This window comes from Peromyscus californicus, unplaced genomic scaffold (genome assembly GCF_007827085.1).
Source record: "Peromyscus californicus insignis strain IS unplaced genomic scaffold, ASM782708v3 Scaffold_11__1_contigs__length_118956290, whole genome shotgun sequence".
Lineage (NCBI taxonomy): Eukaryota > Metazoa > Chordata > Mammalia > Rodentia > Cricetidae > Peromyscus > Peromyscus californicus.
This window is the reverse complement of record NW_026294402.1, coordinates 33248250-33312052: the sequence shown is the minus strand read 5'-3', so window position 1 is coordinate 33312052 and position 63803 is coordinate 33248250. Positions and strand designations below refer to the sequence as shown.

General features: G+C 35.6%; 5 protein-coding genes across 6 annotated transcripts; all 5 read right to left on the bottom strand.

Annotated features, from left to right (window-relative positions):
- Window positions 1–5023: 5023 nt before the first annotated feature.
- LOC128103591 (olfactory receptor 145-like) lies at window positions 5024–12565 on the bottom strand. Of its 2 annotated transcripts, XM_052728111.1 has the most exons (2): window positions 12552–12565; window positions 5024–5960 (listed from the first exon to the last, which is right to left on the bottom strand). In XM_052728111.1, exons 1-2 carry the CDS (start codon window positions 12563–12565, stop codon window positions 5024–5026), a joined length of 951 nt encoding a protein of 316 aa, XP_052584071.1. The 2 variants fall into 2 exon arrangements, with proteins under 2 accessions (XP_052584071.1, XP_052584075.1); XM_052728115.1 differs by lacking the exon at window positions 12552–12565 and having other exon boundaries at window positions 5024–5965.
- A 6645-nt stretch (window positions 12566–19210) lies between these two features.
- LOC128103583 (olfactory receptor 8B3-like) lies at window positions 19211–20143 on the bottom strand. Its single transcript, XM_052728103.1, has one exon. The coding sequence runs from the start codon at window positions 20141–20143 to the stop codon at window positions 19211–19213; it is 933 nt and encodes a 310-aa protein (XP_052584063.1).
- Window positions 20144–30212: 10069 nt separating this feature from the next.
- On the bottom strand, window positions 30213–36234 carry LOC128103579 (olfactory receptor 145-like). Its single transcript, XM_052728091.1, has 2 exons — window positions 36221–36234; window positions 30213–31146 (listed from the first exon to the last, which is right to left on the bottom strand). The coding sequence occupies exons 1-2, from the start codon at window positions 36232–36234 to the stop codon at window positions 30213–30215; spliced, it is 948 nt and encodes a 315-aa protein (XP_052584051.1).
- A 9338-nt stretch (window positions 36235–45572) lies between these two features.
- On the bottom strand, window positions 45573–48871 carry LOC128103572 (olfactory receptor 145-like). Its single transcript, XM_052728078.1, has 2 exons — window positions 48858–48871; window positions 45573–46509 (listed from the first exon to the last, which is right to left on the bottom strand). The coding sequence occupies exons 1-2, from the start codon at window positions 48869–48871 to the stop codon at window positions 45573–45575; spliced, it is 951 nt and encodes a 316-aa protein (XP_052584038.1).
- Window positions 48872–54921: 6050 nt separating this feature from the next.
- LOC128103562 (olfactory receptor 8B3-like) lies at window positions 54922–55857 on the bottom strand. The gene has a single exon (XM_052728069.1). It carries the CDS (start codon window positions 55855–55857, stop codon window positions 54922–54924), a length of 936 nt encoding a protein of 311 aa, XP_052584029.1.
- Between the last annotated feature and the right edge of the window lie 7946 nt (window positions 55858–63803).

Sequence of the window (63803 nt, the reverse complement as noted above, 5' to 3'; positions counted from 1 at the left end):
TCGGAACCAGTGTATTATCAAGGAGGAAATCATTTTCTCTTTGAGTTTCCAATTGTTTCTTGAGGAGCAAAGAGACCAATACATAAAATACTATGAAGAAAACTACATACTCACTCCCTTGTCAGCTATTGTACCATTAGCATGTATCTCCACATAGATCTTTGACAGCAGTGACTCCACTTGAGAAAGATGTTTGTCATACTGATGATTCACATTCTTCAACATACTTGGAGAGATGAAGGCTCAGCTCTCTATGTTTACTGTGATTTCAGTGTTCAGACATGCATATTTTCTACAAAAGGCATAATAAACAAATCTCTTCCCTTATCAAGGGCTCCTGTAAATTAATGGTGAACCACCCACTGACAGTGACAGAAAAAGCAAATCTGTGGACTGATGGAAAATTTCCATGTTGATCTCAATAATAGACTTGTCTACATATTCCTTTTGGGCATGATTTTTTAACTATATATCCTTGAAAGTTATATGATGTGGAATGCAAGTATGCTACATGCCAAAGCTCAAACTTTCATATTGTTACATATTGTACATATTTTTTGTTGTGTATACATAGCGTATTGGTAGAATCTCATAGTCTTTTATGTCCTCCAAATGTTGAAATGGTATACAAATGTGTCTTTCTTGGATATAAATGTCTGATCAAATGTTTATGCAGAAACAGTGAGTAATTGAGTCAATATGTATTTATTCTTGCAATGAGCATGTAGTTTCTATGGAATCCAAAGCTAAAAATGACAATTATCTTCACCTTAATGTGCAGAGACAGAGGAAAAATGGGTCCCTATGACATATAGTTAAAGTTTCACATCCATTTTATAAAAACATGGTTTTTAAATGTGTCTGTGCATATGTGTTTATATGTCTATATATATTTGCACAGACATGAAAATATATGCACATATATATGTATATATATATATATATATATGATTGTAAAGTTCAATATAAATAGTAGAATGTTCTTAACAAATACTAGAGGAAGAAGAAATAAAAAAGCAGATATAAATCATTTCATGTTCTATTTTTAATAATTTTTTGAGATTATAATATAGTTAGATTATTTCTATGTAAAACAAATTGCTAAAAGGTCTTACTAATAAAAATCCCAGAGCCAAATATTGTGGTGAAAACTGAGAGATCAGAGAACTAGAACAAGCCACATCCAACTTCACCTCACCAACTCCTCATCTGATCCTGTTTCTAAGAATCCTCAGACTGAAAGTCTTTTGAGTCCTCACCCCTGAGGATCTCAGTTGAACTACTTAAGATTCTCTAGTTCCTGGTCCTCATGCCTTATATTCCTTTCTGATTCCTGCCATCACTTTCTGGGATTAAAGGCATGTGTGCTTCCCAAGCAAAGGCATAAGATCTCAAGTGCTGGGATTAAAGGCATGTGCTACTTCACCTGGCTCTGTTCCTAGTGTGGCCTTGAACTCACAGAGATCCAGAGGGATCTCTGCCTCCCAAGTGCTAGAATTAAAGGTGTGTGCCATCACTACCTGGCCTCTATGTTTAATCTAGCGACTGGCTCAGCCCTCTGATCTTCTGATAAGGTTTATATGGGTGCACAAATAAAATATCACCACATTTCTTCCTTTTCTTTCCTCTCTCCAAATCCTCCCATATACCCCCACCTTTTGCTTTCTTTAAAATTCAAGTATTCTTTTTCTTTAATTGTTGTTTCTTTGTCAGGAGTAGTCTTAATATACAAATGTGAAATGATATTTTTATTAAGGCTGTCATACACACACGTTATATATACATGTATGTATACATGTATTAAGTAGTTCTTCTCTCGGCCGGGCGGTGGTGGCGCACGCCTTTAATCCCAGCACTTGGGAGGCAGAGGCAGGTGGATCTCTGTGAGTTCAAGGCCAGCCTGGGCTACCAAGTGAGTTCCAGGAAAGGTGCAAAGCTACACAGAGAAACCCTGTCTCGAAAAACCAAAAAAAAAAAAAAAAAAAAAGTAGTTCTTCTCTTTTGTTGTTTGTTATTATAGACATTATCACTAGAGATATTGAACAGTTTTCCCATATTGATTAAAATAATACTAAGTTGTCTGCATGCCTATGTGGAGAACTGGCCGTATTTGCTATTTGAAATCAAATATAAAATCCTCTTTGTGTCTCATGTATATATAATATGTGTATTTATGCATACATAAATTAAGTGACAAATATATATGCCTGTCAAATAATTATTTCCTTTTCATGGTGGGGACTACAAGAGACACAATGGCAAAGAACAGAATCATTCAAAATCCAGGTAAGCTTACCAAGTATGTAATACAAGGATGATATTTAAGTCAAAGACTCCTAGCAGTAGTGGAGAGGGTGCCTGAATCAATTAGTGACTACCCTAATTATCATCATAGAGCCTACATGCAATAATTGATGGAAGCAGATGTAGTGATCCACAGCCAAGCACTGGGCTGAGCTCCTGGAGATCAGTAGAAGAGAGAAAGAGGAGGGGTCATATGAGCAAGGAAGGATCAAGATCATGACGGGGAAAACCACAGAGACAGCTGGCCTGAGTTAGTGGGAGATCAAGGACTCTGGACTGACAGCTGGGGAACTTTCATGGGACTGAATTAGGCCCTCTGAATGTGGGTGACAGTTGTGTGGCTTGATCTGTTTGTGGGGCCACTGGCAGTGGGACCAGGACTTATCCTGGGTTCATGAACTAGCTTTTTAGAGTCCATTCCCTGTGGTGGGATACCTTGCTCAGCCTTGATTCAGGCAGGATGGGCTTTGTCCTGCCCCAACTTGGTATGCTAGCCTGTGTTGACTCCCCAAGGGAGGTCTTACCCTCTATGAGAAGTGGATGGGAGTGGGGTGGAGATTTGGGTGGGGACAGGAGAATGGGAGGGAAAGGGAACTGTGGTTGGTATATAAAATGAAAACAATATTTAAATAAAAAATACCATAAAAAGTAATATGGGAATAGGAAGAAGCAGAGTGCTAGGGAGGTCCCCAGGAATCCACAATGAGGACTCCATCATAGACTACTGGCAATGGTGGAGAGGGTGCCTGAGCTGACCTACTCTGGCTGAACACCCTAACTGTTATCATAGAACCCTCATCCAGTGACTGATGGAACCAGATGCAGAGATCCATGACTGGGTCCCAAGCAGAGCTCCAGGTGTTCAATCGACTAGAGAGGAGGGATTCTATGAGCAAGAGATGTCTTGACCATGATTGGAAAAAGTACAGAGACAGCCTGTCAAACTAGTGGAAACACATGAACTGTGGACCAATAGCTGAGGAGCCCCCATTGGTACTGGACTAGGCCCTCTGGATAAGTGAGACAGTTATTTAGCTTGAACTGTTTGGAGGGCCCGGCTTTTTGGAACCTAGTGCCTATGGTGAGACACTTTGCACAGCCTTGGTGCAGGGAGGAGGGTCTTAGATCTGCCTCAACTGAGTGTACCAAGTTCTGCTGACTCCCCATGGGAGACCTTGCCTTAGAGGAGGTGGGAATGGAGGTTGGGTTGGGGGGTGCTGGGGGGTAGGAGGAGGGAGGACAGGGGAATCTGTGACTGATATGTAGGATGAATGGAAAATTTCTTAATTAAAATAATGAAAAATTAGCTGGGTGGTGGCGGGGGGGGCGGCGGCGGCGGCGGCGGCGGCGGCGGCGGCCGCATGCCTTTAATCCCAGCACTCGGGAGGCAGAGCCAGGCAGATCTCTGGAGTTTGAGGCCAGCCTGGTCTATCAAGCGAGTTCCAGGAAAGGTGCAAAGCTACACAGAGAAACCCTGTCTCGAAAAACAAACAAACAAACAAAACAAAAAAAAAAAAGAAAAGAAAAGAAAGAAAGAAAAATAAAAAAATAAAAAATTAAATCTACTATTAAAAAAAGTAATAAAGTTTTAAAATAATCAGATATAAAATTCAATCTAAAAATCCACACAAAATCTGATCAACTTGCTATTTAATTATTTTTTTAAACATTTTGCACACAGAGATTTCAATTTCTTGAATCTTTGACCTGTTACCTTTAACTTCTATTCCTTCCCAGGACCTTATCTAAATGCCTCTTAAAATATTTTGAGCCATTTCCCCAAAGAAGTCAGACCCCAGCTTGAATCAAGAATCTTTAACTTTACCAACAAAACATGCTTCATACATTTTTAAAAAAGAAAGAGACAGCAAACAGTTTTACTGAATAAATATGGCTGCCACCAAATAATTACTAAGGTGAATCTATAGATCATCATAAAAAATAAGAATATACCATAAATAAGTCATCATATTTCATTTTAAGTGGAACGTATATTAAACAGGGTGGTAGGTTTGAAATCAAGAGTTCGAATGTTCATGCACATTAAGAATCCTATGTCATTATGTAAACTATTAGTCTCACGAGCTTCAATATTATATATTTGTAATAGTGTATTTTAGCAACAAAATGTGCTTGTTTATATTTAAAAGGTAAACATCAAACCTGTAGTAAAACAATGTTCTATGCACCATAAGTACACCTGCAATGTACCCACATTAGACAATGGTCAATACAGAAATATCTATACCTATTAAATACTGGCATTAGAGAGTAATTCATTCTTGTCCAGTAGAGTATTGAAAGACACAAACACAGAGACACAAAGAGGATTTCATATTTCATTTCAAATGGCAAATATGGCCAGTTCTCCACATAGGCATGCAGACAACATATTCTAATCAATATGGGAAAAATGTTCAATAACAGTCTATAATAAAAACAAAAGAGAAGAACTACTTAATGCTATTTTAAAAGAGGTACGAAAGCATCAATTCTACACACATTGAAAAACCAAAACTTATATAAAAGAAAATCATGAGGATAACTTCCAATTTCAATGACTATGAAAAGAAACAAAACTGATGTTAAAATATTTTAAACAAAACATATTAAATATAATATATTATGATAAACTACATTAAATTCAAAAATATCATATCAAAAATAGCAAACAGATACTCTCCCCATGGTTTAACTACAGGCTCAGAGAAATTCAGTGTCAATATATTCTCCTGCTCAAGGTTTTTCTCAGAGCCACTTTAACATCTTTGTTCCTCAAGCTGTAGATTAAAGGGTTCATCATGGGAACCACAATGGTATAAAAAATAGAAGAGAATTTTCCCTCATCCATAGATACAGCTGAGGTAGGTTTGAGATACATGAATGCACCTGATCCAAAGAACAGACAAACAGCAAGCATATGGGAACTGCAGGTGCTGAAGGCTTTGGACCTGCTTTCAGTAGATCTTATTTTGAGGATGTTGGAGAGGATGAAGCCATAAGATGTAAAGATGATGACTGTGGGCACAACGATGTCTTTTCCTGTTACAATGAACAGCTCCATCTCATTGACATAGGTGCTGGTGCAGGAGAGCTGCAGCAAAGGGAGGACATCGCAGAAGTAGTGGTTGATGGTGTTCCCATCACAGAAGGTCAGTCTCAGGATGAATCCAGTGTGGATCATGGCACCAGAAAACCCCATCAAATACGAACCAAGCATTAGATAGAAACATACCTTAGGAGACAAGGCAACGTTATACAAGAGTGGATTGCAGATGGCTACATAGCGATCATAGGCCATTGAAGTCAGCACGTAACATTCAGAGATGACAAAAAAACAAAAGAAGTAGAGCTGGGTCATACATCCCGTGTAAGAGATAACATTCTTTTTTTGTATAAAGTTCATCAGCATTTTGGGTGTAATCACAGAAGAATAACAGAGATCAATGCAAGACAAGTTAAACAGGAAAAAGTACATAGGTGTGTGGAGGTGAGAATTTAGCACAATCAAAATGATCAAGGTCATATTTCCCAATGCAGTGATCATGTATATTACCAGAAAAAGGAGGAACAATGGTATTTTGAGGTCAGGTTGGTCTGTTATCCCCAAGAGTATGAATTCAGTTACCAAAGAATCATTTTCAAAAGCCATTCTTCTCTCAGAGAGTCTGTGGAAACAGAAAAATAAGTGAAATTTCAGGGGAAAAGGGAATTTAAAAACACATCTTCCCCTTCAAATATCAGTTTTTCTGTTTGAATGTCAAAAAACAAATAGCTTCAGTCTTGAGCCCACCTTTCAAGCTACCAGTATAAGTAACAGCATTGTCTTCCTCAATTAGCATCTCAGAGGTTAAATACATTAAATAGTCTGACTAGTATGCCTCAGAGCTTAGCCCAGTGACCTAATATGCTAATTTGACAACTTGAAAATTCAAAGACAAAAGATAAATTCGGTGCACAAGGACACAATTATCCTTTTTTCTAATCATTTCTTTATTGCTTCTGTCTGTTCTTGATACGGGGAAAAGTTTTAGCAGTCTGGTGGTAATCCATATCCAGACTGGATTACAGTATACTTAGAATCGTAAGTGGTATTTCCAATATCAAGCAGAAGAAATTGAGTCTGTGACTGGTTATGATACAGCCAGTGTCACAAAAATTCATAAATCTAGAGAAATTGCCATGTGTAATGGAAATGAAGCACATTGAATAAGAATATTGCAATTTGCATGTCTACGGACTCTGACCATTCTCTGTATATCTAAGACATTTTCCTCTCAATTTCTCTTGAGCCTTAAAATTGCTTTTCATAGTCAGAAAAGTACATATTATTAATTGTTGGACTCATTTTGATACAATGCCACTATGAAAACATAAAAAAAAATAATAGCAACAGGAAAACCTCACTTTAGAAGAAATACTGCATCATCTCTATTAACATTATATTCTCATAAACAGACAAAGCATGTTGGTTGCCGGAGCTAGGGGGAAAGAAAAAGACCCCAGGGAAGAAAGTTCAATTTTGCAAAATAAAAAGTGTTTAGAAATCTAATGTTCAACATATTAACATCAGTTAATGGTGATTTGGTAAGAAAATTTACTGTATCTTCTCATTATAAGTATAATTACATAACACACGAATGTGTATCAATATATAGGAGAGGCATAAGTAAATGAGCCTCAATGACGCATATTTTCATCTAGGATATGTGGTCAAAATGAGTATTATACATCATAAACCCTTTCACATAGTATTTATTTCTCAGTAAATGTGTTCAATAAATTTTTTTAGTATGAATAGACTTTAAAACTTACCCTATTTTAGAGAGAAATTTTATGGACCCCTTTCACTGGTAAATGTCCCTATTATTCAAGTAAGACTGTATCAGGCTCCAAAGTACTCAGTTTTTTATTAAAAAATAATGCTTCATAAAATTAATTTCTGATGTGCTCTGAACACATTTTGAATCACTGTTTATGTTTAATAAGTGTAGTCATGATCCACTAAAGGGAAAGAAGAAAAATTAAAATTAAACCACATTCATTTTTATCATCCTCAACACTTAAGGAAACACCACACATTTCATATATGATTAATTGCATAAAGAAATTAGTTATAAGCAAGATAGAGTCTTTCTTAGCTTCTTCCCAGGAAACATATTACAGATATAAAAAGGAGATGAGGTGATGGCATTTAGATACTTAGCCATGATGGGCCTTTACTTCCCTGGGGACTCAATACATCATTCAGGTGTGCCCTTCTCTTTGGGGATTATACATCCTCCATACTTGAGCCAATATTGAACTCCCATCTTCCAGCTACCTTCTCTTCAGGGAAAACTGTTGTTTTGGTTATTTCTCAGTTTTTCACCATGTCTTTAATGTTAATATTTCATAGAGTCTATTCCCAGAGTTTCTTTTTTTATTTATAATGTCTCATTTAATCATAAAACTATAAACTTTCACAAGAACAAATAGATATATTCAATTTATGTATTTTCCCAGAGATGTAATCTGATTTGTCCTACCTAATTAGCAATTATTCCATTTTTTCACTGTTTTTTTATTTTATAATTTAATTTAATTTTACATATCAGCCACGGATTCTCCTGACCTCCCTCCTCCCGCCCCCCTAACCCTCCCCCCAACCCAACCCCCATTCCCATCTCCTCCAGGCCTAGATGAAATTATTTCCATAGTATGTCATTATACGCTTCAGGTATTCTTACAAGAATTTCTTGCTAATATATTTTTAAATATCTTTCTGCTTGTTTTATTTTTGTTTTTGTTTGTTGGCTATAGCTCTGTGGATGTATGAATGTAGGTTAGACTAGTTCTGAACCATTGAGCTACTTTCTTTAGACCTCTAATACTATCAGCTTTCAAGTGGGACAGATTAAGACACATGCTTAGCATCTGGGGTGCATAGGAAACACACCTAGGACACTGTCACTGAAGGGTTAATGACTAAAATCCTCAGGTGGCCAGAGAATTTCTGGACAGGAAAGTTGACTTCATTAATGACACCTGTGGGCTAGTAGGATCCAGGGAGCTTCTCTCCACGGGTATCTATCACTTTGACACTGCTGGGGAACTGGCCTACAGACGGAATCTCCCATCACAACCCTTTTCCATTGCACAAAGCCCTCAATGCCCATGTGCCATGTGCCAGCAGTCACTACTCCCACAGAAAGACTATGGCCCCTAGGTTTTTCTGATTTAAGGAAAAATTCTGTATATGTTTGTCTGTTTCTTTTATTTCTAAAGGGCTTCCAGGGATGCTGATCTAACAATCACTGGAGATTTTCATTTTGATACTTTTGTTCTCAGTGCCTGTGTGCTTGGATACTTGACCCGACATCGTTTGAATATTTTTTAGGAGTTGTATATGGTCACCCAGGTCCTCTGAACATTTCAGTGTGTTGGGTAAAATATATTAAAATTCCATCAAATGACACAATGTTGTAATGATAATCTTCAAGAAGTTAGGACAAGAAGATTGTAAGTTTCAGGCCAGCATGGCCAGTCCTGTCACTCCCAGGATAGCCTGGACTATATAATGAGACCATAATATAGGAACATCAAAACATTATTTAAAAAGTAAAATAAATTACAAATTGAGTCAAATGATACTCAACATACCAAATTAAAATTTGTCAAAGTTCTTTTTCTTTTTCTTTTTCTTTTTCTTTTTTTTTTTTTTTGGCAAAGAATCCAGTTAGTAAATATTTCATACTTTGTGGACCATAGGATACTGTTCCTGTCTTGTGAAGTGTGTGTGTGTGTGTTTAGGAAATAAGAGATAATTTATTCTGGAGCCAAGTGTGAGTGATCAGAGCCTGGAATCAAAGATTTGGGTCTCAGCAGATACAATTATAATGTGGAAGCAGATTCATAGAGTATTTATGGTAACAGAACAAGTTATCACTCAAGGCATTTAAAAATGCATTGATAGAAACATTAAATAGATTAAAAAGCAGGCAGAAGAATCTACACTTAAATTTCACATGTTAACTGCTGTCATTTTTGGCCCTTGCATTGGTGGAGAGTAGAGTTTTGTTAAGTTAATACATTCCAGGGGTTTTTAAGTTTATCAAGGTATTGGATGTGTCAAGTGATGGCTCTTTGGGGCTGTGAAGATAACCCCAAAGATATTGTAATTAGGCTGTCAGATCAGCAACATTCCAAATTTTCCAGAGTCATAGAAGCTTTTATTAGTTGACCAGCTATGCAGGCAGCTTCTTTGTGGGAGTTCTCCTTTAAGGAATGGCCCATCACTGGTGGCCTTGAAGCTGCTCATGCCTGTCTGGCTACCTTAAATTCTCAAAAGCTAGCTTACACTCTCAAAATCAGCTCTGTTGTGGGATATTTAACTATGTAAACGTGTGTTACTATTGTTTATGTCTCAGAATATTACTTTAACTGTGTAAAAATGTGTTAACATATTCTTCTGCTGCCTTTAAGGATGTAAAGATGCATTCCCTTTGTTTATGCTGCATTTGTTTATGTAATGTAATGATGTGTTGCATTTGTTTCACCTTGTCTGCCTAAGGCTCCTGATTGTTCTGATAAAAAGCTGAATGGTCAATAGCTACACAGGAGAGGGATAGGAGGGGCTAGAAGGCAGAGAGGATTAATAGAAGAGAGAAGGAGGAGACAATGAGGGAGAAAGAGAGGGAGGTGCTCCAGGGCCGGCCAGCCAGCAGACACAGTATGACATATCCAAAGAAAAGAAAAATCCCCAAGGCAAAACATAAGAGAAACAGATTACAATAAGAGCTAAGAAAAGGCCAAGCGTTCATCACTAATAAGTCTCCATGTCTTGATTTGGGAACTGGCTAGTAATACAAAAGAAAAAGCCTGGTACACAGGTACATAGCTAACTCATGAGTCCATAGCTTAACTAACTAGAAAAATTAAGTATTTGTGTATTCTGTACAATTCCTAACATGAGAGAGGGAGAAAGATTACTATACAGAATATGAATGAAAAATCAGGAATGCAGAAGAGACTGAAGTATGTTTTTATCAATAAGTGATGTAGATAAATTCTCATTAAAGTTTATTTGTAGAGGGATGAGGGTATATATCAGTGGTTTCATGTATTAGCACACAAGAGGTCCTGACAAGAAGGTCCAGAAGAAAGTGAGAAGGCAGAGAGAGGGGGAGAAAGGGAGGAAGAAAGGAGAGAGAGAGACAGAGATAAGTGACTCAGACTCAGACACTGTGGCTTCCAGGTATTTATGTAATAATTCTTATACAAACACCAAGGTTCAATGACTGCAATATTCTTTTTATACATATGTCATTGTGAAACATTTTCCTGGAAGAAAACTATGTTTTCAAAGCCTTACTGATTAAAGCTGCAATGATTGGTCAGGTTGAAATTTGTTAAGCCCAGATGTTAATTACCTTATCTTGGGCTAGCATTAGTCTCACTTTCCAAATGACATTCCTTGCCTGGCTCTGTGTGAAAATAACATCATGTGATTAATAGATAAAAACTATGGAATTGATTAACTAGGCAGCCCACAAATTTCCACCACCCTAAAAGCTAAGAATGTCATCAGAGAGCTTCTTGGGCCTATAGTTCCCCCATCTTGCTGTAACTGCCTTTCTGATGTATCTACCAACCTTTTCTAAACTCACCTTGATGTATGACTTCCTTGGTTCTGTAAACTATAAAACTTCATGAAACTACTCCCACACTGAAAAATGGAATTTGAGATAACTTAAATCTGTTTTCCCAGACCATGGTCACTCAAAATGGCTCAAGAATGAAGTCTTTTATCCCGTTAAGGTAAGAGCTGTGTTTTTTGCATCAACATTGTCATTATCACATATTACTTTGAATTCCTATTATTTCATTAGGTACCATATCATACACATCCACAGTGATCTCAATGCAATTTGGAAAAGTTCAACTTATAAAATGAAATCATTTTACTATCTAAGCATCTTTATCTTTTACCTAACAGTTGAATATCACAAGGATAAGACAGCTGTAAGAAATTAAACACCTGGGAGGCAGAGCCAGGAGGATTTCTGTTAGTTCCAGGCCAGCCTGGTCTACAGAGCAAGATCCAGGACAGGCATTAAAACTACACCAAGAAACCCTGTCTCAAAAAACCAAAAAAAATGAAAGAAAAAAAGAAAGGGAGAAAGAAAGAAAGAAAGAAAGAAAAAGAAAGAAAGGAAGAAAGAAAGAAAGAAAGAAAGAAAGAAAGAAAGAAAGAAAGAAAGAAAGAAAGAAAGAAAGAAAGAAGGAAGAAAGAAAGAAAGAAAGAGAAAAGAAGAAAAAAGAGGGAAAGAAAGTGTGGTCTTTTTAAGATATACTTGGAAAGATATTTTATTTGAGTATTATAGTAATCATAAAAGGGAAATATATTGCAACTGTCAAAACAAAAATGGAAAAGATTCAAATGGAATCATCCCTGAAAACTAAAACATTGCCAGAACATATCAATCCTCAAAAGAATATAGCAAGTTGAGAAAAAACTGTCACAAAACTACAAAATAAAGAAGTAAAACAGCATTAATAGATCCTCAACTATCAATGATCACATAGGAAAAAAGTCAACTAATCCTTTTATAAAAGACAGGGTGACTCAATGAAGCAAAATAAGAAGCATACATATTCTGTCTACATGAGACTCACTTTAATTTTAAGGAAACAGAATGAGAGTGAGGAGATGGAAAAAGAAACCCTGTGTAAACCTAATATGATGAGAGTATGAGTAAGAAGAATGATATCTGTCAAAATGGATGTTAGGTCAGCAGATGTGAGTTGAAACAAAGAAGACATTATATAGTGAAAATCTGGCAATTCATTAGGTTTTTACATTTAAAAAAAGAAGCTATTTTGAAAGGAAAATGGTGGTTTGGGTGGCATTTGTTCAGTGGCAGCTGTGGCAAAGAATGGGAATGTATATTACCAATATGCATTCTATACATGTATAGGTATTTCAAAACATTTTATTTTAATGTTTAGAATTTCATACATGAATATTTTAATTAAATTATTTCCACCCATCTCCTTTCCTTTTTTCTATCTCTCAAGTTCATGACCTTTTATTATTAATTATTACATATATACACAGGCATATACATACACACACAACTTAATGAATTCATTTATGGTGCTCTTATGTTAATGTATTTGTGGAAGAACACTTAGGATAGACTATCAATTGCAATCTCTTTATCTCTCTATGTCTCCCTCTGTGTCTCCCTCTCTTGCTCTTTCACTTGCTCACTCTCATTTACCTCATGTAAGGTTATTTAAATTTTGCTTTATATATTTAAGTCCTGTAAGTAGTGTTTTCATCAAGAAAATAAGTATCAAATGGTAGGGAGAATGCCTGTCCACCATCTGTGTAATAGAAAAGTCGTCTGAAATTTCCTTCCAAATATAACTACCTCATGATCCCCAATACCACACTATCACTGGCTTCTCCTTTAGGACTCCTCTTCTACCCAGTCTTTGGGACCTCCATCAAAATAATCAATATTGGTTGCACAGAGCTTATCATAGAGAGCTTCAAGCATAAACAAGAAATTCATTGAAGGAGAATGCATAGAACAGAACATTTTTGGGTTAATAAAATAAGCCAGACTCAGAAAAATAAACACAGGTTTTCTTTTCTGTAGGACCTGAAAACACAAGAGGAAGAGGTCTAGTGTGACCTAGAAGATGGGAGAAGAAAATGCAATAGGGATGAATGTTAGGAAATTACAATGATGTCCATGTATGGAAATGACAAACATTATTTTGTAGGATAAATAAAAATAACAAAATGAAATATGAATAAGTTATAACTATGTAATGTGAAAACCTTTGAAACAGATACATCTTCACTAGGAACTATTTATAAAAAGACATTTATAAATAGTTCATGTTAATGCTTCCAATTAATGTTGCTTATGTTCACATATTTGGAGATGACCACTTAGGATGGACTATGACTTGCAATGTCTCTATATTATATTGTGTATGTATGAATGTTCAAAAAATAGGTAATTTAAGTTGACTTATGTGCAAGAAATTCAATTTTTAGTTAAATATCTAATATTAAAATAAATTCCAGACATGTAAAATCTAATTGTAAATTTTACCAAATGTTTTCAGTTTTCAAATTGTCATCTAAAAATAAATATCAACAAAACATTATAATTGTTGTTATAGAGAAGGATTGCTTTAATTCTAAAACCCTACAGAGTAATGTTAAGAAGAAATTGCAGATCAACACACTTTATAAATGTAGATTTTTTTTCTTGAAATTTTAGCAATTTCAGAAATCTAAAAATCAAATCAAGAATATTACTTAAAATTTAAAGGAATGGCATCAGGATTAGTGTTCTGTGAAAATCCTAGAGGATAGCTAAGTGATTAAATTAAATGAATAAAAAAATTCAGATTAATCATACTATGATTGTGACAAAGGTACAAACCCTTCAGACATCAGATTAATGTCTCATTATTTTTACATTCTAGCCATGTGGGCTAATATCTATATCCAGGTACACATTTGAATATGCTTTAGATCTGCTCACAAATCTTCACAACCTGTATAGAAGTTACAAATCAATGGGGATTAAATATGGTTTCAGTGTTCTGATTGATCCTTCTTTGACAATTTCATGTATTTATAAAATATTCTTGTGATTTTCACCCTCACCACCCACTCTTATTCCACTTCCAGTTCCCCTGAAACCTTGTTCCCATAAGTCCCTGTCCTGTTTTCATGTATTTCCCCCCTAGATTAAAATTGTTTGGGACTCACTAAGTAAGCTTACTACGGTTGTTCCTATGAGCATGGGAAGGGGTTGTTTACTAGAACATGGTAAACTTACCAGTGGCTACACCACTGGAAGAAATGACTCCTCTAGCAGCCAATAACTGCCTGTTGCTAGAGTTTTCCTGCCTGGCCCACAGTCAGGACAAATCTCTCTCACCCGCCAGTCCCAAGCCGCTCAAACCTGATCAAGTAAATACAGAGACTTATATTGGTTACAAACTGTATGGCCGTGGCAGGCTTCTTGCTAACTGTTCTTACAGCTTAAATTAATCCATTTCTATTAATCTATACCTTGCCACATGGCTCGTGGCTTACCGGCATCTTCCCATGCTGTTTCTCATCGTGGCGGCTGGCAGTGTCTCTCTCACTCAGCCTTTCACTTCCCAGCTCTATTCTCCTCCTTGTCCCGCCTATACTTCCTGCCTGGCCACGGGCCAATCAGTGATTTATTTATTGACCAATCAGCAACACATTTGACATACAGACCATCCCACAGCAACTGCCAATAATTCTTCAGGAAGTGGTGGGTTCTCACATTGTCCTTCATCATCATGACAAAATGATGATGGGCCAGTTTTGTGCAGATCATGTGGGGGTCACCATAGTTACTGTAAGTTCATGAATGTAATGGTTATGACATATCCTGATGACAACACTTCACATCACACCTCTCATCACACGTTTTTCCTGACTCTCTTGCATGATACTTTCTGAGACACAGGAGTAACACAGCTATCTCATTCAGAGATGAGCACTCAACTCTCACCTGTTTGGTCCAATTTTATGTGTCTCTACATTAACTCTGCTACTCACTACTAAGAAAAACTTCTCTGTAGGGCTAAGAGAACCTAGTTTACTGATAGAAGCATGCATTTAAAACTGCAATTTAACATCATGTTCATTAGCAAAACACAATTATTTGTTAGGTTCCCTGCTAGGGTTTATGGCCACACTTTCCATGGGCCTCTGTGATGTAAACATCAAATATACAGTGGTTGGGTACTCCTAGAATAGTCATTCTACTATCGGGCTGATGAATACATTGTCCCTGGCAGAAAGATAATACAGCTTATAGGGTTCACATTTGGGTGAGAATGTTGATAACATTTTCAGCCAGCATCCAGCATGACATATTCTGCTATCAGAAAAGCTGGTCAAAAGGGTAGAAGCTTCTAACTCAGTTCTAGCCTGATTTATCTGTGTCTTATCCTTAAAGTGCATGGTGCCTTCAGCAATAGGATCTAGCCTTCGTTGACTAGCAAGACCAACTACAATGTCCTTTATTTTATATCTAACCACAAGTCATAAAGAGGTATGACAACAATATGTAATTTTTTTTCTGGAAGTTGTGTTGTCTACTCCTGAATGGTGTCTTACCTCAGTGTCTGTTGGTGTAGTAGAATATCATGATTAAGGCCACTTGAGAAGAAGAGGGTTATTTCAGTTTGCATCTCTACAACACAGTCCATCATTAAAGGGATTCAGAGCAGCATAATAAGGAAGAAACCTGGTGGCAGGAACTGAAGCAGAGGCCATGGAGGAACACTGGCTTGCTGACCCTATTTCGTTATAGAACTCAGGACAGCCTGCCCATGAGTGGCATCACCCCCTACTGGGCTAGGCCATGTTACAATAATCATCAATCACATAAATGCCCCACAAAACAATCTTATGGATGCATTTTCTCAACTAAGGTTTCCTTTTCCCAGATAACCGTAGCCTAGGTCAATGTTACATAAAAACTAGCCAGCAAAAAGATTGTCTCCATTGAAATATTCTTTGAATTACATTTTTAACATATCTTCCTGTTTAGCATACAAAAAAAAACCAGGGAAACTGTCGATATTTGAGAGGAGTAGCAATACCGTAGCCATTAATGTACCTTCAGCTACATTATCTTATCTTTATTAGTTATCAGGAAATGTATAGATTCTCTTAATGGCAAATATTAGTCCACACACTAATCAGAGTTATGATATATTAATTCATGTACACTGCAAGCAAGCCCTGAAAAAATCTAATAACAAGCTATTCATTTGCTCCCATGCATCCCATGGGAAATGAGTTGGTGAAACCATGATGAACAGCGAATTGGAGGTTCTTCCAAAACTAAAAGTATGTCTACCAAGTGATCTAGCTGTCTCAATAATAAGCACACAGCCAAAGGACAGATGATTTTGAAATTGTGGTATGTAAAAGAAATTCAGTTTGTCTTCAAGAACATATTGTTTTACCAAAACAAAATGATTTCCCCCAATTTTTAAAAATGCCATTGAACATATATCAGAGATGCAGACATGAGTCCATGACGTCATCTTTATTATTGAAAACAACTAATCTGCAGGAGTCCTGAGATTTCTCTTTTCTATTATCTAAAAAAAAAAGAATAACTTTTTGAAAATTTCCTTAAGCAAAACAGACCAGAAAGTGTAAGTAAAATACATTAAAACCTTAGTGAGTTCATGACCAGCCAGAACTACATGGTAAGTTTAAAACAAAGAAGAAAGGAAAGAAGAAAGAAAGAAAGATAGATAGAAAGAAAGAGAGAAAGAAAGAACGAATGAACAAAAGAAGCCTCAGATTGCTTTAAGAATCTTCACAACTATATGTGTATTTATTTATTTATTTGTTTGTTTATTTATTTACTTATTTACTTACTTTTTATTTATTTATTTATTTATTTATTTATTTATTTATTTATTTTACATCCCAGCCAAAGCTTCCCTCCCTCCTCTCCTCCCAGTCCTTTCCCATACCCTTCCTCTGTTCCAACCCCAACTGCACTCCTCCTCTGTTTCTGTTTAGGAAAGTACAGGTCTTCCAAGGATATGAGAGGATCAGTTCAACTTATTCTTCACTACCTAGTTTGTGACAATCTGGGATATGTACGAACTTGTCTCCACATTTAGAAAAGATAAACACACAACAGTAACACAAAAGACAAATTGAGGCTGGCAAAACTGGATATCCACATACAAAGAAACAGAAGTATATCATCTCATCCTGTATAAAAATTAACATGAAATTCATGAACAAGTTTTAATGAAACACTTTAAAGTTTGAAGATAATGTGAAAATATGAGGTGAGATACTCCAAGACAGACACAGAGTCAATGAATTTCTGAATCAGTAATTTTGCAATCATTTCTCTCTCTCTCTCTCTCTCTCTCTCTCTCTCTCTCTCTCTCTCTCTCTCTCACCATATATATGCATATTTATATATATCTGTGTGTACACATATATACACATATATGTGTGTGTATGAGTATATGTGTCTGTGTGTATATATCTGCCTACAATTTTTCTAGCCATGCTATTTTCATTGTAGTTATCTTCTGTTTACTGTCATGAATTTATTCCAAGGTATCTACATTTTTGAGATTATAATAGAATTACATCATTGCCCCCATCCCTTGCCTCTCTCTCTAAACACTTCCAAATATTGCTCCTTGCTTCCTTTCCAATTTATGGAGCTCTTTCTTCATTAATAGATATTTAATGATTAGATTATTGGGAAATTAACTGTCTTTAGTCCGTTGTCATCATGGCTTAAGGCAGGAAGTGTGGCAGCATGCATCAGACATGGTAATGGAGAAGAAGCTAGAATTCTACAGACTAATTGGCAGGCAGCAGGAAAATACTGTGAGCCACAAGGCAGACTTGAGCTTCTGAGACATCAAAGTGAGGCACTTCCTCCAACAAAGCCACACCTACTCCAGTTAGTTCATACCTCCTAATGTCACTTCCTGTGAGCCTATGGGGCCATTTTTTTTCAAACCACCACAACATCAAAACAAAAAAATAATAATGAATAGGATTGCATTAAAAAAAAAAAGTGTTTCCCCACAGCAAAAGAAACATGAATAATAAATAGAGCAATGTGTTTACCGCTCTTCCTTCAACAAGAACTCACTAACTGGAGTATATTAAAGAACTCAAACATGTTAATCACCCAAAGATCCAATATAGTCATTAAATGTGCAAAATAAGTTAATACTTATCACAATAATACATATAAGAGGCACACGCACACAATTCAACACCTGTAGCTATCAGAATAGAAAGCAAAACTACATTGATCTACCATCACAATCTAACAATGGGTATAATCAAGAAAAATAAATAATAAACAATAGCAAAGCTGTGGTAAAAATAACCCACCTGCCCTGCAGCAGAAAATGTAACTATGGAAATAATGAGAGATTACTCAAAAAATAAAAATGCACTACCACATAAATGGGTGTTAGATGTTTGAGGAATCAAGTTTAGTACACAATATAGTTAGAGATAGACTCATGATTATTATAGCACTATTCACAATAACACATTTTGGAACTGGCATAGGAATCTGTCAGTTGAGTTTCAACTACAACTCATTACATTAGCTCGTGGAGTTGTCCTCACACTCCTCCCAAAATAAAAATAGGTCCACATTTTCAATCATTCTCCAATCTGATGTTACATGACATTATTTAAGGATAAAAAAATTCTATCAAAGCTTTATAAAGAGTGGAGAGGAATTATAATCCTTAAAGCTCTATAATGCACATATATAAAAGACATACCTCATAAAATAGCTGGTTAATATTTATAAAATAAATATAACAGAAATTATTGACATAAAAACGTCAAGTGCATATCATTTACAGTTGCAATGTAGGGTGTATTTAATAGCCAGTTAATAAAAACATCTGGATCATGAATCATTTGCCTTTCAAAGGGACACTGTGATGTCCAAGAAAGGAAAAAAATAATCAAATTCACACTTCATTACATTGGCAAATGAGAGCCATCTTGCCACAGGATACATGGACAATGCAGAATTACTTTGTGTAACCATAGACAGATCTTTTCTTTTTTTTATACATCCCATAAAAAGAATGATAAAATGGGTTTAACTAATTACTGCTATTCTTATTTAAAATGGTGAGAGATTTTTCCCAATAATAAAAAATAAAATGAAATTTATAATGAAATCATCTGAGGGAACAAAAATATTCTAATATTCTACAAATGATCAGATTTAAAAAAATAGATAAAAAGGTGGCTTTGATTAAAGCCATAGAAATACTCATTGACAAAACTATACTGATAAACATTTTAATTTGGTCAAAGCCTCCTCCTGCTAAAGGTTTTTCTCAGGGCGACTTTAACATCCTTGTTTCTCAAGCTATAAATTAAGGGGTTCATCATGGGAACCACAATGGTATAAAAGACAGAAGATATTTTTCCCTGATCCATAGATCCAGGTGAGGAGGGTTGAAGATACATAAATGCACATGATCCAAAGAATAGAGAAACAGCAAGAATGTGGGAGCTGCATGTACTAAAGGCTTTGGCTATGCCTGCAGTGGATCTCATTTGAAGGATGTTAGAGAGGATGAAGCCATAAGAGGTAAAGATAATGACACTGGGCACAATGATATCTTTCCCACCTACAATAAGAATCTCTATTTCATTGATATAAGTGCTGGTGCAGGAGAGCTGCAGCAAAGGGAAAAGGTCACAGAAATAGTGGTTGATGGTGTTTCTGTCACAGAAAGTCAGTCTTAGGATGCATCCAGTGTGGATCATGGCACCAGAAAATCCCATTATGTATGAACCAAGCATAAGATAGGAACATACCTTGGGGGACATAGTAACATTGTACAAGAGTGGATTACAGATAGCCACATAACGATCATAGGCCATTGACGTCAGAACACAACATTCACAAATGGCAAAAAAACAGAAGAAATACAGCTGGGTCATGCATCCCATGTAGGAGATAACATTCTTCCTTACTAAGAAGTTCATTAGCATTTTGGGTGTAATCACAGAGGAATAGCAGAGGTCAATGCAGGACAAGTTTAAAAGGAAAAAGTACATGGGGGTATGAAGGTGAGAATTAAGCATAATTAAAATGATCAAAGCTGCATTCCCCAGTGCTGTGGTTGTATATATTAGCAGAAAGAGTAAGAATAGGGGCAACTGGAGATCAGGGTCATTTGTTAATCCCTGTAGAATGAATTCAGTCACCAAAGAACCATTTTCCAAACCCATTCTTCTTTAAGATAATCTGTAAACACAAAAGTATATAGTAACATTATAAGACCACAAAAAATTACTGCCGTAGCTTCTATTACATTTGTGAAGTACATGATGGGAATGCCTATATATCTGAGTTCACAGAAATTACTGTTCATGCTATCAGGATGTAGAATGGTATTTCCCCAATTAGAATATTAAAAGCTAAATAGAGTAGATTAATCACTAGAAATCTAAAAATCTGTGATCATTGCTGTCACTTGCTATCATGACTACTCATATATCCAAGTAAGAGGAGGCAGAACAAGTAGAGAATTCCAATTCCTCATCTCATCATGTTATCATTGCTTCAGCCCTAGGTGGATACATGGAGAACCTGTTGCAACCTAGAGCTAACCTCAACCAGATACAACTGTGGTGTCATCAGGACTACCAAGATTTTTTCAAAAACGAACTTATTTTAGATTTAGTCAGAGTCTAGGAATTATTATATTTTCATGCTTGCTACCAGAAAAAAATATTAATCTAAAAAGATTTGAGATGGTCCTCAAGATGAAACTTACTGATTGTGACATTGTAATACTTGTTTGTGTCCCCTGAAACTTTCAACATTTTGTACTGTCTTTTCAAGGACTCTCTTTTGGGAATTTCATTGAGTCTTAGAATTGCATAATATGAAATGAAAAGGCACTCATGAGATCCTTGGAATTCATTGTCAAGCTACTTCACAAGACTAAAGACAAAGACACTAAATGGAAATGCTGTCTTCTCTCCAGTTACATTCATGAAAAGAGATTATTCATGGCTGAGTCCATAGGATTAGAAATCAAGCAGTGCATGATAAATTGCAACATAATTCAAATGAGGAAAATAGTTAAGTCTATAGATACAATTTTCAGCAAGTTAAAATAATTAAGAATGGGTGTATGCTTAAATTTTCTACAAATAAAAGAACATTTTAGATTATAATTACCACTATCTCTATATACATTCAAAACTCAAACAGCAAGCCTATATAGGAAAAATACATGTTGAATAATCTCCATTTAAGAGAATTTTACAATTAATAAATGTTTCAAAGCAATTGTAAAATGTACCTTTATTGAGGAGGATCTTAAAAGTGTCATTGCAGGCAGTTATCTGCAGAGTTGAGAATGAAAACTCAGTTCAGATTGACTTTGTCAACCTGGATCACACTCAGGAAGTTCATTGTCAACATATTTAAAACATGGTAAAATTTGGGAAGAAGTTTCCAGCCACAAACATTCCAATTCCAGGTGCACAATAAAGCTTAAAGTGTGATTACTTAGAAATTTCTTTACAAAGTACCCGTGACCATGAGGGTGGGTTCTATAACTAAAGGGCATAGAATCTAGTGTGGCCTTTGGCCAAGATATAATATATGTATAACATCCTCCCTAACAATAGGTTCTATTAACTGAAAGAGAGAGAAGTCTGGGATAAACATTCTAGGGTATTGTGTGTGGTCTGCCTCTATAGCAAAAGGTAGATGAGTTCTGCCTCCACAAATAGCCAAAGGTCACCAAGTCATTGACAATATCCAACGACAGCCTATCAAAAAGAATACAACTATTTTATCTCCTCTACCGTGGAGAGGCTCCTGCATGTTTAACATTTCTATTTTTCCTAGTAATTTGTGATGCAAGAACCATCACACAATTTATCATTTATAGATGCTGGAGATATATCAATAAAGATGTTAAGGAAAAATGAGGATACCAGCATAAAGAAATTTCAACTTACCTCATCATGTAAGAAATGGTTTTATTTCATTCCTTTACGCTTGTTGTTTTATAGGGATGTGTCAATCTCTGGGGGTTTCAAAACTTCAATTCTAAAAGGACACAACACAAAATTAATTTTCATATACCCTGAAATCACCATTAATCTGTTATAATTTATCAAGTACCCCTTAATCATTTGAGGTGCTATCCTTTTATCACATCTACCACCAGATAAGACATCAGAAATTTTGCATACTTCACTAGCATGATATACTTGGCTATGACAAGGCAAAGGCTTTCTCAGTCTCTTCTCATAGGCACAGACACAGATATAAAAAGACATGAGGTGATGGTGTTTACATGCTAGACCAGGATGTGTCTTTTGTTCCTTAGAGACTTGGCATTTAAGAAATGCATGCACTTCTCTGTAGGGACTGTACTTCTGTGCTTGAGCCAACATTGAACCCCACCTCCCAATAACCTTAATATCTTAAGGGAAATCTATTGTGCAGCTTCCTTTTCTCATTGGTCCTTCATCCTTAATGGTGGCTTCCACAGATCCTATTCCCAATATTCCTTATTAATTAATCAATTTTTTTTTTACCATGGAATGCACCAAAGTATCTAAGGTACTATTATCTATCCTGAGAGTTCCCCAAATCACTTTACAAAAATAATTTATTATTGTTGTGTTTTGTCTTCAGTGCTCAAGATCAGAAAATCATTGATGCCAAGTGTGAGCTCTTCCATTGAGAAAAATCCATAGACACCCAACTCATGTTTAAAATTTTCCATCATCACCAGGTCATTTCAATACTTACTGAGAATATGTGCTTGAGTTTCCAGTTTAGTTCTTACATGTAGCACTTTATTGATGAGTTCAACAACATCTATACATACTTTACAAAAAGTATGGAACCAAGCTATTTAACTAATTTATGCATTTTCACATAACAGGCATTATAAAAAGATCACATCTTCAGTTGTGTTGTTGTGGTAATAAAAGAAAAAATCATGAAACTAGTTACAATAAATCCCTGCATAATGGAAAACAGTGAAATGTCAGCTATGAATATAAATTCTATTGGCTTTATGAAGGAGTCATTTCTTGATTTATTTATCATTCTTTTAAAATATCCTACGTCAAATCTAATTTTTCAACTCAAAGCAAAGATTAGCTTATTCCTTTTTCAGAGATTATTAGACATAGGAGGGTATCTTTGGAATGAGGTAGATTACAGATATTTATTGGAATATGCATGGATGCCTATTGGTGAATGAATAAATGAGTTGAAGTGGTATTTATGAACACATTGAGCTTATTAAACTTCAATAATAAAGAACACTGTGTAATTAATATATGTCACAGCAAAGACAAAGTCTGAATTGTTGCTGGAGTTAGGCATGGTGGTGTATGCCTATAACATCCTCACTTGGGAGGCTGAGATGAGAGGATGAGGAGTTCAAATTGTTTTTGGCTACCTAGCTTGAGGCCAATATAAGCTACATAATATCTTTTCTCAAAAAATTTTAAAAGATAAAAAAGACAACAATAAGAACAAGAGACATACTGATGCCACCAAAACTAGTTATCCACAAGTAAATACAGGGAATTATATCCTTACTTCCCATCCTGTATTTTAAAAAAACCAAGATGAATTGTATCAAAGATCTAAATTAAACACTTGAAAGCTTGAAGGTAATAGACAAACATGAGGGGGAAACTCCAAGACAGACAGATTCTAACAGGTATTTTTATTGTTTTGAAATCATAATTACATTGTAAACCTCTTTCCTTTCCTCTTTCTGAACCCATTCATAAACTTATCCATGTTTTCTTTCAAATTCAAGTTCTCCCTTTATATATAGGTCTTTAATTACATAGACAATGAAAATAAAAACTGACCAATAAGTTTGAATCAAATAAATGCTTCTCTATAGCAAGAGAAATACTTATAAAAAATAGGGGAGGTATGTTTGACAGCTTTCCTTCAACAGGAGATGAGTATTTGGAGTATATATGTCTTATATGTCAAATATGTCTTAGCCATTCTGACAGATGTACAGCCACTTTGGAAATCAGTATGGCCACTTCACAGATAATTGGGAATTAATTGACCTCAAGACCCAATGATACTACTCTTCAGCATATACCCAAGGGATGTTCAATCAAACCACAGAACACTTATCAACTATGTTCATATCAGCATTATTCATAATATCCAGAACCTGGAAACAACCTAGATGCCCCTCAACTGAAGAATGGATAAAGAAAATGTGATATATATATATATATATATATATATATATATATATATATATATAATGTAGTATTACTCAGGTGTAAAAAAACAATGACATCAAGAAATATGTAGGCAAGTGGATGGAACTAGAAAATATTATCCTTAATGAGGTAACCCAGACTCAGAAAGACAAACGTGAATACTCACTCATAAATGGATACTAGATGTAGAGCGAAGATTACAACCCACAGCTCCAGAGAAGATAGGAAACAAGGAGGACCCTAAGAGGAGTGCATGGATTGCCCTGGGGAGGAGAAATAGATGAGATCTCCATGAGTAAACTAGAGATGAGGGGAGGGCAATAGAAAGGAGGGGATGGGGTATGAGAACATAGGGGAACAGGATGGTGGAGCTGGGGGAGGAAAGGACTGGGAGAGCAATGAAAGAGATAACTGGATAGATGGAGACATTATGGGTTAAGGGAGAAACCTGGTGCTAGGAAAATTCCCAGGATTCCACAAGAATGACCCCAGATTAAACTACTAGCAATAGTGGAGAGGGTACTTAACTGGCCTATCCCAGTAATCAGATTGGTGAATAACTGTCATCATAGAGCCTTCATCCAGTAAATGATGGAAGCAGACGCAGAGATCCATAACCAAGCACCAGGCCGAGTTCCAGGAATCCAGTCAAAGATAGGGAAGAGGGGTTATATGAGCAATGGGGGTCAAGATCATGATGGGGAAATCTACAGAGACAACTGAACCAAGCTCATAAGAACTCACGGAATTTTTAAACTGACAACTGTGGAACCTACATGGGACCAGACTAAGCCCTCTGCATACGGGAGACAGTTGTGTAGCTTGATCTGTTTGAGGGACCCTGGCAGTGGGATCAGGATCTATCCATGGTGGATGAGTTGGCTTTTGGAACCCACTATCTATGGTGGGACACTTTGCTCAGCCTTGATGCAGAGGGGGGGAGGAACTTGATCCTTCCTCAATTGAATGTACCAGGCTTACCCTTTTGGAGGAGGGCATGGAGCATCGATGGGTGTGGAGAGGGAGGAGAGAGGAAGGAAGGATGAGAGGGGGATGGTTCATATGTAAAATGAATTAAAATTTTTTTAAATAAAAAAAGAAATCAACTATGTTAATCACCAAAAGAAGTGAAAATGGCTAACATAAACACACACACACACACACACACACACACACACACACACACACACACACACACACTTCAACACCTGTTTTCTTGAAATCCAAATCCAATCTACATGATCTTCCAATTCATCTAACTCCCAATAGATATCATCAAGAAAAATAAATAACAAACAACAGCAAGATTGTTATCAAACTAAAACATCTAAACTGCTGCAGGAAAGGTAACTATGGAAATTAGAACAGTGAACACTGAAAAAAAAATTTTTTAAAGTGTTACCACATTACTGGCTATTAAATAACTAAGGAAATCAGCCCTACCATATAACATTTATAGAGACACACCCATGATTGTTACAGCACTATTCACAATAATAAATTCTGGAATTAGCATAGGATTTCATCAATGGGTAAAATGCAAAATGCTAAAATGCAATATATATGAATGATGGAGGATTATTTAGCTAAAAGAATAAAGACATCATCTCTTTACAGGAAAATGCATGGTAGCAGATATAAGCAAGAAACAGAAGAAAAGATACTGAATGTTTTGTATCATATGTGGGATAAAAAGATACCAAGGGGCCAGGGATGTACTGAAAACAATGAGGAGGAAGCTATGAGGATATTTAAAGGAGGTACTGTTAACAAACTGCTAAACATGAGTTCATTCAGCTGTTACAATGAAACATTTTCCTGTATAATTAGCTTACATTAATGTTAAGATTTAAAGATTACAAGTTCACTTAAACATCTAAAATAAAAGGTTTAAGATAGCAAAGTAGATTTTCAAAGAAGATGACTATTTTTGGAAAGTACCTGCAGGGTGTGTGTGTGTGTATACGCTTATGTTGCCTTTTGTGCTTCTTCAAAAAAAATAATTCTTCCTATTCTCATGTGGTCTTCATTTACCATGGTCTCCTATTCCTTGTTCTCCCAATCTGTTGTTGATCCAGCTGGGATCTCCCGCTCCCCCAAGCTCTCTTTCCCTCGACCCTCGCCCTTCATTACCCCCACTCATGTCCAGGCTGTTCATGTAGATCTCATTCCATTTCTCCGTCATTGGGTAATCCCCGTGTCTTTCTTGGGGTCCTGTTTTCCAGGTAGCCTCCCTGGTGAGGTGAGTAGCAGTCCAGTCATCCTTGTTCCACATCTAGTATCCTTCTATGAGTGAGTACATACCATGTTTGTCTTTCTGAGTCTGGGTTACCTCACTCAGGATGATTTTTTCTCGATCCATCCATTTGTCTGCAAACATCATGATGTCATTGTTTTTCTCTGCTGAGTAGTATTCCATTGTGTATATGTGCCACATTTTGTTTATCCATTCTTCAGTTGAGAGGCCCACGGAAATCCACAAAGATACCCCCACAACAGACGGCTGGCAATAATCGAGATACAGCCCGAACTGACCTACTCTGGTGATGGGGTGGCCAAACACCCTAATTGTCGTGCTAGAAACCCCATCCAACTACTGAGGGATCTGGATGCAGAGATCCATGGCTAGGCCCGGGGGATCTCTGGGAGTCCAATTAACGAGAATGAGGCGGGTTTATATGAGCGAGAATTGTTGAGACCAAGGTTGGATAAAGCACAGGGACAAATAGTCAAACGAATGGAAACACATGAACTATGAACCAATGGCTGAGGAGCCCCCAACTGGATCAGGCCCTCTGAATGGGTGAGACAGTTGATTGGCTTGATCTGTTTGGGAGGCATCCAGGCAGTGGGACCGGGTCCTGTGCTCATTGCATGAGTTGGCTGTTTGAAACCTGGGGCTTATACAGGGTCGCTTGGCTTGGCCTGGGAGGAGGGGACTGGACCTACCTGGACTGAGTCTACCAGGTTGATCTCAGTCCTCGGGGGAGGCTTTGCCCTGGAGGACTTGGGACTGGGGGGTGGCCTGGGGGAAAGGTGAGGGGGGCGGGAGGGGGAAAAACAAGGGAATCCGTGGCTAATATGTAGAACTGAATTGTATTGCAAAATAAAAATAAAAAAAATATTTTAAGCTAAGAACAAATTTTTCAAGCTTGTATAATAAAACTCAACGTATAGAAATAAAATATATTTGAAGCATAAAAAATAATTCTATCTTATCTAATTCACTGATAGTAACTAAAAGAATAATGAAATTTACATGGAATAGCAATACCCTAAAAAGTTTACCAGCAACACTCTGCAGTGCTTAGAACATGTCGCATATAAACTTGCTGTGTTCTCAGGGAAGCAGTACCTTAGTCAATTCAGGAAACCATGTTAGCCAAAGAAACCATATGTACAGGAAAATCCAAAGACTTTCCCAAGCACACTGAGCTCTTCTATGAGAAGAAAACATTTTGAATAAAATCACAAGAATCTGTGCCCAGAAGAAATGCCTCAGTGGTTAAGAGCTCTTGATGCTCCCACAGAGAATTAGGGTTCCATTCCTAGTACCCACATCATGATTCACCACTATCTGTAACTCCAGTTTCAGGGCATCTGACATCCTCTCTGACCTCTGAAGACAATTCATGAAAGTGACACACATGCCTACATGTAAATAAAACTCTCATACACATGAAAAAAATGAATAAGTCTTTTTTAAAATTTTATGTAAGAGATTTTCTAGTTGTTTTAAAGTGCAAAAATTTGATATATTGAGTCATCAGAAGGTCAAATGGTCACTTCAAAGTATGAGGAAATTCAAAACATCTAAAATCAAACAACCAAGCAAAAAATTTACTTTGAACAAACATCCAAACACTTAAAATTGATTGAGCTGTAGACAAAAAAACTAAAATAAAAGTTGTTTATATCATTAAAGTTATCATATAACATAAGCAAATTGTCACTTGATATCAGATTATGAATTTTCTGGTAAAATATTTGGCCATTTCTCTCAGATGAAAATATTATTGTTGCATTGCTAGGGGAAGTATTTTGTCATAGTTTATTTTGTATTAAACAGTACTTTCAGATTATTCTTGTCTCTCATCTTAGTCAGGAGTTTCCAATTTCTTAAATTCCACATACTGTTATGCCCAGATCATGACCTCAAAAAGACCATTGAAGGCCGTGGATGTCCAGATTGCAACAACAAGGTTTATTCTATAGATAAAAGTCTAGACAGGGAATTCGTTCCTACACCCAATACAGTGAGGCAGGGAGGAGTTACTCTTTCTTTGTGAGACTAGCTATTTAAAGGCAAAAACCACAAGTCCTTCAGGGAGGTTGGGGGGAGGGGGAAGGATTTTGCACGGGTGCAACTCGGATTGGTTTATTTTTATTTTTGAAGATCTCTGTTCTCTTTCAATTGGGTGAGGGTATGTAACCTTTGAATTTACTGATTGGGGTTTACAATTATCATTTTGGGGGCAGTCCAGGACAAGTCCCAGGCTTTGTCCTTGAGCTGCCATGGGGGCTGGCTGGCCTAGCATGTACTGACTGTGGGAGATGGCTCAGTGGTCTAGGCTCTGTCCTTGACTCATGCACATAACTCTAAGTTGGTGAGGGGTGTCAGACAGTAAACATCTGGCTGAACAGTCAGAGTACGTGCAGAAAGGGAGCTATTGCAAGGACTATGTCTTTTGTTCATGGCCCTTCCAGAAACTGCTTGCTCAAGTCTCAGGAAACTGAAATTGAGGCTTGATCTCTGAGAGAAGACTGAGCAGCCTGTTATGGCATCTGCTTGGTCCTTTCAATACCACTAATACATAAGACCCATCAAAGACAAGGGTGATTTAGATGTATATAAGCAGTATTGATCTGTATGTTTTTTCTTTATAATTTCATTTATTTGTGAACATTATTTGCATTTCATTTAGGTCTGGTAAAATTTTATTGAGCTTCTTTTATTTGAAATTACCTTTTATCTCCATTCTTGAAGACTATTTTGCTAGATTTACATTTAGGAGAGAGCAGGTTGAGGGAAGATTAGGGAGAAGGAGGAGGAGGGAAGAGAGGAGAACCTGTGGTTGGTATGTAAAAATGAATAAAAAAATTCTTAAAAGAAAATATTAAAACTAGAAGATGATGGACTACCATTAAAGCAGTCATTATACTTTTCCTCCTTTTTTGTAACTTTCTTCATATTAAATAGTATTAGTCAGTATGGCAATCATAAAATTTCCATATTCCTAAATATTTCTAGGACCTTCTATAAAAGAGAAGAGAGAAGAAGATGACATGCCATTCGCCCATGCTTTTACTTTGCAAATTTCTTCCTTCCTTGAGTTTCAACTATGAATCATTGTTCTAACTCCTGAGGTTGCACTAGCTCTATTCCCAAAATAAAAATGAGTCCACATTTTCACTCATTCTCCATGTGCTGGGAGACTATATTCATCAGGGATTAGAAGTTCTGCCAAAGCTTTATGAAGAGTGGAGGGAAAGTGCACTCACTAAGGCTCTGTGCTGTATGTACATAATTCTTAGATTCCTCATAAATTCTTCAGTTTTATCTTCAAAAAGTAAATATAACACACCTAACACAAGGAAGTCAAATTCATATTACTTGCAGCTACAATGTATGTTGTATTGAATAGCCAGTTGATTAAAACACGTGGATCATGAAGCACTGAGATTTCCAAGGGACACAGTGATGCCAAAAAAAAAAGGGTAAAACACAATCTGATTCACATTTTATTACATAGACAAAGGAGAGCCATCTTGCCAGAGAATACATGGACAATGCGATATTACTTCATATGACCACTGACAGATCATTTGTTATTTTTAAGATACGTTCCATAATGATAAATGGATTTAATTACTTACTACTACCTTAGCTAAAATGCTGAAAGAAGAGTTTTCTAATTATATAAAAATCAAAGGAAATTTATATTAAACAAAATATTCCAATATCCTACCAATGATCAGATTAAAAATGTGTTTTGGTTAATGACACAGAAATTCTTAATAACATAGGTACAGGGATGAACATATTAATTTTTGATCAAAACAACCTCCTGATAAAGGTTTTTCTCAGGGCAACTTTAACATCTTTGTTCCTCAAGCTATAGATTAAGGGGTTCATCATAGGAACCAATATGGTATAAAAAATGGAAGACCTTTTTCCCTGATCCATAGACCCAACTGAGGAGGGTTGAAGATACATAAATGCACCCGAACCAAAGAACAGAGAAACAGCAATTATGTGGGAGCTGCAGGTGCTAAAGGCTTTAGATCTGCCCTCAGTGGATCTCATTTGAAAAATGATAGAGAGGATGAATCCATAAGAGGTAAAGATAATAACACTGGGCACAATGATATCTATCCCACCTACAATAATAATCTCTATCTCATTGGCAAAAGTGTTGGTGCAAGAGAGCTGCAACAAAGGAAGCAGATCACAGAAATAGTGGTTGATGGTGTTTCTGTCACAAAAGGTCAATCTAAGCATCCATCCAGTGTGGATCATGGCACCAGAAAATCCCATTATGTATGAACCAAGCATAAGATAGGAACACATCTTGGGAGACATAGCAGTGTTATACAAGAGTGGGTTACAGATAGCCACATAACGGTCATAGGCCATTGAAGTCAGAACACAGCATTCACTAACAGCAAAAAAACAGAAGAAATATAACTGGATCATACATCCCACGTAGGAGATAACATTCTTCCTTACTAAGAAGTTCATCAGCATTTTGGGTGTAATAACAGAGGAATAACAGAGATCAATGAAGGACAAGTTTAAAAGGAAAAAGTACATGGGGGTATGAAGGTGAGAATTCAGCACAATTAAAGTTATCAAAGCTGCATTCCCCAGTGCTGTGGTTGTATATATTAGCAGAAAGAGTAAGAACAGGGGTAACTGGAGATCAGGGTCATTTGTCAATCCCTGTAGAATAAATTCAGTCACCAAAGAACCATTTTCCAGACCCATTCTTCTTTAAGATAATCTGTAAACACATAAAAAACATTGTGACGTTATAGACCACAAAAAAATTACTGCCACAGCTTCTATCACACTTGTGAAGTATCTGGTGGAAATGCCTTATGTCTACCTATTTAAGTTCATGGAATTTTCTATCAACATGTAGAGTGATATTTTCCTAGGTTCGTTCGTAAAGCTAAATGGAATAAAGTCAATGACCCACAGTCTAAAATGCCATGACCACTGCTGTCATTTGAAAGCAGGACTGCTTAGATGTCCAAATAAGAGGTGGAAGGACAAGTAGGGGTTCCTAATCCCTCATATTCATCTTGCCATTGTTTCAGCCCTGGGCAGATACATGGAAAACCTGTGACAATCTGGAGTTACCCCATCCAAATACAACTGTGGTGGCATCAGGACCACCTACATTGTTTCAAATATAAACTTTAGATTTTCCAGAGTTTAGGATAGTTAGACCTGTGCTTGCTATGGGAAAGCATTAATCTAGAAGGATTTGAGAGATGTCCTTCAATAAATATGTAACTTACTGAATGTAACACTGTATCCCTTTTCTCTACTGAACCTCTCAACACTCCATGCTGCCCTTTCCAGAATATTCTCCTAGGAATTTCATTTTATTCTTAGAATTACATAATATAATATGAAAGGAATCTCATGAGGTTCTTGTACTTTGATGTGAAGCTACTTCACAAGGCAAATGCCCAAGACACTGAAGGGAAACAGTGCATTACCTTTTGTATGTGTGCAATATAAAACAGTTACATTTATCAACAGAGGGTAGAGGATTCAGGGCTGGGGCCCATAGGATTAGAAATCAAGTTCCGCTGGCTAAATCACAAAATGATTCAAATGAGAATCATAGTTAAGTCTGGATAGCTAATTTCAACAAATTATCAAAGTTAAAAATGATGTGTGCTTTGATTTTCTAACAAAAAATTTAAATAATCACTACCTGTGCACACATTCCTATGTAGGACGAAGACATGAGTTAACTCCATTTTGGAGAACTTTACAACTAAAAAATGGGTCAAAATAGTTAATCATCTTTGTCATTTTAGATATTGTATCTAAACATGTTAAAGAAAAACCAAAACACCAGCATAAAGAAATTTCAACTTACCTCATCATGTAAGAAATGGTTTTATTTCATTCCTTTGCCCTTTCTGTGTGACAGGGCTCTATAAATCTCTGAGGGTTTCAATCCTTTGTTTCTAAGAGGACACAACACAAAGTTATTTTTCATATACCTTGAAATCTCCATTAATTTGTCTTAATTTATCAAATACCCCTTAATCATTTAAAGTGGTATCTTCTTTTTATCACACTTACCACCAGATGAGACACCAGAAATTTTGCATACTTCACTAGCATTATATACTTGGTTATGAACAAGGTAGAGGCTTTCTCGTTCTCCTCTCTGGGCACAGAAACAGATATAAAAAAGACATGAGGTGATGGTGTTCACATGCTAGACCAGGATGTGTCTTTTGTTCCTTAGAGACTTGGCATTTAAGAAATGCATACACTTCTCTGTAGGGACTGTACTTCTGTGCTTGAGCCAACATTGAACCCCACCTCCCAATAACCTTTATATCTTAAGGGAAATCTATTGTGCAGCTTCCTTTTCTCATTGTTCCTCCACCCTTAATGGTATCTTCCACAGATTCTATTCCCAGTATTCCTCATTATCTTATTATTTTTTTAACCATGGAGTGCACTAAAATATCTAAGATATTATTTATCCTGAGAGTTCCCCAAATCACTTTACAAAAATAATTTATTGTTGCTGTGTTTTGTCCTCAGTGCCTAAGATCAATTTCAGGAGGTCCTTGATACCAAGCATGAGTTCTTCTATTGAGCAGCATCCCTAGACCTCCCAAGTCATGTTTAAATATTACATCATTGCTAAGTCATTTCAATACTTACATGACATTTCTGCTTTACTTTCCAGTTTTGTTCTTACACTGTAGCACTTTAGAGATGAGTACAACAATATCCAAACACATTTTAGAAAAAATATGGAATGCAGGAAGTTACTGATACAAGCTATTTAAATAATTGATGCATTTTCATAAAATAAGAATTATAAAAAGATCATGTCTTCAATTGTATCATTGTAGCTATTAAGTAGAAAAAAATTCATAAAAACTAGTTACAATAAATCATAGTGAAATGTCAGCTGTGAATATAAATTCTATTGGCTTCATGAAGGAGTCATTTCTAATTTATTTATCATTAGTATAAAATATCCTATGTCAAATGTATTTCTCATCTCAAAGCAAAAGTTAGCTTATTCATTTCCCAGAGATTATTAGACATAGGAGGGTTTATTTGAAGTAGCTTAGACTACAACTACTTATCAAAGTGGGATTAGTTATTAGGGAATGAATATGTTATGCATATTTTAACACCTGTGAGTTGCCAAATATATTGTCCAGTTTCATTCTGTCACTCTCCATTCTTACTTTGCTTTACTTATTCATTCATTTATTTATTTATTTTTGTTCCCAAAGCAAGTGTGGTCAAATATCAGTACTAGTAGATCAGTTTATGGGCTTCCATGTATTTTTAATTGTATAATATACTGAGTCAAACTTATTAAAGATTGTGTATTCCTCTGTGGTAGACTACAAATGAAACAGTGGGAAGTCTGAACCAGGAAGATTACAAGTTAAAATGTCTTTGAACTATTCAGCAAGCTTCAGGAAAATCCTTGGGTGCAATCAAGTTCTTGTCTCAAAAAACATAAAGACAGAAAAGAAAAAAAAAACACACACAAGAAAACAGGAATTGAACCAAAAGTTTAAATTAAATTAGGAATTGCAAATTTGCCCTTGTTCTTATAAAAATAAGACATAAGGCTTTGTGGACAATGATGAGTGTTTTATTATTTTAAAATTTCTTTTAGAGAATAATAATTTTATGTAAATTCTAATAAAATTTATTTGTGGAGCCTAAAAGTACAGGTCAGTGGTACAGGTCTTGGCTAGCATACACGAGGCTCTGTGTATTTGTCCATCACTGACAATAACAAAAAAGATGGCCACCTATATGAAACTCACAGGTGCTGATGTAGTCCCTATGCAAAATCAAGGTGACTTTAATAAGAAAAATCATCTTTTTCTAAAGTAGAACATACATATAACATTCAATTTTTTAAAAAAATAACATTTAATATATGGCAAAGCTCAAAGACATTGACATATCTATGACAAGAGAGGACATAAATCCTCTTAATGAATGCCAATGAACTATAAGAATTAATGTTCAAAATGTAAATGAAATTTGGAAAGTATCATGAACAAAATGAGTTTGACAGACAAACTGAAACAAACAAATAAAATAACAACAACAATCCAAAACATTAAGAGAAACCAGATAGCAGATTAGAAGCACACAAGCCTTTTGAGAATCTAAGCAGCCTGGAATTATGGCTTGATAGTGAGGCAGGTGTCTAAGTGGTCTTTTTAAAAAGAGAGTCTTTGATGCTTAGGTTTGAAGTTTGGCAAAACCAGAGACTTGGTCTAGCTGTTAGCCTAAGTCTCTGTTTTGTAAGAAATGGCTAGTCTAGCCTGATTCATGGGAATTCAGAGTCTGAAACAACAACCAGGGAGCCTGCATGGGACTGACCTCCTGCATATATATGACAGTTGTGAAGCTTGCTCTATTTGTGTGACTCCTGGCAATGGAAGCATGGCTGTCCCGGGTCTTTTTGCTGGTTCTTGAGAACCTATTTCTCATGCTGGATTGCCTTGCAAGCCTGAATAGAGGGGGAGGTTCTTGGGCTTATGGCAGCTTGATATGTCATGTTTTGCTGATGCCCACAGAGGAATGTCCCTTTCTGAGTGAACACAGAAGAAGGGTGGATTGAGAGGTTGGATGGAGGGGAGATGGGGGAGAGGGTGGAAGGGAAGGAGGGAGGGGAGACAGTGTTTGGGAAGTAAAATAAATCAATTAATTTAAAAAAAATAACCAGAGACTTAGAAAGTCTTTGATTCTGGTCATTAAAACAGAGGATGTGAAACAGTACATTATCACTGACCCCAAGTTTTTCTGGCAGTGAGGTGGACGGGAGGGTTATTAGAAAGGGGAAATGTGGTTGGTGTCACTAGGGAAAATGGACAGGGAAACATGCAAAATAAAAATGCTGACTGAACTTAACTAATTTGGGAGCTGTATTTTAGACTACTACTTGAGAAGAAGTACTCTGCCTTTCTCATTATGAAAGCCTGCTTTAACAAGGAGCCATTGTGTGAAAGATGTGCCTAAGGTACCTGCTTTGAGAAACAAGTATATTATAGACTTTTCTTACTTTTGGAATTTACAGAAAACGTTACTAAACCATTTTGATAGCATCTACTTTGTGGTCAAATATGGCTCTGGCAGATTTTAACTGAATAAAGATCATGAAGAATCTGTAAAAATGTGGTTGATGTCACTAGGGAAAATGGACAAGAAAACATGCAAAATAAAAATGCTGACTGAACTTAACTAATTTGGAAGCTGTATTTCAGGCTACTACTTGAGAAGAAGTACTCTGCCTTTCTCATTATGAAAGCCTGCTTTAACAAGGAGCCATTGTGTGAAAGATGTGCCTAAGGTACCTGCTTTGAGAAACAAGTATATTATAGACTTTTCTTACTTTTGGAATTTACAGAAAAAGTTACTAAACCATTTTGATGGCATCTACCTTGTGGTCAAGTGTGGCTCTGGCAGATTTTAACTGAATAAAGATCAGGAAGAATCTGTAAAATGAGACTGGTTTCAGAAGCAGGTTATCCTCAGAGCAAGATTCTATATGGATAAGCCAACCAATGAGCTCTGAGTTCAGTTGAGCAACCTTGACTCAATAAAAAAAAGCAAAGAAAGATGACAGCAATGAAGATATCAGACATTAATTCAAACTTCCACATACAAATGTACATGTGTACATGTGCAATCACATACACATACACTATACATACACACATATAATGCCCATGTAATTTTAATTGGCATTGAAAGTTTAAGTCATGATAAATTCTTCTGGTGAAATAGATTTCTGTAAAATATTTTCTTTAAGCCTCATAGAAATCATGAGTCAAAAATAAATACAATTTTTTAAAAAAAGACACAACTATTTGTAACTCCAGTTTCAGGGGTTTTCTCTCCTCAGTTGAGATGCACAACCGTATACAAATACACACATATATAAATGATGTTTAAATCTTTATTTTAAAAAAATCAAATTATCTTAGATCATGCCATCCTATATAAAAGAACTTACAAACATCTCTGCAAAACTTGTAGAACTGATAACTTCTTTCAGGGAAGTAACTGCATAAAAACTTATCATCCCAAAGTAATATTCTTTTCTATATACAAATAAGAAACTTAATTACCAATAAAGAAATTAAGAAAATTTGCCATTCATATCAATATCAGAAATGCCTAAGAATAAACCCAAGTGAAGACCTGAGGATTCTACATTCCCCATTCATATCAACTTGAGAATTGCCTAGAAATAAACCTAAGTGTGGACCTGAGGACCCTACAATTGGGACTTTAAATTTATGGATAAAATACTAGAGGATGGGAAGACTAATGCTCATGGATTAGAAGAATTAATATCATCAAAATGGCTATATTACCAATAAAGATATGCAGATTCATTATAAGTATCATAAAATCTCAATAATACTTTCACAGAAATAGAAAATTCCTAAAATTAGTATTGAAACATGACAGACTCTAAATATCCAATGAAAAACCTAAAAAGATAGTGCTGTGAGATAATGCTCTTATAAACTGATTTAATAAAATCAGTAGCCAACCAGGAAGTATAGGTGGGGTAAGAGGATGAGGAAGGCTGATTCAGAAGACGCCAGCCTACCATTCAGGGAGCAGCATGCAATGTCTCTTACCTTAAAGAGACAGTAAAGGTAATATAAAAAATAAGCCATGTAAAGTGCCATGGAACACGTAGAAATATATAGATTAACAGAAATGGGCTGAATTTAAGTGTAAGAGCTAGTCAGTTGTAAGCCTGAGGTAACGGCTGATCAATTTTAATTAATATAAGCCTCTGTGTGTTTACTTGGGTCTGAGTGGATGCAGACTGGGTGGGACACAGGAAAACTTACAGCTATAGATAGCGCCCAACATGGGGCAAGAGTGTTCACCTAAAACCTGAGAGAGTTTAAGAAGAGATTATAAATGTAGCTAAGAGCACCTTCTTAGTTCATGTCACTTATGGTGGGCCTAAGTACAATTATGTGTCCCCTGGATGTGGTGGGTTCACAGCATGCGGGATAGAGCTATAGCATGGCAGGCTTTTGCTGAGTTACACAGAGGTTTCTGCAAGCCATGCAACATGGTGCAAGGTAGATATAGCTTTTACTACTACTGAAAAAAAAAAGTAAAAGAAAAAAAAGAAGTTTCTGGGCTGCACAGTGCTAGATGGAAGCATAGACCCAGTGCCTCCCAGAGTCAGCAGACAGCATGGCTCCCAGAGCTGCTGATGAATTATCTCCACCATGTTAAAAAGTTGAGATGGGTGGGGTCAGCAGCCAAGGCTGCTGCTTCAGTACTAACTACTGCAGTTTAAAACAATAGATTCACAATAAGAAAGATTCAGATGGAATATGACTTTAAATGGTTTACAATGTATGTAAACATGTATGTAGGCTTGAAAGAAAGAAAAAAATAAATGTAGACAACTACATTAAAAAAAGGTTTAAAAAATAAAGTCTTTAAACAGACAGTAAAGGTAATATAAAAAATAAGCCATGTAAAATTCGATATTACACAGAGAGTCTGGATTATATTGTCTTTGGGATTTTTAACTGCAGAGAGACATTTGATTGTAAAAGCTGCTGAGATATATATATATATATATATATATATATATATATATATGAATACCTTGATTTCCAAATCTATGTTTAAGGATATGTTGCTTTGGAAAAGTGGTTCTGCTTTTGTTTCCACAGAAGATGGGAACCTGTGGATTGCTTTCAGACTAATACGGTTTGACCAGCCAAGACCCCCGAAAGGTCTCCAATGATACCATGGCCCAAATCATCCAACATCCAAAATCAACTTCAAGACAAATGGCTCAGAGAATACAACCTCACAAACTACTACAGTCAGGACTTGACCATAATCCTAAAATTTGCTTAATGTCCCCATAAGATTACCAGTGCCCTCTATCAGCAGGAAGTAGCCTAGAAAACTCTGCCCACATTCCCCAAAAATAGATTATGGATGTTTGATTTTGTTTTGGTTATTGGTTACAAATTGCTATTGGTCATAGTCAATTTCTTTCTAAACGAAGAAAGGGGGATATGATATAAAAATATAAGATAAATGTTTTACATTGGTATAGATTTTAGTTTATTGATACAAATTTAAAGTTAATTTTGTTATACTGTATGTATATTTCTACTCTTGTTTAAAATATTTTGTTTGTGCAACTCATTTAAAATTGTAGTGTATTGTTGAGAAATACAGATTAATAATAAGTCATCTATGATAATCAAACTTATAGTCATGTTAAGTTTTCTAGGTATACATAGATATATTTCAATTAGATTGATAATCTTCAAACACTTCAAAGACCTACAGTGTAGCTGGAGCTTTCTCTCTGGGTCCCGCCAAGCCCCAGCAGTCGGACAGCCCACTTATAAAATAAACACACAGACTCTTATATTATTTAAACTGTTTGGCCTAATGGCTCAGGCTTCTAGCTATCTAGTTCTTACATCTTAAATTAATCCATTTCTATAAATATATAACTTACCATGTGGCTCGTGGCTTACCAGAATCTTCACATGCTGCTTGTCATGGCGGCAGCTGACAGTGTCTCTCTCCACCTTCCTGTTCTCTCAGGTCTCCTCTCTGTTAATGCTGCCTATACTTCCTGCCTGGCCACTGGCCAATCAGTGTTTTATTTATTGACCAATCAGAGCAACACATTTGACATACAGACCATCCCATAGCACTACAGAATATGGCATTTAAAATGTTTTAAAATCTTAGACTTTCTGGACAGTGAGACACATCTGCTTCTGGCTGCACCTATTTATTTCAAAGAGAAAGATGGGCATTGAAGACACTCCATAGGGAGTTTATCTTCTTGTTGTCAAAAATAGCCATTTGGGCAAGAAACTGTTCTTGCCTGGACTGTTTGACAAAATGTTGTGTTGACTAAACATGCAGGACCCATGGGAAGTTGAACACTGAACTTTGCAAGGTGAGATGGTCCTTCAGGTTCCTACTTTGAAGAGGAAACTGCCAGACATTCTACAGGACACAGGAAAAAACTGAGAAACTGTAGGCCTGTAGGCTGAAGAATGCGTGCCCCAACATTGCAGAAGAACTTTGGGTGACTGTCCAGGCAGCCAGCTGTCTCTGTCATTCTAGATTTTTGGAAGTTGCTTATAATGCTCTTTCTGTTTACTTGAGTAACATTATATCCCTCTGATGTCTTTGATGTAGCTAAAGACTAGATAGTTATAATTAGAGTTTTCCTTGGTTATGATAAAAGATAAATTAGATATGAAACTTTAGACTCACAAATATAGGACAGATAGAATTTTTTCTTTAATTTTGCTAAATACATATAGACTAGATATTGTAACTATGATTCTTGCTTGATAACTATTTGTTATATATAATTTTATTATGTTAAAGATAAAAACTTCCTTTTTGATTAGACAAAAAAGGGGAAATGTTGTGGGATAATGCTCTTGTAAGCTGATTTAATAAAGCTCTGATTGTCCAGTAGCCAGGCAGGAAGTATAGGCAGGGTAAGCAAATGAGGAAAATTGTGGGAAGAGGAAGGCTGAGTCAGGAGATGCCAGCCTCCATCTAGGGAGCAGCATGTAATGGCACACAGATAAAGCCATGGAACACGTGGCAACATATAGATTAACAGAAATGGGCTGAATCTAAATGTAAGAGCTAGTCAGTTGTAAGCCTCAGCTAATGGTTGAGCAGTTTAATTAATATAAGCCTCTATGTGTTTACTTGGGTCTGAGTGGCTACAGACCAGGCAGAACACAGAAAAACTTTCAGCTACAAGATAGAACAATTCTAATGGTTTGAGAACACCGGTTGTCAATGCACGCTACAAATCCACAGGAACAAAACCATCATGGTACTTCACAATGGCAGACACTTAGACCCATGAAAAGGAATAGGTGACTTAGTTCTAGGTACATGATTATTGACAATAATGTCAAAACACATTGCAGAAAACATGGCCTCTTCAACACTATAAGCCAGGAAAATATGTATATGAAAAAGAATACAACTTCGTGCCTTTCTGTCACTTAATAGGAAAATCAACTTAATATTGATCCAGACCTTAATGTAATTTCCAAAACTTTGATGTTGCTAGAGGAACAGGCAAAGAAACACTACACACATGGTGGTAAGGATGCTGAAAATGTCTCTAAGAAATTTAGAATCAATAAGAAAGATAAAGAGATAGAATTACATGAAATTAAAAGCCTCCTTCCACAGTGAAGAAAATAATCAACAGAGTGAAGAGACAGGCTGTAGAATGGGAAAGATATCTGCCAACTATCTCTAACAGGAGACTGATATTTATACTGTGTAAAAACACACAACATTAAATCTCAAAATACAGAATTATTCAGTCAATAAATGGACAAATGAATTAAACATCCTGTTTTCAGTAGTGTAGTAAGATGGTGTGTGTGTGTGTGTGTGTGTGTGTGTGTGTGTGTGTGTGTGTGTGTGTGTGTGAAGCTGCTCAGAATTCTTAGTTGATTGGAAACACACATCACAACTACATTGAGACTCCTTCTTATCTCAGTTAGAATGTCTATTGACAAGCCAAACAGCAGCAAATGTTGTGGAGGATGGGAGATAAGTGTAACACTCAACCACCACTGCTCCATATACAAATTACTGCAGTCATGTTTAAAGTCACTACAAAAGACTGTAACTCATAACTATGAAATACCAAGCTGCATCACTCCAGCCATACAGATTTCACAGCCTTGGTTCCCTGGTTCTAACTCAGAAAAGGAACACACAGCATAATGTAAATGATAGAGAGAGTTTATAACACAGCCAAGTTGGGCATTCTCAAGGAGTAAGAGTGGACATTGACCAAATGACCATTGTAGAACACAGAAGTTATAGATGAGAATGTACAATAGTCAGTGAGTCTGCTTTTCTAGTTTGTATTTCAGGCAGACTATATTTCTTAGAAAACTTCTAAGGCAGATGGGGAATTTTCCTATCCAAGTGATTGACAAGGTCACTTGGATTACATTTTATGTGATGGGACAGTGATATGACTCTGTTCTCCATCATAAAGTTTCTTACTAGACAGAAATCTTATGACCTTATAGATAATTATAGTGTCATGTACCTTGACAGCTTGTTTGGAGGTTCTAACAGGGGAGTGCAGCTACTTGTATACCCTTGACTGAAGACTGGTCCTCTATTCGGGGAAGGTCATTCTCTTCAACCCAGAGCACAGCATTGGGAGTGACAAACATGGAGCCATCAGGGAGGAAAGGGACACCCACCTACCCAGTCAGATCAACCAAATTAACCCTGTCGATCACTCACATCCATCAACAAAGAAGAAAGAAAATACAACCTGTAGAGCAAACCTGGGTATAGAGAAAGAGCACCTTAGGAGAAAAGGTGAAGGTGACTATTAAAAATACCCAGAAGAATATGGAAAACCAGGAGATGGGATGTAAAGAGAAACAAACAAACAACAAAAAAAACCAGTAATGTGTATGCACACATGTGTAAACACTTCAAGTCAGAATTGATGTAAAAGTATATATGTATAAATTATAATTTCATCCCTGGTACATGGCAGGAACCAAACTTAACACTTTTTTTATAAATCTCATTCATTCCTGCATGTTAAATGTTGAAATTTCTATCTTCTTTACACTCTATTTCCTATCAATTAAATGTATTGATGAGTAATAAATAAATATGTCATGCACCACCCCCACACCATAAATATAACTCAGGTTTCAGTCAGATGACAAGTTATCAGAGTCCTTCAGTTTAAATTCTTAATTGTAGAAGATGCTGACTAGAAGGGAATGCTACATCTACAACAACCTCCAAGCCTGCTAATAGCTAACTAGGGACATAATACTCTTTTGTATGTACTCAGAAGAATCAAAGACAGTATCCCACAGAGCCCTTTGTACATCCAAGTTTATTACAGTACTAGTTACAACAATCAACAAATTGAACATGCTTAGATGCCCATCACCGATTAATAATTGCAGAAAATGTATTTATAAACTCAGTGGAGCTAATTAACCTATAACAAAGAACACTGTGTTAGGTGCAGGAAAATAGATAGACCTGAAAATCCTCTGGTTACATTAAATAAATGAAGTTCAGAAAGACAAATTGCACACATTTCTGTGACGTTCAGGATCTAGACCTAAATATATACGACATGAAACTGAAGGAAATAGTATATGACAGAGAAAGAAAACTAATGGGTTGGGGGCAGAGGAGAAGTGGAGTATAATGTAAGGAAAAAACACAAATAGCATGTTTCTCCACATTTGCAGAATCTAATATTAAATATATATGTACCTATATATTTGTACATTAAAATTCCATGACATCAAAGAAGATGGACAAGTATTTGTGGGAACAATGGTTATTAGGAGGAGGCAAGTGCAATGATACATATTTATGAAAATTAAGTAGTTTAAGCCATTATTTTGTTTGATACACAAATAATACAAATAAAAAGTATGACTATGGATAAATGATAAACTTGAAAACTCACTAAACAGATTAATGGATACGAACTATCAATTATAAACTCAACCATGGCTGTCTTGAGTAGTAAATTAAAATGTCTTTCTCTGGGAGGAAGTTATCATTTAGTAAAATATCTTCCATAAAAGACACTATAGTCATAGATAATATTGTTGGTAATTCTATCAGATGTCTATTATTTAACTAAAAGTCTTCTAGAGTGGGTATATAAAAAAATCACAATCATCACATAAAGCTGATATCTCCCTGACACAAATTATATAGACATCGTACTCACAGGGCTACAATTCTATCCTTGGCAATTCAGCAGGTAATAAAGGACAGCTATGCTGTAAAGGAATGAATATGTAACTCTCTTTTTAAAATTAACTAGTTAATTTATTTGGTTAACATCCTGGCTGCAGTTTTTCCTCCCTCCTCTCCTCCCAGTCCCTCCTCCCATCTCCACCCATCTGTTGCCACCCCAATTCACTCCCCCTCCGTTTCTGTTCAGGAAAGGGCAGGTCTCCCACAAGTGTCAACAAAACATGGCATATCAAGCTACGGTAAGACTAAGTACCTCCCATGTATTAAGGCTGGGCAAGGCTACCCAGTATGAGGAATAGAGTCCCAAAAGCCAGTAAGAGAGTTGGAGATAGTCACTGTTCCCGCTGTTAGGAGTCCCACAAGAGGACCAAGCTATACAACTCTGCATAGATGTAACTCTCTTAACAGCAGGTATGACTCAGAAAATGCACTCAAAAAACAATCGTCCCTACAAGCTATTACGTTATTTATAATAGTATCGTCTATAATACATACAATTTTACAATTTGTTGCTCCATCAGCATTCTATAGATGAAATAATCAAGAAGGCAGCAGCTAGCTCACAGTTCTCAGTGTCACACAGTCCACAGTCAAGTTGTCTGAATGTGGTCTGGGCCTTTCTGAAGCAGCATCTTATGTCAGAAGACATAGAGGCTGAGAGCAAGAGCCACGACGCAAGGAGGAGAATGAGCAGTAGAGGGATAAATGTATTCTTTTGTAAGGACTCCATGTCCATAAGAATGAATCCAGTTCTGCGAGTGCTTTGCCAGTGCGACCAGAACAACAGCTGCCCTGAACCGATCTTCTCTTAAAAGCACTCACATAGTACTTTACACTGGCGATTACATTTGGAAACGTCTTTGAAGGGAGAGATTTAGACACGGTGAAGCCAAGGTTATTTGCTCTTACCATCAAGGAATATTTGAAAATTTAAACATTTAAAAGCTGTTATCATACAATAGCACCCAAAACCCAAACCTCAGGAATACCTCAAAAAGATATGTGTCAGAGCTTTTGTTGTCTATTCAAAATTGTTTCATGACATCATCTTTAAAGCTTATTAATTTATTTGTATATCTTTTTTGTTATTTGCATTATGTACAAGTATGTGTGTGTGTGTGTATGTGTGTGTGTGTGTGTGTGTGCGCGTGCGTGCGTGCGCGCCCTTAATCTAATCATTGAGTTCATGGTCAAAGAGATATATTATCTGAAACAACAAGCTGAATGGTGCTAAAGGAAGTAAGCCTGATGTTGAACTCTAGTGAGCTTAAGGATCTGCCCATCTCTAACCGTCCAGTACTGGCATTAGAAATGTTTTCCATCACACTTAGCTTTTTTCGGAGGAGGTTCTCAGGTTCTCAGGCTTGCAAGCCCTTTGCCAATGGCACTCCCTCTCCAACCTCATCTTCAGTTTAAAATGATTGAGCAACAGGACATTTGTAGCATACTTCTTCTAGTGAATGGAGAACATGGATTTTGAAATTTGAATATTAGAAATATTTAGAAGAGCAAAAAGGAAGGAAATTGTTAGTACCTTAAAATTCACTGTGAAGGTTCTATTGACCTCCCATCTTGACTTTTTGTGACTGGAATTAATTTGAAATTTTATGTTTAAAATGTCCATTTTTTTTTTTTTTAGAAAATGGTGATTCCTTCTACTTCAGTGATTGAGTCATTTAAAGGGTTCTTTCAAGGTCATTAATAGTCTCATTTGAACACACACACGCACACACACACACACACACACACCCCTAAAACAGCTAAATATTCTAAGTTTGTCTTTACAAAATAAATGCATAATCACTGACAAAAAAAGAAATTTAAGTGCATTGTATCATAGCTGTGATGTGGATTATATTTAATAGCCAATGGTGAAAGAATGCAATCATGGAGGACTGTCATATCAAAATGACATATGGTCATCTAAGAAAGGAAGACAGGAGCAGAGACAGACTATTTGACTCACAACTAAAAAAAATTACAAATAAGAACTGCACTGCTAGATAATATGCGGGCATTTGTTACTTATGTAATCTCTTTTAGGACTTGTTAGAACCATCAGTACTTTTGAGAATCTATCAATGAAAGGGGGAAAGTTATTTACTTACTGCTGTTCTCAAATTGCTAAAATGCTGAAGGAAAATAGTTTCCCAATGGTGGAGAACAAAGAAAACCTACAGAAAACAAAACAATTTACAAATTCTCCTCTCCCTGGTAGGAAAAAACAAAACAATACAATGAGGAATGTAGGAAAATATATTGACCAATACACACTAACTCTTGGTGGTATTCCTACAGTAAAAAGATATCAAGTTCTGACTAAAACTTTCTTTTGGTTAGAGTTTTTTTCAGAGCAATTTTAACATCTTTGTTCCTAAGGCTGTAGATTAATGGGTTCATCATGGGGACCACAATGTTATAAAAGACAGAAGATATTTTTCCCTGATCCATAGACCCAGCTGAGGAGGGTTTTAGATACATAAATGCACATGATCCAAAGAATAGAGAAACAGCAATTATGTGGGAGCTACAAGTGCTGAAGGCTTTGGACCTGCCTTCAGTAGAATTTATTTTGAGAATGTTGGAAAGGATGAAGCCATAAGAGGTAAAGATGATGACTGTGGGCACAGTGATGTCTTTTCCTGCTACAATGAACAGCTCTATCTCATTGACGTAAGTGCTGGTGCAGGAGAGCTGCAGCAAAGGGAGGAGGTCACAGAAATAGTGGTTGATGGTGTTCCCATCACAGAAGGTCAATCTCAGGACACAACCAGTGTGGATCATGGCACCAGAAAACCCCATCAAATATGAACCAAGCATTAGATAGGAACACACCTTCGGAGACATAGCAATGTTATATAAGAGTGGATTACAAATGGCCACATAGCGGTCATAGGCCATTGCTGTCAATACATAACACTCAGAAATGACAAAAAAACAAAAGAAATAGAATTGGGTCATACATCCCTCATAAGAAATAACATTCTTCTTTAGTGTGAAATTCATTAGCATTTTGGGTGTTATGACTGAACAATAGCAAAGGTCTATGCAGGACAAATTAAATAGGAAAAAGTACATGGGGGTGTGAAGGTGAGAATTCAATAAAATTAGCATGATCAAAGCCAAATTCCCCAATGTTGTTATCATGTACATCACAAGAAAGAGGAGGAACAAGGGTATTTGAAGGTCAGGCTGGTCTGTTAACCCCACCAAGATGAATTCAGTAACCAAGGAAGCATTTTCTAAAGCCATTCTTCTGTAATAAAATCTGTGTGAACAGAAACAACAAAGATGAGATCAGGTATCATAAAAGAACACAGCACAAATATTTCTCCTACGTAAGTGAGGTGTCTAGTAGAAATGACAGAAACTGATCAATTTGAAACCAAAGAGCCACCTTGGATAGTACCACATTACTCAGTGTCATCATCTTGCCCATTATCAGACTTTAAACACTAAATGCATTTTAGAGCAACAACAGTGTATACAAGTTGACTGTGGTACTGTCATACCCAATATGACTATTAGAAAAACTAACAGAGAAGAGAGAAGTAAGATGTGTGAAAACAAATTGCCCTTCCTTTATTTTACTATTGTTAATAAAAATATGGTATAGCTAAGTCTCTCTCTCTCTCTCTCTCTCTCTCTCTCTCTCTCTCTCTCTCTCTCTCTCTCTCTCTCTCTGTGCCCATGTGCATGCATGTATTTTCCAAGCATCTGATTCATACCAAAATAAAGAGAACAGACCAAATTGAAAAGTGAATGGCTTCTGGGAGGTTATCATGAATCACATTTCTAGTAGTAATCTCCAGTTGGATTATCTTTGTCAAGCAAATAGGGAGCATGCTAATAAGGGCCATCCAAACAAGGACCCTCATGATCTTGGGGTCAGGGACTGGCTGAAGTTCCTTGAAGTCAGCTGCAGCAATCCTGATGTTAAGTGTTTGGGATTCCCAGACCCTTCTTATAAAAACTTCCCTAGAAGGGACTACCTTCATTTTGTCATCTCTTATTTATGGCTCCCTCTCTGGTTTAGATACCAGCCTGTCACAACAAAATCCATAAATTTAGAAGGGAGATAAATCTGTTGAAATAGAACTTGTTACTTAAGACACCACAAGCAATTCTTGTTTTTGTCCAGAAACATTTTCTGCCCAATTTGCAGGACATTTTTTTTTTTGGTTAAATTTTACGACTGCACGAATTTGGGAAAGGAAGATCTTGGATGCTTGATTTTAGCTCAATACAAAGCCATTCACAAACATAATAAAATCAAAGCTTAAAATGGAAAACTATGACCTTTATGATATGTGTAATCTAAAATAGCTATATCCACACAATCAGGAAATAGAATGTTGTTTACTAGAGCAAATGGAGTGAAAAAAGGTTTTTTTTAAAGGATAGAGTGATCTCAAAGGTCACTGGATAAACTGCTGAAAAAGAAAAAGAAAGGTTACAAATCCAAGATGTTGGTTTTAAACATACAGGGACTCTATGCCAAAAAGAAATCCATTCAATTGGGAAAGATGCATAGACCTGGAGAACTACTGGTCAACATGTTAACAGAAATAATGCCCCATTGTCAACTTGAATTTGGTAAGAGGATATATCTAAAGGTTTTCTTCTCACTACATGTATAAACATTAAAACCAAATAAAAGTAGGTCTATGTGCAAGAAAGTTATACTTGAATTAGCTTATTGTTGGGCATTTCACAAGTAACACATGGGTCAAAACAAATTTCTTATCTCATATTATCATTTTAAAGTTTAAACATATCTCAGGGAAGGTGTCAATTACAAATCAGCGTAGAATTCAAAACGTAACCATTTTTGGTGAGAAAACTTTCTTACTTACCAATTTAATTTACCCTGAAGTCCTGAAGAGGACTTAAATTTCCTTGATTCCAAGATGATGAAGCACAAAATTAATACCCCATACTCTTTTGAAATCTTTCTGAGCTACTGATCATAATTCATAAAGCTACTCCCTAACACTGAAGAATCACAGGGAAGCATACAGCTTTCCCTTTTATTACACTGACCACTGGGTGAGACACCAGAATATTTTACACAGTTTATCACTATTCTACACTTGGCTATGGGTAATGAAGGGGCTTTCTCTGTCTCTTTTCTGGGCACTGGTCACAGAGCCCAGATATAAAGACGAAATGGAGTTACTGCATTTACATGCTAGGCAATGGTGTATGTCTAGATCTTTGGGGACCAGTTCTTCACTTAGGTACACCTTCTTCTTTAGGGATTGTACTTCTTCCTTGATTGAACCAATAATGAACTCCCATCTGCCAGTCATCTTTCATGTCTTAAGGGAAATCTGCTGCTTTTGGCATTTTTCTCTTAGTTCGCACATTCTTTCATGGTAATGTTGCACGGGACCTACTTCCATTATCATCTGCTACCTCATTACTATTTTTAAGTTTTTTTTTAAGGAAGTCACATTTTGGAAATTATTTTTCTCACCATCATGTTTTGTTTTTAAAGATCTGTATCAAACTCAGGAATTCACCATGCTAGACATGAAGACCACTGAGCAATATCACCAGACATCCAAGTTCACTGTTTCTGTTTTGTGTGTGGTGGTGCACTTTTTTAATTCCATCACTCATGAGGTAGAAGCAGGCAGATCTCTGTGTGTTCAAGGCTAAACTGGTTCCACATATTGAAATGCAGGACAGCTTGGGCTACATAATAAGACATTTTCTCAAAAAAACAAAACAATGAATCAAAAAACTAAAGCCAAATCACATTTATGGTGTTTTAACTCAAGTTAATATTTTTTAACAATTACTGAAAATTTCCCAGTGGGTGCCCTGCTTGGTCATTAATAATTTATTAATGAGATGAACATTTTTTCCAATAAAACATTTTTGATTTATAGTTATCCAATAAAAAAGAATAAACAATAATATTTAAATGTAATATATAAATGCAAAATCTACATACTAGTGAAAATTTAATTGCAAGCAAGAATTTGATATCTTTTATTTGTGTTTGTTTTCTTTTTCTATTTTCAACATTTTTTATATTGCTATAGCCTAACAGATTGCTCAAAAAATCAAGGTGGAAAAAATGACATAAATGATCATCAAAATAATACATTAAAAAATGTTCACCATAGTTAGCAAGCAGAAAATGCAAATTAAAACCAGTTTGATATTCCATCTCACCCCAGTCAGAATGACTAGCATCAAGTAATCAAATGACAAGAAATGCTGGTGAGGATGTGGAGAAAAATGAACCCTTATTCACTATGGTGGCATATAAACTGGTGCAACCACTATAGAAATCAGTGTGGTGTTCTTCAAAATGTTAGAAGCAAATCTACCATGACTGAACTACACTATCTCTGAACACACGGCCAAAGGACTATATATCCTACTTCAATTATATGTTCAATTATATGTACTCATATATATTGATCACTGCTCTATTCACAATAGCTAAAATATGGAATAGGCCTGGATGTGAGTGAAGAATTAATGGATGAGAAAATAATCATGTAATTCTTATCCTACAGTCTCTTAATGAATAATATTCTACTGAATTTCATTGACAAACCCTTTCTTAGTTTGTTTAATATTCTTATATAGATAGTTGGTCATGGTTAATGATCTTTTGAATACGTTGTTGAATTACTTATAATAGACTATTTTTGCATCCCTGGAATGAAGCACAATCTGTTATTGTGAATGCTTTTGGGGATGTGTTGAAATTTTGATATACCAATATTTTAATAAAAATGTTTCATACCATTTTGTTAGCAAAATGGATCCATAATTTTATTTCTTATTTATTTGTTTTATCCAATTTTAGAATTAGAATACTCTTTTAGATTTTCTAATTTACTATAATGCAGGATTTTACAATATGCCATAAAGATACTCTGAATTTCATCAGTCTACTGCAATGTATCTTTTTTGTCTTTCATGTTATGAATTTGAGTCTTCTCTTTATTTTGGTTGAGATGGATAAGGAATAGACAGTCTTGGCTTTGAAATAACCTTGTTTCATTATTTTTTTATTTCTATTTTCATTTCCATTTTCTCTGCTTTAATTGTTATTATTTCTTTCAAACTACTTATTTGGAGTTTAATTCATTTTTACTTTTCTAACACCTTAAGGTATACTATTAAGTTATATTTTCAAATTTCCTCTTTTTTCAAAATACATTTCAGCTTTTAGCTTCTATAATTTTAGAACCATTTCTTTGTATCCACAAGTTCCAATATGTTAAGCTTTCATTTCATCCTGTTCTAGAGATATTTTATGTTCTTCCTGATGTATTTGAAATAATTATTTATCATTAAGAAGCATATATTGTTCAGTCTCTGACTTAATATATTCCTCTATTCTTGGTTTCAGTTTTATTCACTGTAATCATATAGACAACAAGAAGTCACTTCAGGTTTTTTGTTAGTTTTTCCTGAAACTGGTGTTATGTTCTAAAATATGGTTTATTTTAGAAAAGTTCCACGAATACTGAAAAGAATGTGCATTTTTTTTAGTTTTTACATGGATATTCCTTTGATGTCTGCTAAACTTTTTTGATCCACATGTCATTTAATTCTGACATTTATTTTTGCCTGGACACCTCACATTTTGTTAAAAATGGGGTTTTGAAATATCCAGTACTACGGTTTTGAGGTTAGTTGTTCCATGAATTTGGATGTGCTAATGCTAGATGAATTTATATTTAGAAATGCAATGCCCCCTAGATTCATGATTGTCTTCATCAGTATGATTTGACCTTCTTTATCCCTCTGAATAATCTTGCATTGAAGTCAATTTTTAAGATATTGTTACTAGTAAACTAGCTTTCTTTCTAGTTGCATTTGTTTGGAATTCATATTTCTAGGCCGTCACTCAAGGCTTTTTTTTTTTGTCTTTTCTATTGATGTACATTTCTTGGATGCAAGATACACACATTTTAACCCAGTCTTCTAACATGTGTCTTTAATTGAGACTACCACATTAGTAATTAATTTTGAAAGTCATATTTTTATTCTGTTTTGTTTTTCAAGACAAGGGTTCTCTGTGTAATAGCTCTGGCTGACCTGGAACTGAAAGTCATATTTTAATTGCTGTCATTTTCTTGTCTTATAATGTTTGACACATTCCTAATTCTCACTTGTCTATTTGTTGTTCTAGTACAGTTTATTCTTTTCCATAGTCTTATATATGTGTTTATCTTTCTCACCAGTATTCAGGGTTTCTTTTCTTTAGGTACCTCTTAGTTTCATGGCCATGGATTACTTTGCTTTGTATTCCTGTCTTTCTGTAGATCAGATGCGGCAGTAAGGTACATTATGGATGTCTACCTTTCTGCATTTCTTTCACTGAACTTTAGTTATGTTGGTGTTGTAAGGGACATTGCCCATCAGTCCCTAGTTACATAGGCAGTACAGAATGTTTCGTTGGGGAATTATATAGTAAAAAGAAATGCAAAGTAATGTTTCAAAAAGAATAGATGAGGGGGGAAAAAGGCTGCAACTCAAAACTCCATGTGCGCTTGTGTAAGCTCTTAACCGGAATATACCCCGATCGCATTCATTTCAAACTCTGCTAGCAGTTTATTTGTTAAAAGTTTATATGAAGTGAATTCAAGGTAAAGCCACCAAACCTGCCCTGTGTTTATTAAGAAGGAAACTAGTTTTCTATGTCATTCTGGATGTCTAAGTTTCCGTATTGTGTTACAAATGCGTTCCTTATTAACAGTAGGAAAAAGTGAGTGCCGTGCTTTGCTTCTAGTCTAATTCTTAATGTGACGATTACATTTCTCTCTCTCTCTCTCTCTCTCTGCATTTGAGTATTTTTGAGTATTGTTTAAATATGTGATGTCTGCACATGTGTACCACAGGAGAGTGTCAAGAGTCCTGCTTTATCGCCCTCATCCTAGGTCCTTTGAGACAGTATCTTACTAAATCTGAGGTAGTATCTGGCCAGCATCATCCATTATTCTTTCTGTCTCCATAGTACAGCTCTTGTATTATAAGCATACTCATGGAAAACACTGGATTTATTTTATTATGGGTGCTGAGCTCCACACTTAGACCTTATGTTTGTTCAGTAAATTCTTATACTAAATGAAATATCTCTCCATCCTCAGCTCTGAGCACTTTAATAACATTATAATTTTTCTTAGTGCTTTCCCTGTTTGAAAAGAAAATCAAATAAGTACATCTTAAAGTCAATGAAAAAAGTTATCAACTATATCATCTATCATAATTGTAGTAGTCTTAAATATTAAAAATTATTTAAATATTATTTTTCTCCAAATTTCCTTAAATGATGAGAACTCATATTAAAACAAATGTATTTTCTAATGTTGTAACAAGTTTTATTTATATTTTGAGATTTGTTGGATGAAAACTTCGTGAGATAATTTAATATGGATACTCCAATTAGCGATTAAAGTTATAACAGTGTAAGCACACCCCTTCTCTGGAGAATTAGAAACAATGGAAATGTCATTTTGAATATTTATGAAGATTTTCCAATCTATAAGAAAAGCCTTTTACCCCAAAGTAAGAAAATTACAAATGAAAGAAAAACTGAAAGCTCAGCTGTTTTAAATAAATATAAACTTTGGAGTGAAAAACCAGTGATGCCAATGGCCACCAACTAATCACAATACACAAATCAACAACCACTTATACTAAATTTCACAACGCTTAAATACAAAGTTATGACAAAAACACTAAAATTGTGAATACTTTTGTAGCACAAAGCTTTCTGTTGTTCTTTGATTAATGATCTTCAGCACAAATGTCTTTGGTCTGCTTGCCCAAAGAGAAAAAAAAATAATGCAATCTCCAATTCTAGGACAGAAGTATAATAATTTGAGTTTGACCACAAAATTTCTTTCAATTGCTTGATTTATTTATTGGTTTAACATTTGGATGTTTAAATTTTCCCAGCTGAAACGGGAGATTTTACTGATGACAGAACTATAAAGAATCCGCAAATAAATGTCCAGAAATCAGAAAACTTTAATTGTCCTCAGATATTCTGACCTTCAGGAATTAATATTTATTTATGATAAATATCTTAAACCTATCCTACTTAGGGAAATCTAGAAATTTTAATTTGGAGATTTGAATAGTAGGGTGCTTTAATTTTCATTTTATTTCCAAATTTCTAACTTGAGCTTCAATTATCATTCCTTTTTTATTCTTAATCAATTAATTAATTAATTTGCTTATGTGTGGGGTGTACATACCACAGTTCATGTGGGGAAGTCAGAGGACAACATTGGGAATCAGTTTTTTTTCCCTTCTGTCATGTGGGTGCTAGAAATTGAACATAGGTCATCAGCCTGGGGAGCAGGTGCCTTTGCCTAATTAACCATCTCATCTGACCACTATATTATTTTTTGATTCCACCCAAATGTAGCCATTCCCTTTTCACAGCCCAACATCATTGGCATATGCCTGTTGTAGACCGTAGCTTTTCTCAAAATTTTGAAAGTGGAAGATAATACAGTGTCTCATAGAGATATATATTTACATGGAAATGTATCTTCTAAACACTGTTAGAGAGGGAAGTCATAATCTGGCTTTGCGTCTTTGAGAGCATGGTGGAATGTTGTTAGGCTCTTTTCTTTCCTATACTGGTCTTCTTAAATATCAAACACATGAAAACATTTCAAATTCATATTTTTTATTGTTTTTGTACAAAATCTGGCTTTTTGAGCAAATCACCTCTAAACTACCTTAAATCACAACAAAAAGTGCCACTAAGTTATTTTCTACTGGAAAGTAAATCAACATTTAACCTGAGAAATGTGTTAATCATCTAAAAACAAAGGCAGTAAGCTTTCAAAATGGAATTGTTTTTTTTTCTTTCACATTTACTGACACAAAAATATTAAGTACATTGAAAAGTACTTGAGACTTTTTATTAGAATAACTATAATACTTTAATTATCAACCTTGTTGCACATTAGTATATAATCCATGTCATAAATATATATGACAAATCTAGTGTGAGTTTGGGTACAATGATAAATATTAAAGAACTAAAACAAGAAGGCTCAATGTCTACAACAGCAAAATAGGTTGTATATAAATGGTCTTTGTGAAACTTGCATATACCTGAGATATTCATGTTTGAAGTTTGATGACCGAAATAGTCTCATTTGTATGTTCAGTGAAACATAATAAAAGAATCACACATCCCATTCATTAGCAAAATATCATCTTAGCATTTGCTTGATAGTTTAATGAATAATTTATCTTTCCTAAAAGAAAAAAATCAATAATAACAATAAAATGCTTTGAATTAAATTTTTTAACATGATAAAACATACATACTAAATGATGAGGAGAAAGGAATAGCTATTATTAACAAAACCTGAAAACAAATTGAGAATATACCTAATAATTACATGATAAAATAGGAAAACATGCCGGGCGGTGGTGGCGCATGCCTTTAATCCCAGCACTTGGGAGGCAGAGCCAGGCGGATCTCTGTGAGTTCAAGGCCAGCCTGGGCTACCAAGTGAGTTCCAGGAAAGGCGCAAAGCTACACAGAGAAACCCTGTCTCGAAAAACCAAAAAAAAAAAAAAAAAATAGGAAAACATATTTCATCTAATATTTAAATAAAAAGATAAACTTCCACAAAGCTACAGGAAAGTGGAGATGCTGTTTCTAACAGAATTTCCACCTGCTCAGGGTTTTCCTAAGGGCAACTTTAACATCTTTGTTCCTCAAGCTATAAATTAATGGATTCAGCATGGGAACCACATTGGTATAAAAGACAGAAGAGATTTTTCCTTTATTCATAGACCCAGCTGAGGAGGGTTTAAGATACATAAACGCACCTGATCCAAAGAACAGAGAAACAGCAATTATGTGGGAACTGCAGGTGCTGAAGGCCTTGGACCTGCCCTCAGCAGAGTTTATATGGCAGATACTGGAGACAATGAAACCGTAAGAAATAAAGATGGTGATGCTAGGCACAATGATGTTGATGCCCACCACAATGAAAACCTCCAGTTCATTGACATAGGTGCTGGTGCAGGAGAGCTGCATCACAGGGAGGATGTCACAGAAGTAGTGATTGATGGTGTTTGCATCACAGAAGGTCAGTCTCAGCATGCATCCCGTGTGAGCCATGGCACCAGAAAATGCCATTAAATATGAACCAAGCATTAGGTAGGAACATATTTTAGGGGACATAGCAATATTATATAAGAGCGGGTTACAGATGGCCACATAGCGATCATAGGCCATCGACATTAACACATAACACTCAGAAATAACAAAAAATGAATAAAAATAGAGTTGGGTCATACAACCTATATAAGAGATAATATTCTTATTTAATATGAAGTTCAACAGCATTTTGGGTGTAAACACTGAAGAGTAGCAGAAGTCTATCAAAGACAAGTTAAAGAGAAAAAAGTACATGGGTGTATGAAGATGTGAATTCAGTCCAATTAGAATTATCAAACCCAAATTCCCCATCATAGTCACCAAATACATTAGAAGAAACAGGAAGAACAGAGGGAGTTGGAGACTGGGCTGGTCTGTTAAGCCAATCAGGATAAATTCAGTCACAAAAGACCTATTTCCAACAGCCATTTTTTTCTATTGGAATCTGTAGGCATTGGACAACGTATTACACTGTAAGACAAAATATCTCTTTCCACATTATATTTCTTTCCACCAATGTATATTCACAGGAAATTTTCAGGTCTACCCCAGTCTCAAACTGTAGAATCTGCCTTTCTCGTGGTGGTGAGTGCCATAGTTTCCCTTATTACAGTTTTTCCAAGCTAAACATGTCAATGTATCTCAGCTTCTGAAATACTGAATGAAGGCGGGGTCATTTCATGTAAACATGACTGTTTACAAATCAAGGTATAAGGAAAGTGTGACTGGACAGAAACACCTTTATCTCATCTTATTACTTCTTCTTTTACTTGATTAAATTTCTTTCTAGAAAAAATAGCAATAGAAAATTTAACAATTAATGTTTATATTTGTTCAGATTACATAGAGGTAGAATGAAAAATCAAAACGTTATCTATGCACAAGCAAGGACTCTGAATAGAGGCAAGGTTAGTAACTACTGTATGTCACAGAATCAAATTTCTAAATCTACTTTTAAAAGTTCTGTACTTGGAGAAGGAATTTATTTGTACTGTGTTTTAAAAATATCTCCACTTTCTATCTGGAACATGTTCATGTCAGCTTTACTTATTTCTCAGGGTTTAAAAAATGGGAAAATTGGACCTGTCATATATCCCTGAACTTCTATCATAAACAAAGATATTAAAGTACATAGTTTATAAACTCACCATTGTTGAGCCAGAAAAGACTGATGTATTCTTATTGTTACTTGAAATGAAAATTTCAGGATTTGTGCATTATGAGGCTTTTGTTGTTGTTTTTACTAACAATTTCCAAAGTGGCTTGGAAATGTTTATGGATTGTAACTTACATTTGCTGATTATGATCTTTCACTACTTATTCATAACAGTAAAAGTCTTCATATTGGTCTACTTGTCACTTCACAATATGGAGAAGTTTCAATGTAAGTGTAATAATATTAATGTAATATGCCAGGCTTTAAATGGAATGAAACTTGTTAGTTCTCTTCACTTGAGAATAGCATCTTGGTATAAGAAGGGCATAGAAGGATTTTATTTACACCCTGGACCAAGATCTCTCTTTAATACCTAAGGGACTCACAATTTTGCAGAAGTTTTTAATTCACCCTTGGGCTTGTACAACTCCCAAGACAAACCCCAAAACAAGATTCCCATCTCCATATTATATTCATATCTGAAGAGAAATATGTTGCATTATCTCATTACTTTCCACATCCTAAATAGGAATGTTTCTACATGTTCCTATTATTTATTTCCTACTTTCTTTGTCAGAAATATTTCAATAATTGCTGTAGCTCAGTTCAATAGTCTCTCATTGAATATTTCACTTTATAAAATTTTCCCTTTCAAAAGTTTTTACTTTTACAATGATTAGAAATTGCAACCTGGGGGTCCTTCTGAGAATTTAATCTAATTAATTCTGTCAGTTGAATTTCCTTTGCTCTGCTTTGTGTTCACAATTTATAAAGTAGTGACGGTGACTGAGAGCACATATTTTGTCAGGTTGTTATGAACGCTAAAAAAATACTGTAAGTTAATTTGTGATAATATGATGGCACATGGCAAATACCTAAACACAATATATTGCTATTGCTCTTGGCTGCCAACCATAACCAGATGGAAAGACTATTTCTGAAGGATACATCTTGACTGAAGGACTTAGAGAAATCAATCTTGAAGAGAACAAAAAACTCTCTCGCTCTCGCTCTCTCGCTCTCTCGCTCTCTCGCTCTCTTGCTCTCTTGCTCTCAGCCAGCTTTCAGGGTTCTGGGAAGCACTATGCAGGATGACAGGTATAAAAACATATATTACCCACTGATAGAGCCTACATACAGCAATACAAACCTGCAAGGCAAGATGTCCACACTGGTGCAATAACACAAAAACTGTTTAAGGGTGTTTGTTGGGCCTGAAAACATAGGTTTAGAAAAGAATTTAGGCACTCATTTCACATTGAGAAGACTCTTCTGCCAGAGCGGTTGCATTTCATGAATGAGTCACATAATTTGTGACTGGCCAAAGACCTACTGTATTTTCTGACTTACCTCTGCTTTCTTCTTGTCATGAGCCTCTCCTCCTTTTCTCCATCTGAATTCTTACGAATCTGCACACCTACATGCTGAAAAATATGTGCTGTTAGTATGTGCATGGCATGTGGAAATGACTATACTATCCTGTTGAGCACATATGAAGTTACTTGTATGTATTTTTTAGGACTGATCATTTGACACTGGACAACCAATTGGGGATCTTTTACCTAGGGAGGATCATATTGCCCTCTCTCATCTTAAATCATTTGATAATAGTTATTTCTGTAGGGTTGAGGTCTCAAGGGCTTTTCCCCATTCATTCTGGCACATTCATTGGGTCATTTTTGATCTGCTCACATTTGAGTGGTCATTACGTGGGACTGGTATAGATTTTGATACCTCACATAAGTGTAGTCTTTACCCATCATCAAGAAGACTTGAAGTGAAATGTTTCGAGATCTAAAGACAATTGCAAATACTTATTACGCTATCTAGAAAAATCTTTTGTCATAATTGAGGACAAAATAAATATTCCAATGATGGAAACAGGCTAACGGAATGTATGGTCACTAAGTCATCTCTACAGAATATAAATGAAAGAACCTATTTCAAATGAAAGAAAAGATAAAACATTCATAAGGATACAGGAAACAACAAGCCACATTAGGACATTAGTTAGTCAAATGAGAAAGAGCAAAACAGCAAACAATATGAATCAACTGAAAGACAGGCATCAGTACACATCTTTTACTAATGGTCTCAATTTTCCACTCAAGATATATTGACTAGCAAAATGAGTGAAAAAGGGGTCAGTCTATTTGTTACCACCAAGAAATGCACTTTGCTTCTCAGTATATTGAATATGAGAATAATCAATCAAGATAACATTTTAATTTAAACACACACATGCACACACATACACAGAAATATGAATCTACTCGATTTGATAAAACAAATATTATTAGATATAAAGACATAGGTTAACTCCCAAACAATAATAGTGGGTAATTTTAATACCCTATATTTATCAGTAGAAAAGTCATTCCAACAAAAATTAAAGAGAGAAACATTTGAGTTAAATGAAGGTTATGAACTTAGGTACCCCCCAGCTGGTAGTGCTGTTTGGGAAAGCTGTAAAACCTTTAGGAAACAGGCCCCATTTCCCATGCACACTCTATTTCCTGACATTGGGTATCATTAAGCTATGTGAATGAGAATGAGTCCATGATCTTTTCAGGGAGTTTGCTATTGGTGTATGGAAAGGTACTTATTTTTATAAGTTGATTTTGTATTCTGGCACTTTGTTTTTTTTTTTTGTTTTTTTTTTTTTTTTTTTTTTTTTTTTTTTTTTTTTGGTTTTTCGAGACAGGGTTTCTCTGTGTAGCTTTGCGCCTTTCCTGGAACTCACTTGGTAGCCCAGGCTGGCCTCGAACTCACAGAGATCCGCCTGGCTCTGCCTCCCGAGTGCTGGGATTAAAGGCGTGCGCCACCACCGCCCGGCCTGTATTCTGGCACTTTGTTAAAAATTATTTTGATCATTTCTATAGGTTTTCTATTAGAATTTTTGGAATTTCCTATGTATAATAACATCTTCAATTAGAGATAATTTGACTTCCTTCCTTCCTATTTGTATCTGTTTAGTTTCCTCTTCTGACCATATTGCTGTAGCTAGTGCGTCAAGCACTGTACTTAAAAAGAGGGGAGACACTGGATATTCCCAACTCACTCCTGATTTTAATGAGACTGCTTCAATTTTTTCTCCATTTTTGGATGATGGTGACTGTGGGTTTGTTGTATATAGCCTTTCTTATGTGTAGGTATGTTTCCTCTAGTCCTACTTTCCCTAAGACATTTATCATTTATTTTCACAGAAGTTTTTCTGGAATGATCTTATAATCTTTTAAAGATGACTTATTACATATATTGACTTACATATATTGAATCATCATAGAGTACAAAACCAACTTGATTGTGATGTATTTTTGTTGTTGTTGTTTTGGTTTTTATTTGTTTGTTTTTGTTTTATATACTTGTATTTAATTTGTGAATATTTCATTGAGGATCTTTCATCTATATTCATCAGAGATATTAGTTTGTAGTTTTCTTTTTTGTTGTGTTTTTATCTGTTATGAATATTAGGACAATATTGGCTTATAGAAGGATTTTGCAAGGTTTCTTACATTTATTATTTTTTAATAATTTTTAAAAGTATTAGTTGTAAGTCTGACAGAATTTTGCTATGGATCTAGCTAGGCCTGAGATATTTTCTAGACAGGTCTTTTATTATTGTTTTAATCTTCTTATTTGTTATAATTCTATAATTCATTTGAACTCTTTCTGGGTCAGGGTTACCTCACTCAGGATTTTTTTCTAGTTCCATTCATTTGCCTGAAAATTTCATGATGCCATTTGCCATTTTTTAAACAGCTGAATAATACTCCACTGTGTAAATGTACCACATTTTCTTTATCCAGTCTTTGGTTGAGGAGCATCTAAGTTGTTTCCAGTTATTGGCTATTATGAATAAAGCCACAATGAACACAGCTAATCAACTGACTTTGTGGTAGGAAGGAGTGGTTATGATACATGCCCAAGAGTGGTATAGCTGGGATTTAGGGTAGATCAATTGTCAATATTCTGATGAATAGCCATATTGATTTCCTTGGTAGTTGTACAAGTTTTCACTCCCACCAGCAGTGGAGGACTGTTCCCCTTACTCCATATCCTCATCTGCATGAGCTGTCATTGTATTATTGATCTTACCAATTGTAACATGTGTAAGATGGAATATCAAAGTAGTTTTGATTTTCATTTCAATGATGGCTAAGGATGTTGAACATTTCTTTAAGTGTTTCTCAGACATTTGAAATTCCTCTATTGAGAATTCTGTTTAGATCTGTTCCCCATTTTTAAAATGGATTATTTGTTCTTTGATATCTAATTTCTTGAGTTCTTTATATATTTTGGATATTAGTCCTCTATTGTATGTGGAGTTGGTGAAAAAATTTTCCCATTCTGCAGGCTGTCATTTTGTCCTGTTGACAATGTTCTTTGCCCTATAGAAGATTTTAAGTTTCATGAAGTCCTGTTTATTGATTGTTGATTTTAGTGCCTGCACTCATTAGTGTTCTGTTCAGAAAGTCAATTCCTATGCCAAGGAGTTCCTCAACATTCTCTTCTATCACGTTTAGTGTATCTGGCTTTATATTGAGGTCTTCAATCTGCTGGAGTTTTATGCAGGGTAAGGAACATGGATCTATTTGAATTCTAGCCAGTTTGACGAGCACCATTTTTTGAAGATGCTATCTTTATTCCAATGTGTATTTATGGCTTCTTTACAAAAAATTAGGTGTCCATAGGTGTGTGGGTTTATGTCTAGGGCTCCAATTAGATTCTATTGACCAGTGTATCTGTTTTTATGCAAAACCATATAGTTTTTATTACTATAACTCTGTGGCACATCTTGAAATCAGGAATGGTGATACCTCCAGCAGTTCTCTTATTGGTCAGAATTGTTTTAGCTGTCTTGGTTTTTTTTTTCATATAAACTTGAGAATTGTTCTTTCAATGTCTGTAAAGAATTGTGTTGTGATTTTGATGGGAATTGCATTGAATCTGTAGATTGTATTAGGTAGAAGGGCCATTTTTACTATGTTAATCCCACTGATCCTTGATCATGGGAGATCTTCCCATCTTCTGATATCTTATTCAATTTCCTTTTTTCAAATTCTTGAAGCTTGTATCATACAAATCTTTTATTTGCTTGGTTGAATTACCCATGATATTTTATATTATTGGGTATTGTGAAGAGTGTTGTTTCTGATTTCTTTCTCTGCCCATTTGTCACTTGTATAAGAAGGGCCACTGATTTTTTTCAGTTAATCTTTTATCTATCCACATTACTGTAAGTGCTTAGCAACTGCAGGAGTTCCCTGGTGGAATTTTTAGGGTCACTTATATATATTATCATATCATCTGCAGATAACAATACTTTGACTTCATCTATTCCAATTTGTATTCTTTGATTGTCTTCAATTGTTTTATTACTCTAGCTGAAACTTCAAGTGTTATACTGAATAGATAGGGAAAGGGTGGACAACCTTGTCTTGTTCCTGATTTTAGTGGAACTGCTTTGAATTTCTCTCTTTAATTTGATGTTGGCTTTAGGCTTACCGTAAATTGTCTTTATTATGTTTAGGTATATCCCTAATCTCTCCAGTACTTTTATCATGAATTTTATCATGATTAAATTTTGTCAAAGGACATTTTTGCATCTAATGAGATGATCATGTGTTATTTTTCCCTTTTAGTTTATTTATATGATGAATTACATTTATTGATTTTTGTATGTTGAACCATCCTTGTGTATCTGGGATGAAGCCCACCTGATTATGGTGGATGATCTTTTCGATATGTACTTGACTTCAGTTTGCAAGTATTTTCATGAGTATTTTTGCATCTATGTTCATAAGGGAAATTGGTCTACAATTTTCAGTCTTCATTGAGTTTTTATGTGGTTTGGGTATCAGAGTAATTGTGGCCTCATAAAATGAATTGTGAAATTTTCCATCTGTTTTTTGGTTTCCATCTGTTTAAGGAGTATTGGTGTTAACCCTTTTATGATAGTCTACTATGTGGGGCGTTTACCCAACCACCCCCACAGTTCCCCAGAGTTTTCTTGAGTGCGAGCAGCAGGAAATATTAGATAGAAGGATTTATTGCGGAGAATATCGCGGAGATAAATAGATAGAAAATAAAGGATATCCTCGAGAGGGCCTGGAACCTATTCCAACGGGCCCTGACTGTCTCTGCCCCAAGGTTTTTATAGAGAAGTCAAGGGGTGGAGCAAAAGACCTCCTCCCCCAGCACAGCCAAGTGCAGACCATCCCAGACACCTGCACTCAGGCCCGTGGTCTAATCATCCTCTATGAGGACCTGCTGGGTAAAGCCATGAGGAACCTGAGAACAGGCTCCCACAGGTCCCCCTTTCTTAATATATAAAAAATAACTACTAATGGCTTACAGCAATCTCCATAGCTGTTACACCTCCCAATATGGGAGTAGAGGATGATAAAGATGGCATTTCTCTTTTGAATTAGGTCCAAGGTGACTACAGCAGTCTTAGCTGCCTCAAGCCCTTTCTAAACCAAAAACTCTTAAGGCGACTACAAACTTAAAGAATACCTTAGCTTCATCATTACCATTAACAGGTTAACACAAATATTGCTATACATAGTCACAATTCTCCCAATCTTACAACACAAAGCAAACTCTTAACAGAACCATTTGAATTAACATATATGGTGCTATATATAGTTAACAATTTTCTTTGTCTTACTTTAACTCAATCATTTGAATTTTCTTGCTAACAGAACATAGGAAAAACTTCAATGTATTCACATCAAACTTAAATATTCCTTAACTCCACAAAACCAGGGTGCATTAATATCAATAGGTTTCTGCAAACATAATTCAATCTCATAACTCCTCCTTTTCTTTATAATTTTTTAAACAAAATCTCAAACCTAGTTAGAAGAACCCAAACTCATACAATTCCTACAAACCCATATTGAAAAGCAATATTCTCAATCTAACCATTAACACTTTGAAAACTTAGCAAAACATCCAAAAAAATAAAACTCTTTACACTTTAAAAGTAGTCTTAGTATACCCCATTTGCATTTCTTACTAACAAAAACATGACATTAATCCACTGAAACAACTTTTGAAATTAGACTAAGGAATATTAGCTCTCTCCCTTTTCTTTATAATTTAAGCAAAATCTCAAGCCTAGTTAGAAAACCAAACTTTTCCATTTAAACAGTTCCATTTATAACAAAAAAAAACAGTTCTGTAAGTAATTTCATTTTTACATAAACAGTTC

Bases quoted from the DNA above. Each gene is read 5' to 3' on its own strand.
- LOC128103583 (XM_052728103.1), bottom strand. From the start codon at position 20,143: ATGGGTTTGGAAAATGGTTCTTTGGTGACTGAATTCATTCTACAGGGA.
- LOC128103562 (XM_052728069.1), bottom strand. From the start codon at position 55,857: ATGGCTGTTGGAAATAGGTCTTTTGTGACTGAATTTATCCTGATTGGC.